We start from the raw sequence: 71,793 nt of genomic DNA, 5'->3' as shown, positions 1-71,793 counted from the left end.
GTTTTCCACTTCATGATCCATCACGGAATTGTTGAGGACGTACTGCTTCATCTTCCAGATCTGATCAAGCAGTGAAATGTCCTCCACCGCCGGATTTAAACAACAAATATTGTTACTGAGCGGATTCAGTAGATGCTTGTTGATCTTCGAACTGTCAGTGTCCGCACCTTTGTTTTCCACTGTGGGTGTATGTTGATCAAATTTATATGTACCTCCTGCAATATGGTTAGTGCAAAATGGCACTACAGAAATTTCATGCAAGGGTATAACACCCAAATCCAGTGTAACATGCTGAACCTCAGATACATCCTCAGAACATGAATGAATTTCAATTTCAGAAACATTATCTACCACAAATTCAGATTCATGTTCAGTGCATGGATAAGAAGTATTCAGATATGATGGAAAAAATTGTTTCTCATCATGCACAGAGGGACAATTAAAATCATGCTCAGCAACAATATAGTCATCCGCATACATATCAACAGCATAATTATTAACATAATCATGAATAACATAATCATACTGAGGTATGCTTACCTCCACTTCCTTGAAGATTTGAAAAGTAGTGGAAGATGAAATTGGTCTACCTGGGTCAGAATTACTGGTTATTCTTGCTTGGGCCTCAAAATGTTCATCAGCAATCTCCTCAGGTGCAAGAGTGGCCATCTGCCCGATCTGATCACTCAGATTCTGCATGGCAGCTTGAGTTTCCTGCTGAATCTTCATGCTCTCTTGCTTGAACTTTAGATTCTGCATGGTTATCTGCTCCAATAACTCCTGCAATGTGGGCTCAGAAGTTGAAGGCTGAGAAGTTGTTTGGGCAGAAGCATTATACTGCTGACTCTGATATTGCTGGACTGGTGTAGGCATGAAAGGACTCTGGAATGATGGTTCTTGATATTGATGATGTGGACAATTGTACCATTCCAAGTTAGGGTCATTCCATCCAGGACCATTGTTGTATCCATCTTGCATAGGGGAAAATTTGCTCAGAAATTTTTCCTCAAGATCTTCCCATCTAGTAATGAGCACTGGAGGAAGAGAGTCTTTCCAATCCTTTGCTGCTCCTTCCAATGAGTGCGGGAATGCCCTTAAGAAAACTAGATTATCCGGAACATTTGGAAGTTTCATTAAAGAGCAAATTCGATAAAACCTATCCAAATGTTCATATGGGCATTCATCCGAAAGTCCATGAAAATGGGGTAGCAAATTTATCAGTCCAGTGGTGAGAACTAAATGATCACCATCCTCAGTAGGTGGAACCGGCTCCCAAAGGGAGCTCTCAGAATTTTGAGGATGAGACATATTGTTCTCATCATAGAAATCAGCAGAATTATAATTAGAGTACCAAGCAGAAGGAAAATCACAATTGGAGACATTTGCAGAATAAGCAGTATTCACATAATCAAAATAGGTAGACATTGAAAAATAAAAATAAAACAAATCAAAATTAAATACTAAAAATTACAAAAGAAATAAATCACAACACATTTATACATGTTACACGCACACAAAAGACAGAACATAATAAAAAATTTTGTTTTTTTAATTTTTTTATTTAACAGATAAAACACATGCAACATACATACAGAACATCACATCACAACACAAAATAAAACACAACACAATTAAACATATAAAAGACTAAACATATATTACAACCACGTAATAAAACAAAAACAGTAAAAATCTAAAACAAGAACCTGGACTAAAGTGACAACGCCGCCAAAATTTGCTGAAGGTGTCGTTGTCGCCTACAAAAATATACAAGACAAAACACACAAAACAAACATATTAACAGAACAAAAATTTACACAACAAAAATCTAAAACCAAACCTTCATTGGTCCCCGGCAGCGGCGCCAAAATTTGATACGACTGTCGCGGTCATACAAATTTGATACAGATAAAGAATGTAGTATAACTAGGAAGTGACTCCTAGGTCGTCTCTCAAGGACCAATATTTGTGGTTCGGTCTTAGATTTAACACAAAAGGGGGGTTTGTAATTTTTGTTGATGCGGAAAAATAAATTTGACTAGAAATTAAATAACACAAAATTAAAAATACTGAAGTAAATTTTAAAGACTGTAAAAACTGAACGGTAAAAGATGGTAAAAATGGAACAATAAATATTCAGAAACGTAACAGCAAACAGTAAAATAAAGAGAGTTCAGAAAATGGTAAATTCATAAAACGATAATTTCAGAAAACGGTAAATAAAAGAGACAATAAAATTAAAAGCACTTTACTGAAAATTTAATTCATCAAAAGATTGAACACTTGAAAATAAAATTCTTGAATAGGTAAAAATTTAACGAGCAAACTACTGACAAACTTATACTGCTTGAGAAATAAGAACTACATTTTTGCACTGAAATGGAAACTGAGAAAGCTTGCTACTGGAAATGGAAAAGAAAGAGGCCAAAGCCTCCTCCCAGGACCGTTCCTACACTACTCCTAATTCCTAATACATTCCCCTCTGCATGCTGCTGGATTTATAGCTAAAATGCTAAAATTCTGATCCCGTGACTTCTCCAATTCACTTATTGTTTTGTTTTGTCTTTTGTTTTCTTCCACTCTTAGGTGTGCCAAGGAATACGGTGGGGCCTTCATTTTTGTTGGTCGGTTTGCCACTCAGCTTCCCAGCCAAAATTCTCGTGAGTTTTCTTCCAGCCATGATACTCTTTTCTATATGGGTCGTGACATCACTTCCTGGCCGAGACATCACGCTGCTGGTATCGTTAAGCTCTCCTCCATTCCGTGATGCTCCTGGTTGCTGGACATGGACACTTGTTGCTGCTGGTGTCCGTGTGGACGTTGCTCTTCAGGCCGGACACCACTCTGCTACCAGCTTCTTCCGTGGTGCTCCAACTGCTTCCAGCCGTTACACCTCTAAAACAAATCATCACCGTCACCTCCAAGCTGCTGGACGTGTGGTAGACTGGTGGAATGATGGATGCTACTGGAACGTGGAAGAAGGTTTACGTTCCAGCTCTTGGTGGCTACTGCTGCCTTCCATTCTTTCCAAGCTAGACGTGGATGCTGTTACGTGAAGGCTGCTGTAACGTGGTGCTCTACAAGGGTGCTGGATGTGACCGAGAGCAGCAGGACTGCGTGAAGATGGTGGACACTACAGCTGGAACCGTGATGCATCCCTTGCTGCTGGAAGCACCCTGGACACTGCTGGGACGCTTCTCCTCTTTACTGACTGCACCTTGTGTGAATGTGATGATCAACTTCTCTTTCCAACCGTGATGATCTGAGCTTAGGCGTGGCAGCTGCTGCTGGTTGCACCGCTTCTCTTCTAGCAACCCATGTAGTATCTCATGATGGACCAAGGAGTGTATGGTGACTGCACTTTCTTTTGCTTATCTTCACTTCTTCCAGGGCCGTGAAGGTGGCAGGGAGTGTGATGTCTTCTCTTCACTTTGCAGCTCCCAAACTTCAACTCTCTTTTGCACGTGGGCCGTGTGCAATTGCACTTACATCTTCAATTTCATTTAATATTATACCAACCCATTGTTGAATGGAATAAGGTGTGAAAGCGGTCCCCTCTGTCGTATGGTTGCACTGTTCCAGCTTCAAAATAATTCATGAGTGTCTCTTTTTGGAATTAAAGGACCGTCCTCTTCTTGTCCTATGTGCACCTTTTTTTCAACATGATTCAGCCACTCTTCTTTCTCAAAATACCGTAACAACATCTTCAAATGTAAATTATTGCTTTCAATCTTAAGGCAAGATAAACATCACGTGCACAACACTTCTTTTAAGCCAAAAAGAAATTTCCATGGCCCATGACCGTGAGTGTTTAATAATTGTGGAAGTCAATAACATTCTTAGAAGAAATCAGCATATGTTATCCTCCAAAATAGCTATAACCCGTGAGTCTCCAATTCCTCAAAACGTGCCCCCTCTCTTATTCCAAACAATGTGATGTTTGCTGCCAAAATGAATGGTACACATGGGGCCGTGTGAAATGTCTTGCTTCTAAGCCAATTGTGCTCAATTTTCCACACAAATTAAATCAACGCAATGTAGTTTCTTCCAAACAGAGTGTATGAATGTTTTTCTAAATGTCCCAAAATTTTTCTTTGCAATCAATAATGAAAATAATAAGCTCAGATAATTCAAATTAGTCAAAATAAGAATTTCCGATCAAATTAAGCACAATTAACGAAAACGGGAAAATACCGGACATTTAAGCACAATTCCCTGATTAAATTCGGTACAATAAACTAAGTAAAGTGAAGAAAATATTGATTCATCAATTGGTTTTTGAAAAGAGGGTGACATTCTCTTTGGCAAACAGTTGTAGAAAAGAGAATGATATTCGAGTGTTGGATCTTCTTTGGCGAGGGGGATATAGGTTCTGCCTTGTGTGATAGGAGAACATGTCCGAAGCTAGAAGAAGGATGACTCGAGTGTATCTGTATGGGGAAGCTACAGGTGGGATTATGGGAGCGGCTACAGTCGATGAGGTAAGGTATAGGAGTGTGACTGAGTCTTGTCATGTTAAAGTTCATGGTTTGGTGATGCTCACGGTGTGATTTATGATTGGGATAATCATGTTGGTGGTGTACCTATGATGATGATCAAGGATCGAGGATTGAGGATCGGGGATCAAGTAATTCGTTTGATTGAATTGTTATGTTAGAGGACTAGGACTCTTATTGTTATTATGATTATGTGTGGGTTGTCTGATTATTATTGATTTAATCAGTATGTTTATATCATGTTATTATGATTCTTTTACCGGTAGCTTACCCATACATGTTTGTGTGTGTGCATGTGAATGCGATGATCGTATAATGTGTGATGTTATACGTGAGCAAATGATGTTACAGACGGTGTTGAAGCATGATAGATTTGAGAGATGACGGGGGATAAGGGATTTTATTTACAGTTATTGCTTTTAAATGTTGAGACAATGTAATTGAAGTTATTTTAATTCCTTTGTTATTTTCATTGGACAAGTGTTTTGGAACTATTATTTTTATGCATGTTTAAATATTGAGGTTTCAAAAGTACGTTTTCCCATTATGTTAAAGTTTGAAATTTTCACCGATTTTTGAATAACCTGTGACACCCTAAAAAATTTGGGGCGTTACACACTGTAGGTTGCTCGTAGATCCGTTGAGGAGTATGAGGCTAGTAGTAGGTAGAGGTGCTCGTCATGTGCGTGGACGAGCATCATTTTCTTGAAAGGACATTGTTATATATGTTTTTTGAAATGCTTATTTATGTAATGCTTAATTATACTTTGAATATTTATCTCAGGATCTTTATGTATGGTTTTCATACTGTGACTAATTTTAATTCATTGAACGCGTTAAATCAAATTATATAATAAGACACAATTGAAATAAGGGACAATTAATACGACAATCGATTCAAAACAATGAATTAGTATAAAAAATATTTACATTTGAAAAAACAAATTACTACAAAACAAACTTAATTTCAGTCTTCTCCAAGATCTACATAAGTTCTATTCACTCCCATTATCTCCATAAATGATTACATCCTATGTGTATAAAATCATGACCATGATCACGCCTCTAGGTAACAATGGTTTGACGAAATGATGTCCACCATGGGTAACGGACAACCATATTGTAATTGAACCTGGAAACTTAATATTAGTAAATGAATCATAATGGGTAATGGTTATAGAATAATAGAAATGGAAGTTTATCTGTACGAAATGACATCCATTAACAAATCCAATGTATAAGATCTGATGTTGTCTGATATCAGTAGGCGGTGAAGTGCATAGTAGGAATATGGTAAAACTTTGAACATAGGACAAACATACTAAGATGACATTGTATCTATTTGCAATGACATAGCCAATGTCCGATATTGTCATCCACTTCTTGGCATTAACCTATAATGTTTGAAGGTAAGTATTTATGAAAAAACTACCAAATAACAAATAAGTAATGTTTATGAGGTCAATAAGAAATACCTATGATCGATCTTGGACAAGCAATGACTGTCGTAGTTCTTCCAATCGATCGTAGCTTCCTACTAATTTTGCGTATTCATCACGCCACTAAGTTAGTTCTTGATAAAGGTCATGTCGTATAACGGGCCATGCCTCTTCACCTAGACCCAACAAAGCAGCAATGCATCGATAACCGCAGTGACCATTGACAACAACATCGACAATGTATGGATGACAGATCAGATGAAATTGATTTAACATCGGTACTGGTCTTCGCAATACTTCTTTTGGCTTCGATTTCAGTTGTGAGTTTTGTGATGAAGGCTCTGTCCTGGAATGAAAAGTGTCAACGTGCTCAAAATATGAAGGGTCATGTTTCGTAGACCTCTCATGACGTGCAACTTTAGTCTTCTGTGCACCTTTGGTTTTCACTTTATGTGAAGGAGCAACCATAAATGTCATCTCTAGGCAAGCAATTTCTAGCATCTTCTGCTTTATGTTGACTTTTTCACCAATGTCAACGTTCTTGAGTCGTTCCTGTACCAATTGAACTTCACGATCTAAGCTAAACTCTGGAAGCGATTCAGTAGACACAATACTTGAGATGCTTAAACGGGTCCACATAACATGTATTTCACCAAGAGGAAATATTCCTGGATCATATTGTGTTAATACACAAGCACATGCGAGGCTATACGTTGAGCTCAAAATGCATCCACAACGACCACTGTCCAAACCTATTTGATTCACTCGCTCAACTTCATCGGCAATGAGTCCTAAAATGTATCGTGAAACACGTCCAACAAGCCTTCTATATCTCAATCCTTTATAAGCATGACTCATTACGTTAAGACTTTGTTCAAAGGACGCTCTGATCTTATTATGTTGTAGGACAATGACGTTATGCATAGCATCCCAACACGAGCATAAGTCTTCCATACTAGACCCTAATAATCTCTTCAGGTTCTAGTGCGCAAACTCAACCCTGTCATAAAACACATTAATACTATCACAACAAATATGAAATACATAAGTAAAGAAATGAGTAATAATAATTACCTGTTTGTTGTAGTGTTTCCTAGATGCATCACTTTCTTTGTCCACGCCTTGACGAAATATGTCTTGTATGGAATGAGCCATGTACGGTTCACATAATCAAAAAATAGAGGCCATGGTACAGAGGCATACTCAAAACGATGAACATAAGCATCAAACATCGACTGGTCGTCACAGTCCATCACATTTTGCCAAACTTCCATCAACACATCCCATGCCTCAACATTATCCACTAACAGTTTTAAATGCACTATTGAGTGCATTATGAAGTATGTTTGAGTTTGTATTACATTACATCATTGATTATTGTTATGAGTTATGTTCTAAAGTGAAAGTTGGTGAATTCAAAGTATGTGATTTTTCAAGTATGGTTGATGGACGTAATTCAATGAACCTCACGGAGGTTACATGGTGGTGCCCTATGTTGTGATCCAAAGTGAATTCTCTTGTTGAGATTCAAGTATGTTTAGAATGAATGCAGGAGCTCAGTCTTGGGGGTTATCCTGAAACTCCAATGGTCTTTCATTCTCAAGTAGAGAGGATTGATCCATGTCGTGAGGAGTAACAAGAGGTCTTAGTCTTGGGGGCTTCCAGTATGCTCCAAGGCGTGGTAGAGACTAACCTCGTGAGTGTGGTTGGGTGAAACCCATTGGCAATGGCTTTGCAAAGCAGTAGAAGCCACCACGAGTGCACGACCCGCCATAGCTCAACAATCATTCTAAGCCCGGACAGTCAAAGTCAGTATAGTGTCATGTATGAAGAGTTTATGTGGTGTGAATGAGTATGTATGATTGTATGAAACTTAGTAAATGAATATATGATTAATCTTTGTTTAAACTAGCTTACCCTGTTGTGTGTTTGTGTTTTGTATGTATTGGTGTTATTTCTTCTACAATGATCATCCTATGGGTGTGAGCAGAGGAAGATGAGGTTTCTCTAGAGCAGGCGTTGGATGGAGGTGATGCGGCTGAGTAGTTCGTTTTTAGTTTAACCTTGTAGATAGTTTTGAGTATCCTATTGTATATATAAAGTTTTAAATTTATAGTAGTTTTTGGATGACTGTAAAGGAAATACTTTATACTAGCTGGATAAGTGTTCTATCTTATCATGTATGTGATGACTCTCTTCTATAGTTTATACTATATTTTAGGATGTTACATTTTCCACATGCTCTACCAACATTTTCACTTGTTGTACCAAACTCCACCTCACACCATTCAAGTTTTCCAAAAATTTCTTTTTTTTAATCTAAGAATTATAACACTTTAAAAAAATAAGATTAAATATATTTTTAATTCCTAAATTATATTTCTTTTCGTCTTTTTCAAATTTTGTTTTATTTTCGTCTATCTCATTTTGTAAAGTTACATGAACTAAATCTATAATTTTCTAAAAGAATAAAGACTTAATACAAAGTTTGAAACACAGAGAAAACAAATCATGTAATAGTTTAAAAAGCAAAAATATATTTAATAAAAAAATTATAAATTCATGTAATAGTTTAAAAAACAAAAATATATTTTTAAAAAATTATAAATTCATTTCTGAAATTCATCATGTCACACTAACACTGCGTTCGCTTGCGCTGATTTACTATAGAGGAGAATTTGCGAGGATTGATTTGCGTGAGAAACATTGTTCGCTTGGTGTGATTTGCGAAGAATGAAAAGCAGGTAAAAGCAGCGATTTGTGAGGATTGTTACATTTTGAGCATCTTGCAATTTTGCAAAGATTTGTGATGATTTATAAGCAAAAGCCATATATGTCCATGTGGTATTTCTATAATTCCACGATCATTGAAAAATGCATGCATATTATAAATACACGTATTAACGTATTCAGTTCTATGTTTTGATACTCGATTCCAGCAATTGCATTGTGCCATCACGAGTGATATTACTGTGGCTTCCCATGTGAGGAGTTTGGAGTGTCCAGAGCCATGCTTTTGCTGCTTGGTTTAGCAGCGCAGTGCAGTGTCCTAACGAGATTCCCTACGTGACACAACCATTCACTGCAAAGGAGAGATTGGTGTTTGAATTTTAAAAAGAAACTCTGACCATGAACACCATTAATAAGACTTTGTTGGTAGATCAATTTGGTGTGTGTATTAGCTATGAGAGTGTGTTTACTTTGCGGAGCTTTGCGTGAGTGAGACTTGTGTGTGTGCTGAATTTTTCACTTGAGAGTGAGCAACTGTCAAGATCTTGAGGTGATGTAATGTTTCTGGAACACATTTATGTGGTTGTTGCAGGTTGAAGACCTCTACAAGTGGTGAAGACGAAGACATGGGTGTTTGGAGGAGGAAGAAGGCAGTTGATGATGACCACGCCAGCGGATGAAGAAGACGAAGGAGGAGGAAGAAGGCGGTTGATGATGACGAGGCAAAAGGATGAAGAAGATGAAAGCTTGAAGCAGAAGAGATGTTGATATATTCGGATCCAGTATCAGGCGTATCCAGTTCCAGCCTTAGGAAGTTTCTTCGAAGGAGGTGTATTCGGTTACGTTGTTCGCGTATCCGGTTCCATATATTCATGAGGCTGGTGTGCGTCCTTCGTATCCGGTTGTGCGGATGGCACCTCTGTGTTGCGATTCCAGTAAGCGGTTCCCCATAGCTGGAATAGTAACTCCGTCGTCAAAGCTAAAGATGCAGAACCGTGTAACCGGCCGTCCATGGGGTGATGCGGTTATGTTGGTGGCGTCGCTGTGAAACGTCTTCATCTGCCATGGAAGCACCAGTGCAAGAAGGTTGAGGAGAAGGCCGCAGAGGATGGAGGTGTGTTGTTACGACCACCATTCGACGGAGACATGTGGACAAAAGGACGACGGAGAGCAGAGAGATGTGTGGCATGGAGAAGAGGATGAAGGTTTGTGCGGTGGAGGAAATGTGGTGGTCCTGGAATGCAGGGTAAGAGTATGGAGGAAACAATAGTATAGTGAGGTTGATGGGGATGGAGGTGTCTGTGTCTGGTGGTGGTGGCATTAGGTGGAGTACGACGATTGTGTGGAGGGTGAAGGGCAACGCACAACAATGCTTTCTGGCATACGAGTTGGCCGGATATGGGTTCCATTAAATTGTACATGCACGAGGAATCACATAGGGACACAAGTAGGCTTAAGCATTTGTATGTGTTTGTAGGTTTTTGTAACAATAAGGTGCATTTGGTAAGCAACGGAGGTGAAGTATTTTGTAAGCTACAGAGGTGAAGTGAGGGATAACTAAGCTATCCAGGTTAGGGAGATATATTGTGTCCATTTGCTTTTTTTTATTGTTAAAGACAATCTTGTTCTTTCCAATGTGTAGCTTAGTACTGAACTTCCTCTTATACTATGATTAAAGCATCTATGAGGTTCAAAAATCTTGGTAGTTGTATGTTAATAATTTTGTAGCATTAACTGGTTGAGCTTGCTAAGTTGTTGTGTTGAGTCATTGTGTGGAGTTCCTTGAAGCCGCATCTAGAGTGAATTGAAGGTAGATATTTGACAAAGTATTTTTTTTTCAACCAATATGATATAAGATATTGATCTCTTTTTTGAACAGGTTTCGTTTGGAATTGTCACTCTTTTATTTCAATATTGACAATTGAAATTACAATCTTATTGGGATCTTACTGTGAGTGTGGTTTCAATCTTGCTTCAAATATTGGTTCAAATATGAAATTAAAGCTTCATAAGTTTCTTGAATAGGTATGTTTCATATTACTATATTTAATTATTATGCATGAATGTGGTTTATTTACTGAATAAATATAATGTATTTTGTTTAATTATTATATGAATGCATGAATATTGTTAATTAGGATATGATTATATGAAGATATGAATTTAATGATATTCTTCATTTTAGTTGTATGTATAAAGTTGTTAAATTCTATGGAATTTGTTAAGTAAATATAAATGAAAGAAGAATTAGATTTATCATATTTGGACCGTGAAGATATGGATGATGATGTGGTTGGTGTAGACTTCAATATTATCGCAATGATACGTCAATAATTACAAATAACCACTTCATTGGTTGCACTAACAATGTTATGCATTGTTGCACACGCGTTGAGTATCTCGAATATGTACTCGAGTGATTCGAGTAATGTAAACAGTTACCTACCAGACAGAGACTGTCGTAGGGAGCAATTAATGTCATATCTTGTGCATACTAATCGGTGTCGCGACATTATTAGGATGGGTCCAGAGGCATTTATTAATCTTTGTGAGAGACTAAGATCAATTGGGTTAGTTAAGGACGCCATTCGGTCGATAATGGAGCAACAATTTGCTCAATTTCTTCATATAATTGGCCATGTTAAGAACCAAAGTGTCACATTTTTCTTTCATCGATCTGGTTTGACGGTTAGCAGACACTTTCACAATGTCTTGGATGTTATCTTAACTTTGGAATCTGAGTTTCTAATTCAACCGTCCGAAAATGAGGTTCATTCATATGTCTTGAACAACAATCGATTTTACTCGTACTTTAAGGTACTCATTTCAACATATTTGTAGATGTTATTTGATCAAAGGATGATAACAAATTTTGAGTTTTATGATGACTTCTTATTTGTATGTTTAGGATTGTTTAAGGGCCATAGACGGTACTCATGTTCGTGTAAAGGTGCCAAGATGTGATGCTCCGAGATTTCGAGGAAGAAAAGATTGGCCAACTCAAAATGTGTTTGTGGCGTGTGATTTTGACATGAAATTCACATACGTTCTTGTTGGGTGGGAAGGCACTGCATCTGATTCAAGAATTTTAAAAAATGCTCTTAATCGAGATGATCCGTTGGTTATCCCCCAAGGTTAGTGTCTACATTGCGATGTTGAAGATTTTATTTAGTAGTGACTAATTACCTGTATATGTGCAAAATTGTAGGAAAATACTACCTCGGTGATGCTGTATTTATGTTGAAAAGCACAGTTTTGACTCCATACAGAGGCGTAAGATATCACCTTAAAGAATATACACGTAGAGGACCACAAAATGCACGCGAGTTGTTTAATCATCAACATTCATCGTTGAGAAATGTTATTGAAAGAACTTTTGGTGTGTTGAAAAAACGATTCCTTATCATTGCAAGTGGCACTGAACCACACTATGGATTGGAGACAATGACAGACATTATATTAGCTTGTTGTATCTTACACAACTTTCTTCGTGGCGTGGATAACGATGACTCATTACTTGATGAAGTTGATAATGAGTTGAATGAAAGGGAAGAGCATAATGTTTCATCATCTCAAGTTAGAGAAGAGGACCATAGGATTGGTAGTAGTATTAGGGATTCTATAGCAGATCATATGTGGCGAGATTATCAAAACTCTTAGTTATTGTATATTATTGTCTTGTATACTATTTGGTGTTATGGGTATGACAAGAACATTATATTATCGATGTTTAATCTTAACTTCTTACCATTTTGTTTATCAAATAGGTATAAAATGAGCAGAGGAAAGACAGTCGCCATTGAGTCCTCTGGTCCTACTAGAGAGTTCATTAAGTGGATAGAGGACATGGACATACATCTTCTACACTCAATGATTGAGGAATCACGAATCGGTAATAGGGTTGACGGAAGCTGGACATCCCAAGCATATAGTAACATAGTTGATCATCTTCATAGCTCTGGGTATGTCGCAATTACGAAAAATAATGTTAAAAATCGTCAAAAAGTCTTGAAAAATAAATGGCGTGAGGTACATGACCTCTTTTCTTGATTGAGTGGATTTGCTTGGAACACCGTCAGTATGAGATTTGAAGCTGAGGACGAAGTATGGATGGACCTCATTCAGGTATTTTAAAATGAATACTCATATTTTGTGGATTCTTATAATACATAATATGAACCAGTGTTTTTGTAATGTATGTTGTTTCAGTCGAGGCCAAGTGCGACAAAGTGGAGAGTTAATAGTAACAAACACTACAATTTAATGGTGGAGTTATGGGCGGCTGATCGAGCTACTGGGAGTGGTGTTCGGACCGCTCTTCAAGCACGTCGACAACGGCTTGGGCCTCGTGTGAGTGTTGATCTGAATCAAAATATTGAGTACATTCCAGAACAGCCTGAGTGGACGGGGTATAGAGACCCAACTCCACCATCACCTCATCCATCTGTGGATGAATATAGTCCAGGGCAGACTCAATCTATGCCTTCCGTCCTATCCGGTGGAACTTCATCCTCATGAGGTTCCAAAAGGAAGGCACCTATGGTCGATGTCATTGATTCTCAATTTGATAAGTTGACGACCAGCCTGGATGGTTTCACAAATGTCCTTAGCTCATCAAATGTTCATTTTGGTGTAATTTCTGATGTAGCCGTGCGGCAAGTCTCAGCAATGGAAGATAGAAATCAAATACTCCGTCGCACCTTGACGTACACATACACAGAGGGCAACATTTATGAAATGTTGAGTGCTATGAACATTGCTGATGAAAACTTGCTCGACCAATGTTATGATTTCTTATGTGGAAATCTCACATGTACAAAGAGGTTGATGGGACTTCCACCACACAAGCGGTGGAATAAATTATGTAAAATGATCTCGGGTGGTGACTGTTAGGATGTGTTATCTGACTAGTTGTATTACTATTATATTATGAGATGTACCTATAATGTAATTATGACTTATTGGTTTTCATCCATCTTAAATTTTTAAGTTATGGTTATGGTTATGATCTAATGGTTTGTCTTTGCTTGTTGTTATTTTTAATATTCAATAATTTGTTATAACTTACCTTGTTATTGTTTTCATTAATTGTTTTGTTGAAGAAATTGTCAAATGGCCTCATCAACCAAAAGGCCTAGAAAAAGTCGTAAGGGAAAAGAAACCCTCACTGAGCCAGAAGATGTAGCCTATGTCAGACCATCTGTTGAAGAACAATTAGATCAGCGTCGTTTCTTCACTCACAACCATCAGATGGAAAACTATGCAGCTGATTTCTACACAAGGAATATTGTTGGTCCAAAGATAATGAATTTTGAATCATTTGCCGGTTCAGGGATATTTTTCCAACATCATCTTCTATTTCAAGGGGTGGTCGATTTTCTTACATTGCAGGGACCCTTATATCCGGATTTAATCAAAGTTTTTTATTCAAATCTGAAGATTTCTGCAAATGGATATTTGCTCAATGAGGTCAACAAGAGAAGAATTAGATTGAAACCTGATGATTGGTTGAATGTTGCTAATATGAAGTATAAAGGTCAAAAATTGTCTTATTCCAATGTCCCAGATGACTTTCCGTATGATCGGGAGATAGCATTAGCTACTATGGTTAGATCAGAAATGCAGGGTCAACGTCTTAAAACAGTTGGGTGTTTGAATATTAATGATAGACTTATGCATTATGTTATTGTCCACATGCTGACTCCACGACCTGCAAATTTTGCAAAGTTATTGCAAGAGGATATCTTTATGATATGGGTGCTTAAAAATAATATAGCTATCAATTGGCCTCATCACATCATGCAACATATGCTTAAATGCAAGGCCAGTGACACACCCCTACCATATGGTGTCCTGATCACCCAAATCATGCAATATTGTTGAGTATATGTTGATGTCGATGCCAACACTCATATTGGGACCAGACATCATTTTTCAATAAATTCTTTGAAGAGGTTGAATATTGTTAATGTCAACAGTGTTTGGCAACACGCTGTCGGTGATGATGAAGAAGAAGAGCAACCAGACCATCATGACAACCTTGTGCAACCTCCTCCACATCTTTCAAATCCTAATATGATGACTCAAATGTGGGAAGGGGTACAAGACTTGCAACACAGAATGCAGGGTATGGAACAAATGCAAGTGCGGGTTGAACATATTGAAGATAACTTGGCAAACCTATCCCTCGACATGAACCGCCAATTTGCTCACCTGAATCAAAATGTTAACTTAATTCTTCACCATTTAGATGATTAAGTTGATTACTATTCCGAGAATGTATTACATGACTTTTTTGCTTAAATTGACTTATGTGTTTCATAACTTACATTACCTATTTTTTAATGTTAGGAATCTTTGACATCAGTTTTCATACTTTTATTTATTGGTCAACTTAATGAAATGCAAATCAGATGGATTCTCGAATCATAGATGAACTGCAACAACTAAACAATCAAAGAAGAAGACTATGTGTTGCTCTTGAACGACATACATAGGCCATGGAGCGTCGAATATCCCTGGTAAATGCTAAGATTCAATCATCTAATCCAACTACAGAAGACATTGAAAACTTATTACGGACTATGAACATTGAAGATCATAATTTATTCAGACCGTGTTTCGACCTTTTATCTTCGCATCCATCCCATACAAGACGTCTAATAGGGATGCCAATATAATATCGTTTCAATAGATTGCAACGATACCTCACTGAAGCAAGGTCATCATGAACTATTACAAATATATTTGTATGTTATTATGTTGACACTTTTTTTAGGTCATGTAATATTTTAACTTCGTATAATTATATGTTTGTTTAAAATTAATCAATCTCACTTCCGTAACAAATAAATTAATACTACTTGTTAGTAAATTATATTACAAACAAATACTACATTTAAAAATAAATTCATTTTACTACATTATAATTTTTATAATTTTTAAAAATCAATGTTAAAAATATTTATGATTTTGGTTTCTTTATAAACATTTTTACAATTAAATATCACATTAATAAATAATATTTTATATTACTTTATTAATTAGGGACATTTTGATAATATTTAATTTTTATCAATTAAACTAATTTTTAAAATCTATCATATCAATTCATCCTTAATTACTCACAACTTCACTAAAAAATAAAAAAATTACCCTAAAATCCACTCAAATCATCTTTCACCGAGTCACTGCGAAAGAAGAAAGCATAACTATAACTGATTGTAAAAACGGGTTAAAATATCATTTCCCTGCCGAAAACTCATCAAGCTTACCAAGAAAGCAACATCCCAAAACCCATCAAACTCGTCAAGAAAGTCGAGCAAACCATCCAAAACCCTAATCCCTCTACCAAATGGGAAGCAGCCAAGCCGCCGTCTCTTTCCTGACGAATCTTGCCCGCTCCGCCTTCGGGCTGGGCGTGGCGGCCACCGCCCTATCCTCCTCCCTATACACAGTCGACGGTGGCCAGCGTGCCGTCCTATTCGACCGTTTCCGAGGCATTCTCGACGACACCGTAGGCGAGGGAACCCATTTCCTCATCCCGTGGGTCCAGAAGCCTTATATCTTCGACATCCGCACGCGCCCTCACACCTTCTCCTCCATCTCCGGCACCAAAGACCTTCAGATGGTCAACCTCACACTCCGCGTCCTATCCCGTCCTGAAATCGGCAAGCTCCCTGTTATTGTAAAGAACCTCGGCCTTGAGTACGATGAGAAGGTTCTTCCGTCCATAGGCAATGAGGTCCTCAAGGCTGTCGTCGCGCAGTTCAACGCTGATCAGCTCCTCACCGACCGTTCTCAGGTATCCGCTCTCGTTCGTGACAGTCTCATTCGCCGCGCCAAGGATTTCAACATTGTTCTCGATGATGTCGCCATCACGCACCTCTCCTACGGCAGCGAGTTCTCGCGCGCGGTGGAGCAGAAGCAGGTGGCGCAACAGGAGGCTGAGCGGTCCAAGTTCGTCGTGATGAAGGCCGAGCAGGAGCGGCGGGCCGCGATTATCCGTGCCGAGGGAGAGAGCGATGCGGCGAAGCTAATCTCCGACGCTACTGCCTCGGCTGGAATGGGGCTGATTGAGCTCAGGAGGATTGAAGCATCCAGGGAAATAGCCTCCACGCTGGCGAAGTCGCCAAATGTTTCGTACTTGCCTGGTGGACAGAACCTTCTCATGGCTCTCAATCCTTCTCGATGATCGTGATGATGATAATGGTAATATGGTTTTATCGGTGATCTGGTTTCTTATGTAATCAATTTATCTTTTTCAAGTTTTAACAGATTATTGGAAATCTTGTCTTATATATGGTTAATGGTTGCTTGATATTAGAGTATGATTTAGTGCTGATCTTATCAATAAAGTATGAAATTTCTCTTAGGTTGCAACACAATCATTTGAGTGCTAAATTGTTTACATTTTGCATACATTACCACACCCGCTCATCACCCATTTCCATTCCTTTTTAGTTTACAGTATCTCTGCTTGTAATGAAGTGTTTTCCCTTTGGACCAAATTCAGATTCTTTTCTTTTTCTGACATGATATCTAGATATCAACTAGGATGCATAGGCTAACACTGTTCATTCAGCTCTATTAAGTTATCTGGGTTCCATTTTCATTTTAACTTTAAATTATTTGCATTGTTTTAACTGCTTCTACCTCTCTCTGCACGAAAGAAGTAGAAAGACCATGAAATTGTATATCCAGCAGTTGTACATGTTGAGCAGTTTTACCATTGCTAAACCTGCTAATACTTTCTGTTTCATTTCAGGGCTTAATAATGCAGTGACATGAGATGCTTGCATCAATTTGTTTTCTTGTTCCTTCCCGAGAGTAGTTATCTTGAGTTTTTAGCGTCGACTCTATTTCATTAGTACAATTATAATACTTGGATTGTGTGCTTAAATGTAAGTTGTCTTACCTATATCATCAATCCACCAAAAGTATTTCAATACATGGTTCTGTTTCGTTTCTCAGTTTCTCAATTTGGCATGTTTGGCTTTTGTAAAAGCTACTAACATTCTTTACTAAACAATTTCATATTTTATGAAATTCAAACTATTTCAACATGTCTTCCTTCAACAGAATATTCTCAAAATATTTCAAATTTAAAACCATTTTTTAAGTAGTTTATTTTTAAAAAAATTAAAATCTGTATTAAACTACTTATAAACATCAAATTTTAAATTATTAGGTGACATACACTCACATTCAAGATATACACCAAATACTATACCTAACTCTACTGAAAGAAAACATATTTCCAACATAAATATTGGTGTATTTTAGATTATTAAACAATTATGGAGAAGATGAGTTATTTATATAACTATATAGGGTAAATAATCCGTGAGATAATTTCTTGATATTATGAAAATGAAGTGTCAGTTGATCTAATATATATATGGTTATATACACATTATCTTTTATTAGTTTTTTAAATCGTTTATCAAAATTTGTCGTTATTTCTATACTTGTACGTTTACTTTAAACAAAATTCTTTTAAATATTCCAACCAAATCATCACAAATATAACAGTATATATTATGCGTTCATTTACATAAAGAAAACAAACTACTCTTTAGATCGTATATTTATCTTAGTTTATGTTAATGTCTATAAATTTAAGCAATAAAAGTAGTAGTCTAAAAAAGTTCAATTAAAATTATGTGCGGGGACTAAGATAAAATCTTCACAATTATAAAAAATAAATGAATAATTAAACATAATAAGTATAACGCCTTCAAAAAAGATATTAGTAAAATAAATAAATTTGCACTCGTACACTATAATCGAATAAAAATGTATTAATGCAACTATTATATATTCAAGGTATGTCCCATGATTGGATAAGAAAAATCTATAGATAATACCTTAAACTAGTCGATTTTTAAAAACCATATCTCACAAGGAGAACAAATATTGAATGTCCAATTATAAAGGCATTGTAATTGAAAAGACAATAACTGTCAAAATTAAGGCCAACTAAATGAACAACATATTAAATACACTTTCTTTCAAATTGCAAGTTATTTCAAATATTTGCAACATAAACAAAGAAAATGTTACATAATCAGCCGTGTATCTGGGGAGGTATCTATTGTGAGCACAATTCGTGGGTTTAAATTAAATGCCTCATCTACCCTCTCTTATTAAAAAAATCACATTTCTCCAAAAATTATTTATAGTGACTAAACACTTCAATCAAAAATTGATCAGGGACACGATCAACCAAACCCAAATGGGAATATAGAAATACCCGAGTGAACAAAACCTCATCCCCCGTTTACAATATAATTTATGATTTCTACTTGCTCTTACAACAACATGGATTCTGGATTTTCAATATAGCCCTTGAATGCTTTTAGCCATTCGGCACCAATTGCACCTGAAAAGAACAAGCGTATTGTTGACATGCTTTACCACAAAATTAACTTTTGAGTTTAAAAAAAAAACATCGAAGAATGATTACCATCTATAACACGATGATCACAGCTGAGGGTCACAGACATGAAAGAACCAAACTTGAATTCTTCAGCACCTGATCCCGGAATGACCCTCCTCTCAGCTGTTCATTATGTCAGCGACACACGAAAATAATCATTAAGAGAAAAGTGATTGCAGTTGATATAAGAAATAAAAGGGGGAAATGCAAAACTATTCTTACCAGATCCAACTGCAAGAATGCCCGACTGAGGAGGATTGATGATTGCACAGAATTGTTTGACACCAAATGGCCCTCCCAGGTTAGACACTGTAAATGTACCTCCCTGCAATGCAATTCAACCCAAGACTTTATAAACCAGCTCAAGTAGTCTTTATTCTCAGATAAATAAAAATAGACATGAAACTCCAATAACCTCATAATCTTGGGGTTTCAAGCTGTTTTCTCTGGCTTTCTTTGCCAATTGTTTGACCTCCTCCCCTATTGTAGAGAGGCCTTTCTTGTCTGCATCCTGCATATATTATGAATATGTGTCAAAACGATGACCTGTGATTGGAATATAGGCTGTAATTGTATTTCAAATACTAGAAAGAGGCCATTGCTAACCCTGATAACTGGAACAAAGAGCCCATTATCAGTCTGCACAGCTACATTAATATTCACATTATTATACCTGCACAAAAACAAAATAACGAACTTAAAGTAATCCACAAATTTGAAGCCAATAATGAAAGACTAAAAGACTTACTGGCGAATATAATCATTTGCCCATGAACTGTTACATTGAGGAACTTTGCGGAGAGCCAATGCAGCAGCCTGAAATCAAAAGCACAGATACAAAACTTAGTTTCTTGTGCTATTTTTACAATGCTGGCAATGAGGTTTGAATTTGTGACCACATATTATGCATAAGTTAGTTAATATCTCGTACACAACCGATTTAAGCTAAAAGAGCTCTTTTAGTGATTTATGGGACAAGGGTTTTCGGCCATAATTGCAAGTCAGATAGCTGAACCCTCCCCTTGAAGGTTGAGCCATGTAATAACATTTCGCTAGAATCCATTTCTATACTGCATTCCGCATTTTCACAACTGATAATTGTTGTGTACACTTAATTTTTATTCAATCTACACCAATTACCTTCCTTTTCTTTATTTATTGCTCAGTTAGTGCCATTTTGTTATAATTTTATTCTAGTTTGTAGTTAGTTATAAATAAGATTTAATGAAAATATTTACTTGTGTGACTTTTGCGGACTTTTTATTATAATAAAGAGAAGAAAGGAATGGAAGGGACGTAACCAGATGCAATGCATAACTTTAGTTGATACAAACACATGGAAGACAGAAAAATAATTTACATTGAATCCAAGGAAAGCAAAGCACGCAACACCTTTCATATTCTGCATAATATTATTTTGCTCACAATCTGTTTAATAAAGTTAGTCTGAATTTGGTTCTGTTTTACTATGATCTTAATGTAGCCAAAGAGACACAATAGGGGTCCCTTCTACGGAAATTGGTCCATTTAACTCAACAGTTAGATATTTAATTCTAAGCTAACATCAAATAAGAGAAAAGTTATTTAATATGATTTTTTAACTGTCATAAAGCATTCCACAAGTATTATTTCTTAGATAAGATAATGACATTCCCTACTTATTAAGCACCAAATAAGCAACCAAGACAAGAAGAGATATAATGTCACATAAAAATCTAATACCTTGATTACAAGGTCATTAACTGATATGCGGGAGCCACCAGAGGCTTCTTGCAAGGAATTGAGTTTGCTCCGCAAACTGTAGACAAAGTGTTCCAATTATCAGAAATAATATGTATGGCGGGTAAATCTTTCAAATATTGATTACGGGGAATTACCTCATGAGTTTATCAACACATGCATCCACTGATAAATAGTAATGAGGAATAGTTTGCTTTGATAATAACAGCCGTGAAGCTGTGACCTGTAAAAATATATAATTTTATTTAAAAACATCACTCATGCTTACGCAACACAACATATATTATGATCGGAACTTACATAGAAGTGAACACACAGAAGGAGAAAATAAAATATGCCAGTAGTTATGAGAAAAAGTACCAAGAAGCCCTATGAAACTATGTTCACAACAAAATTAGAACATCATGTGACATGGTCCAAAAACTGGTCTTTGATCACTTGAAACAGAAATATCATCTAATAAAATTTAAGGATTTCTTCAGCAATTTACCTTCCGTATCTGAGAGACAGGAATGTTGATATAATCCAGAGCTGCATCTGCTGCACCCTTGGCCTTTGAGGGTGCGGAAACTTGACTAGAAGCTGCATCAGAAGCTAAAAAGGGTTATCATATAATCAATTTAATCAGCCACACATGCTAAAATATCCTAGAGCAAGCAAGACAAAGTGAGGAATTATCTAGCATAACAATGAAATGTTTCCACTATAATATGTACAGTATACAGACAAATTAATATATATAAAATGATATAATTGTACCTAAGAAATCTTCAATATCAGCCTTCACAATTAGTCCTTCATGTCCTGTTCCTTTAATGCTAGAGAGTGGTACCTACATCAGTGAGGGAAATAGATTATCTATGTCTATTCTGAAAGACCTTCAACCGTATAATTTGTTATTGATAACTGACATTTTTCTCTTCAGCCAACTTTCTAGCAAGAGGACTAGCAAATACGCGATCTCCAGATGGAGTTGGCACACTTGGTTTGGAAACCTTTGCCTCAGGTTCTCGAACAGGCTCCTCTGCCTCCTTCTTTGCTGGGGATGGCACAGATGTTTCTTTGACAGGAGGTGCACTTGGTTCAGATGTTGAGGGTTTGTAGTCTTTAAACTTGTCAATATCCCCCTCATCTTCAACAGTTATGGCAATTACCTATGAAAGAAATTCTTCATGTTACCGATTGTGATGTCTTCCATAAGTCAACAGAGTCCGGAGTGTAAATAAGCATTTTTTTCTTGCAACTTCAAACTGTGGAACAATAAATAAAAAGTCCCTTTCAAAAAAGAGAGGAGGGGAGAGGCAGAAGATATCAATACCTCACCAACTTTAATTTCTTTTTCCCCATCTCCACGAACTATCTTGGCCAGATAACCTTCTTCCATACTTTCCATTTCAACAGTAGCTTTATCCTATGAAATACGCATATGTCAATGTTTGCATAAGAACCTTAATAGAGGTATTTTATGTGTCAAGTCTCTGGTACAAGAACCATACAGTTTCAACTTCACAAAGCACTTCACCAGGAGAAACTTTATCACCTTCTTTCTTCAACCATCTTGCAATGTTACCCTGTATATAATTGGGGAGTTCATATAATTGGGAATATTCTTTAGGAGAAACCATGACCCACTAAATGACATTAACATGTGATGTAGAAAAGTAAAACCTCGGTCATTGTAGGTGAGAGAGAAGGCATTCCAATTTCCTGGTGCGGGGGTAGATCTGAAATATATTCACCAACGTCGGTGATTAAATCAATAAGTACAGTATTATTTATATAGTCTCAAGACATAATATTCTATTAAAAAGAACAAAAAAAAAGGGAAGCTTAAGGAAAGGTGTAAGATAGTGGAAACATTTTTAAAGATACAATTCTTGTATCATAAAAACTATATTTTTAGGTGACAACGAATCAAGTACATGGCATCTCCTGTAAGGAAACACAAATGATAGAGAAGCATAAGCTGCGGCATAATGTGAAAAGACTCATATATGTTGACAAGTTAAAGAAACATTACATTTAGTCTAGTTACGTTAGGCATATGTAAAACCATTCACGCTTGTATCTCCACCAAAAAAAAGCATAAGATCAGAACATCTATTACCACATAAAGTGATCAAGAGTTTCAACTTTCCACCCTATTCTTAAATAAGTTGAATGTGGCACAAGGTAAATCATGCCTGTGCACAGTGCATTGACCATGTTTTTGCTGAAAGAGTTATTTTGTATTTGGGAGATTGGTGATATAAATTATCCTTGGACCTGAAGCTAACAACTTCTTTTAGGGGACTAGGTCCGCTTACAGGATTATTAGGCCATCTCCTACACAATGCCTCCCATTTTTATTTCTTATGCATCTTAAATGGGTCTTATCATTAGATACCACTTATTTTTACGTTTTATAATTTAAGAAGTTCATCTCTCCAACCTAGCATCTGTCTTTATATACTTTTATACAACACACATTTATTTATCTAGTCAATAATGCATCTTATTTCTATCTTTTTGTGTAAATATTACCTTACATACCATTAAAAGCTACCTGCCCTTACACAATGTGCTTGGTGCTTGACAAGGTCCACCGGTTGCTTTTACAAAAAGCACAGTTCTTAACTGGTAAGAACTGCACTGTGTAACCAATGGAGATGCCCTTAGGATAGTATCAAAAGACCCCATTTAAAAAAGTCTCATCTCAATCCTAGGTCAAGGACACTAGTGAGTAGTTAGAAACTCTGGCCAAGATTAGCTAAGGTAGCTCTATATTTGCAATTCTCAACTGACTACATTTCTCCGTCTATTTATAATTTATACTATAAAAAATAACAGTACAGTACAGGAGAAAAGATGCAGTGGGTTAAATGCAGCTTCACATGTCCAACACACATCTTCCATTTCAATCAAATTTCAAAATTTAATTTGCCAAACTATGAAGGTGTCAGATATGCAACAATTTAAGACATAAGAAAGCACTCAAAGCCCCACATAGGTGATAAGCATCACCCTATTGCAAATCTGTGATATATGGATGACTAACTAAATGCAAAGCAAAAACCCAGTGAACATTTTAACCAAGCTACTTATCCAATCATCCATATCATTCCATGATCATTAAATGTCAAAGGACATCAATCTTAATCAAATTCATCAGGACCCATGAATTAAAAGATCAAAATATAAATAGTCAACAAGGAATATTTTGAAAGGCTTAATGTAACACCAAACAAAAAAAATGGAGGAAACAAAATTAACAGCCCAAAGATCCATTGGTTGTACCTGAGGCTGACGCATAGCATCTCCTTGACAACACCTGTGAACTTCTTTTTGAGAACACGGTTGATTAAAAATAAAAAAGAGTTACTGTTAATCCCTTTTGAAGCAAGACATATGCAAGGAAAAAGAAATTATTATAACATAAAGTGACCTACGGTGAAATCTCTCCGGTGAAACCAGACCCGGTGATGGAACCCCTTCTGATACTAGCCATGGAGACGTTTCTCTTCTGCGTACCAAATGAACGTTTATATCAAAAAGAAAATACAAGTCAGCTGGAAATATACACATGCCGAGGAAGAGGAAGAGGAAGTGAAAAGCAACAGAATAGGCAAGGAAAAGAAAGAGATATTGAACGCATAAACAAAAAAAACTTGTGATATATTGTTAAATTTGGATGTCAATTTGTTTTACTCACAGTAAAACTCACAGTAAAGTCGACGACCGGCTCAAAGACACTGCTTCTTGTTGAAGACTCAGGGAGCTGAGTTTTCCACACATCTAAACAAATAACCAACTACAATTATTAATATATAAAATAACACTTGAGGAGCACCTTCACCAAGCATTCAAATGGCTCCCAAACACCAGAATATGCTAATATCACTTCAAGCCTCTCCAACACAATCTCTACGGTTAAACTTATACTTGCTGCTCACTCACAAACACCTTAATTAAAAACACCAACTGGTTGCCAATACACCTATAAAAAATCAAGCATTCTACACTATTCCCATTTTTAAATTCGAAGTTTCACAGGACTGTTTAATTAGGTCAATCCAACACAGAATTCCAAATTCACAAATAAATCTGCTATGAATTCAGTTGCAATTGAGAAATAACCAAGAAACCAAGCAATTACCGCGCCTCCTATTGAGAGAGGATTGAGCATCGCCGGAAAACCAACGCGCCAACATATAACGCTCGTGGTGCAGCAACTTCGAAACATTTCTCACCTGAATCCAACAGAAAACAAAAAAAAATGCCAACCTGTGTTTGCATTAAAACGCGATAATGATAACGGTAGGTAGGTAGAGAGGTAGAATATGATTCACCTTGGCCGAGTGATTGAGTAAATGTGATGCCATCGCCGATGAACGGAAGAAAGAATGGAGAAATAGCGACCTAAGAAAGACTGGTTAGGGTTCGTTCGGTGATAGATCCGATCAAGTATATGCAAATGGCATGCTATGAAGGTAGCAACTATGGCAGCATACCAACCAACTCAGGAATATTTGTTTTTTTTTTCTCTTCCTTTTAATAAATTATTCTACTTTTTTACTTTTCTTACTTTTATTGTTTTTTATTATTATTACATCCTTGTTAATAGTTTGTTGTGTTGTAATGAAAGAGAAAAACAATAAAAAAAAACATCTAAATTTTATTTTATTTTTCACTTATTTATTTTTGTGAGTTTCAAAAACCTCGCCACTCATGTGTAAAAAAAAAACTAACTCTGCTAACAAAGTCAACTTATATTGCGAACTAGTAAACCATAGCATTTGGTTATAACTTTCAAAACCTAGTTTTGGACGTGGTTGAAATTAGAAAAACTTTCAAAACCTAGTTTGGTTATAATTAAAGTATTTTTAGAATTATTGTTTGATGAAGATGTTTTCAAGAATTTTTAGTTTCAAAGAATAAAGAAGGAAAAATAAAATAAAATAAAAATATTAGGTGTCGTAGTCATACAAGTTAGAAAATAAGAACTTAGAAAATTGATGGGAGTAGTGTCTCAAAAGAAATTATACAATTATGGCACTCCATCATTTTCTTTCTGCATTCTATCATTTCTGGAATTTATTTTTCAGAACATAATAAATAATTTTCTGAAATTTTTGTTATAAAGTGGGAGAAGAAATAATTTATCACGGGCTGGATTAGCAATATGCTTTTGCTTTCTATACTTCCATAATAGTCAAAGTGGCGGCGATGATTCGCGGTTCAGCGGTGGGCTACGACGACCATTCACAGTCCAGCGGGACAATGGAACGGCGATTTGCGGTCCAACAGTTGCAATGTAGCGGCAATAGTGGTGGAGAGCGGTACCCTCATGCAAACTCGGTTCTTTTACTAAAATAGACAATTAAAAAAAATTATGAGAATAAAGAAATGGTATAACAATAAAATTATTTTAAATAAAAAAAGTTGTATACCGTCTTACTTTATGTACTAGCGGTTGCGTCTTAGCAAAAAACATCTTAATGGATCGGCACCATAATATAAATTAGTGGATTGAGACTGATATTATTTATAAAAGTTATTGGTATATCAAACATGTATTAATGACTAATTAATGGACAAAATTGTTCTACGTTTTACGAATATACGATATTAATGATTGATTATTGGATTTAATTGCCTAAAAATATATTGTAGTAATGGTTAATCAATGGGTTTGACGGTCACAAACCCTATAAATAGGTGATTAGTGTCCAGGTAAAGACACTTTTTTCTAAGCTAATTAAGTGGAGACATCTTTGAAAAGTATATCTGACTTGTGCATTGGAGTGTCTTGTAGGTCAACCACCGATCGATTAAGATTTTGAGGAGAAACTTGGACGATCAGGGTACGAAACAAAGAAGCGGACTGGACAATTAGAGTTGAGCGGGACAAGAACAGACGACCGAGCTTGGACCCTTTCAACCGAAACACTTTCCTAGTCAATTTATCAGAATAAAAAATCGTTACGGAGACTCACAGGTTCAACTTCGAAGTTTTTAAGAGAGTGTAGAACTTTCCTTTGGAAGTTGTTACTGGGTGCATGACATCCAATTGGGTTTATTTGTGTAAAAATGTGATTTGTTAATTGATTATATCATATTGTTATCCAGATTCTTCATCAAGTTATTTAATTGTTCACTTGCTCTACCAAGCTACTTGGACTTCCCTCCAAGCTACTTGGGCTCCCACTGAACTATTAATATACTTACCAAGCTCTTTACATGCTCTATTGAGCTCTCCACACGTTCTTTTGAGTTATGCTAGGTTCCCATGCACCTTTCGAGGCTATCCAAGATTTTCATGCTCCTCTCCCGGCTATCAAAGCTTTTCACCAGCTCCACCAACTTATTTAAGCTATTTACATGCTTTACTGAGTTATTTAAGCTTTCCACATGCTCCATTGAGTTACTCGGGCTGTCCTTATGCTCCACCAAGTTCTTCACATGTTCGACTGAACTAACCTCATGCTCCTCCAAACTTTCCACATGCTATACCGAGCTTTCCACATGCTCCACCAAGCTTTCCATGTTCCTTTTTGGTGGAGACAACCAATCTAAAAATGAAGAGTTAAATATGTTTTTTTGTCCCTAAACTATCACATATTTTTGGTTTTCATCTCTCTTCCAAACTTTTGTTTTATTTTCATCATTTCCTTTAAGAAAGTCACGAATTTAGTCCTTCATGATTAACGCCGTTAGTTTTTTCTTTTTTTTTACGTGATAAACGTGTATTATCTTTTTCATCAAAGTTTTCTTTAGAGCACCACTTGAAATCGTTACAGTACCATGATATTAGAAGATCCATTCTATTATTCACCAAAAATCTTCAAACTCAATGTTAATTACCAACACATAACTTCAATAAAAATAATAGAAAATGGTACTATGCGTAAAACCTTATAGTGACGACATCCTCAAAATTGTCTGCCAGTATTCTTTGAAGTTCTTACCATTTTGATTACTGTCATGTTACCACAATTGTAAATGGAGATTATCCCAACACCCCTTAAACCATCACCATGTGACGAATAAGAATTTTGTTGGCCCTGAATATTCGAACAAGACTAACAACATTGCGAAGAAGACATACCTCAACGATCACTTACCACGACTTTTGTTAAGGGAAGGACTTTGCTTAATCAGAGAAATAATCCCACTAAACAACGAAAAACGCAAGCCCTCTTCCCTCCTCAAAAACAAAACCTTAATCCTCAACACTAAAGTCAAATGCATTTCACCTTAGAAACCACTTTGAAATACCACGTATCCACGTCAATTTTTATTTAAGTTGTCATGTATGTGAAAAAGTTATATCTAATTCACTTATGACTCATATGGACATTGTACCATTAACGATTTAGATGTTATCATAAAAATTGATCAAATTAAATAAAAATTACAAAACTTGACATAAAAGTCATTGATCAACAAAAATTCAAAACAATAACAACTAAAAAAGGTATTAAACTTTTTTTTATATATTTAAAATATATGTAAGTACTCGTTATCTTTTACTAATTTTTTAAAATCATTTTTATTAAATTTTGTTGTTATTTCTTTACCTTGTACGTTTATTTAAACAAAATTCTTTATCAGGATAATAATAAAACATTCCCATAAAATCATCACAAATATAATAAAATATATAGTCAATCATTACCAAATATCAATCCAATATTATATAGGTGGGTTGATTAAAATTCAATAATTCAATCTAGCTTCATACATATATTCTTTTAATTTATCACTTCAAAATGATCACTTCAATTCTGATTAGAGTCAACTCAACTCAACTCAAATTGATCACTTTCATTGTTGTCAATCTAGCTTTGCGTTTGAGGAAACTTGCAATAACCATACCACATAATCCCCGTTTTTTCAACGTCGGGAGAAGTGGAGTTGTTAAACCAGAAAACCAGGTTGAAGATATTTCTCTTAGTCATTGATAATCGAATCTGATGATGTGTTTTTACTCTTTGAATCGATAGAATATCTTATCTTATTCCTTATCTTCAAATCAAAATTATATTCTAATATATTGTTTCCATTTGATCTGTATATTAATTTTCTGCAATAGTTCCAAAAACAATGTCTTGAATATCTTGAAAAGTGTTCTCTTATCCCAATCAAAATCTCCAAATTGGGTTGCTCTTAATGCGTTTCAGAGACCTCGGAGAACAGTGGTACAACCTCCATCACCAATCCATCTCCATGCCTGCAAAGTCCTTCGTCATTATCTTCCTTCTCCCTCTATTCTCTGTGGTACTCTCAAATCATTTCTCTAATCAGAGTAGAAGTAATTTTGAGTTCCCAATCCCAAAATTCTTAACTTTTTCCACTTTAGCCAAGTTTTGATATGATGGGTGTTGTTTGTAATCAGGTGGTGGGACATGAAACCGTGCAATCGGAAGAGTACCCTTTGGTTGTGAGCACGTGGCCCTTCGTTGAGGCTGTCAGAGCTGCATGGAAGGCTGTTGATGGTGGCTCTTCGGCTGTGGATTCCGTGGTTGAAGGTTGCTCTACATGTGAGGAACTAAGGTGTGATGGAACAGGTTGGAACGTGAATGTTTGGAACGTAATAAGGACGTTTCAATATGAAATATTTGAACCTATTTTGCCTATTGCTTCAATGGAAACCGTAGATTGGGTGTGAACTCACCTCTCCGTGTTGTGATTTTGAAGTATTTGATAGTTGATTTTTGCTAAGAGCTTCTTCCATTCTTATCTAGTGCTTATTGGATTGATACTAACCCTAGGCTCACAAAGTCATAGGCTTAAACATGCTACTAGTCCTGCAATATACTTATTTTATTTGTCTTTATGTTTTCTCAAATATAAAATTTTTCTATTTTAATCCCTCCTACACCGCATAAACCGCCATGCGAGCCTTTAGAAAGACCTATGTTCACAAAATAACATTTACTTGATGTTATGCTTTTTCGTGGGAAGGGAAGAGTTTTGAAAAATTCTGTGTTGTTACCCCTAGATGAATGAATCAGACAGATTTTTGGTTCTGCTTTTGTTCTTTCTGTTTATAGTCCTTAACCATCTTGAGCTTTCCATTTTGACTTTTTCCTTCATGTCTTCATCATATCTACTACTGTGCATGCCTTTTGAATATCCTATTCTGAACAGTTGGTCCAGGTGGAAGTCCAGATGAGAATGGAGAAACTACAATTGATGCTCTGATCATGGATGGGGTAGCTACGAATTACCATGTTCTTGATCTGCTAATTATTTTGTGTCATGCATATTGCGTTTTCTTGATCTGGCATGATTTTTTGACCCATCTTCTGCTAAGGGGACACACAGTTGACAATGGAAGTAGGAGCTGTTGCAGCCATGAGATACGTAACTGATGGAATCAAGGCTGCCAAGTTAGTGATGCGACATACTGAACATACTTTGCTAGTAGGAGAGAAAGCATCAGAATTTGCTATTTCAATGGGTCTTCCTGGACCTACAAACTTGAGTTCACCAGAATCCATGGAGAAGTGGACCAAATGGAAAGATGGTCGATGTCAACCAAATTTCAGGAAAAATGTGTCACCTGCAAATAGTTGTGGTCCTTATAGTCCAACACATTACCTGCAGCATCCTGGTGAAACATGCTCCAGTACCGGTCATATTCTGACTAGTAATTCTGGATTACCTCGTGTTGGTCTTCATAGCCATGATACTATATCAATGGCTGTTATTGATAGAGTAAGGTTTAGCATAAAATTGAACTTTTGATATCATTTTATGTATGCAAATGACAAGTTCTATTTGGCACAGATGGGACACATTGCCGTTGGCACATCAACGAATGGAGCAACATTCAAGATTCCTGGCAGGTAACCTTCTGTGTGCCAGTATTACAAGTGGACTGATGGTCTTTTTGTTTCTTGAATTGCCAAACTTTTCTTCGTTTTCAAGCTGAATTATCTTGATTTATTTAAAGTCACATGAAATTGGTTTTTAGTCCTTTTCATTCTGATTATGACCAATTCCCATTAATTTTCATGACTGCTATATACTTAACTCGAGAAGGAATGGCTTTAGAAATTAGACTGTCTTGTCTTTATTCATATCACTCTAAGAGAGTGTTTTTCATTTGGGGAAAGTGCTTCTGTCAATTCCAAATACATATCCTCTTTGGATATGAACTTCACACTTATTTAATGCAGCAGAAATTGATCACCCTTAGTCTGTTCTCTCGTTGATTTTTATAATTAAGTTTTTCTTATATGTATTTCTTTGATTACAGGGTAGGTGATGGTCCCATAGCTGGATCCTCTGCATATGCTGTAGAGGAAGTTGGTGCATGTTGTGCAACTGGGGATGGTGACATCATGATGCGCTTCCTTCCTTGGTAGCACAGAAAGTCTCTAGTTTCTCTATTTTACATACTGAGTTACTTTTTGTTAGATTCTCTTCAGAAGTTATGCATATTGGCATACACACAGACAGTTTGATGGTGTCTTATTTTCATTGCATATCTATTGCTTGTTAATTTTGGTACGCAACTTCTATTTGGGGGTGAGCACAACTGGTCCATGATGTAATGTTCTTGGTTAATAGCTAAATGATAATTTTTTTGCAACTAGCGTATTAAACTTATTTTTCTAGTGCATTGACCTGTAAAAAACATATTCTTTACCTTGGTAATTTCAACTTTCAAGCATTCTTACCATAGTATAGTTACACTTCAATTAAATATTCTTATGTGTTTTCAATTCTGAATATCTAGATGAATACTTCTATTCAATTTCAGCTATCAAGTTGTGGAAAGTATGAGGTTGGGAATGGATCCCAAACTTGCTGCCAAAGATGCAATAGCACGAATAGCGAAAAAATTTCCAGATTTTCTGGGAGCAGTTGTTGCCCTCAATAAAAAGGGGGAGCATGCTGGTGCCTGCCATGGTTGGACATTTAAATACTCAGTAAGGAGCCCTGCAATGAAAGACGTTGAAGTTTTTACCGTGCTACCCTGAGACTGATACTATTCAAGAAATGAGTATCTCCCAACAAATGAATTCAAATTTTGTTGACTGAGGAGAATTAATAGTGCTTAAATGTGCTCGTATTGTAATATTATTCTTGCGTCTGATATTTCAATTAACAATGATTGAATGATTGCTTACAATTTTAACAATGTTTGCACGAGTTTCATACTACAGTTTTAATGTTGTCCGCCCAAGTAATAAGAAAAGTGACTTACAACACGTTTCTGTCACTTTTTTGATTTAGATAGTACATGAAGTATACAAAAAGTGCTTGAAATGAATGTGGATGAACATGTCTCCATCACATTGGAATTTATTCTTAGTTTTCCACCCTATATACCGATTAAGATAGATCACTGCAAATACAAGCAGAGTAGATCTCTTATTTAAGCTTATATCAAGTAATAATCATTTATGCCATAAGCTACTCTCAAGGAAAAAATAGTGAGGATTGTAAAACCACCTTGATTCTATCAACTTTTGATACTTTCATGTTTGAACGTGATCTTTCAATTCATGTCACTTGCCAGCACTTTTCTGTCAACTAAGAAGTATACTTTGAAAGTGGAGAAAACTGTTTTAGTTATTATAATCTAATTTTTCAAACTGAAAACCATTGTTTTGCTTTATAGGCAAGGTAATGATATTTAGACAAATTTTTAAGCTAACATCTGTAGAACATTTGATTTAGAACTTCCTTCAAGTATCATATCGATATCTCACGTTTATGTTCTTTATCACTCGTTTCAGTCACTATTCTCTTCCAAAACCAATGTTCTTGCCACACTTTCTCCATCTGTTCAAGTGGCACCCTTGTGGTCTCTGGCAGAAGATAGTGCACAAATATAGTCATCACCATCACCCATCCTCCAAAGAAGAAGAAAATCCCAGACTTCAAGTGGCAAAGCATGGCCAGAAAAGTCTGAGCAACAGCGAAAGTGAAGATAAAGCTCACTGCCACTGTGATGCTTTGCCCTACTGATCTAATTTCCAAAGGAAATATTTCACTTGGCACTAACCAACCCAATGGCCCCCATGACCACGAAAACCCAGCAACATATATGCATACCATAACCAAAACCACAAAAGCATACCCTTTGCTTAATCCACCATGATCTTTCAGATGAAAGGCCATTATACCACCAATTATAACCTCTGATACAATCATTTGAATGCCCCCAATCATGAACAAGGCTCTCCTTCCTACTCTATCAACTACGAACATTGATATCAATGTTGAGGCAGTACCTATAACTACCGTGATCACAGCTGAAAACAGCGATGCACTTTCTCCTAACCCAATTGTCCTAAAAAGTAAAGGGGCATAGAAACCAATGACGTTTATCCCTGTCATTTGCTGGAAAAAGGGTATAGCTACTGCCATCACCAGCTGAGGCCTATACCTTCGTTTCAAAATGACCTTAAATGATTGTTTGTTGTTGGCTTTTGAAGAACTTGCTTTTATAAGATCATCAAGTTCTGCCTGCACGTCTTCTATGCCTCGAATTCGCTGAAGTAGTAACTTGGCCTTTTGATGGTCATGGCCGCGTTGGATTAAGCTGTTGGGAGTTTCAGGGAGGAAAAGTGCACCAAATGTTAGGATTGAGGCTGGTACGCCTGCCATGGCTAGAGACACACGCCAACCCCACCCACCTTCTATCTTCTCTGTTCCATAGTTGATTAGGGTAGCAAACAAACCACCAATGCAAATGCTTAATTGGAAGCCATTGCTAGTTGCTCCTCTTAGTCGTGGTAGTGCCATTTCAGATAGATACAGAGGAACAGCCTACAGAATCAGTCCAAAATATGAAAGAAATTACGGTCTTGTTATTTTTATTTGGTAAAATAACTAAGAAAATGTTTGTATGTGAGATGGTTGAGCCAAGTTTGCAGCAAAGTAGACATCTCTAACTTATTCTAGAAAGCATGAGAATTACCTAAAGTCCCTCTATTAGACGTGTAGTTTGAATATTGCAGTAATCCTAAAAGCTAAACCACCACGAAATAAATCATAATCAAATGGTTATTCTCTTATTTTCATTTTGTCCTCAACAGTCAGAAGGAACTTTGCAAAAGAGAAGCTAGATCCTAAAAAATTTCAGGAAAGAAAATTACATAGTTTTAATCTTCTAAAAAGGGGAGAGGGAGACCAAGAGGTTCTCCTTTTTGTTGGCAAGATAAACATTGTCTAGTCTCCAATTGAATCTAAAGTTGTACTAAATGTTTGAAATGGTTGTAATAGTGTAGAAAAATGAAGGAAAAGATAGCTACCTGGTTTGCAAAACCAACTCCAACTCCAAGCAAAAGTCTACCAAATATGAGCATCAACACATTAAAAGCTGCACCTCCAAGAGCTGTACCGGCCAGGAAGGCGGCGCCGCCGGCCAAAATGGATGTCTTGCGGCCAAAGGCTTTGGTGACATAAGAAGCAAAGAAGGTGGTAATAAGGCCAGCAACATAGAGAGAGGATGTAAAAGAGGTCAAGAGTTGGCTATCAAATACACAGTAGTTGCTGACTTTGGCATCTTCTTTCTTAAGATACACTTTGTGGAAGAATCTCTTCAGAAATGAATCCATTGAGGTCACCCCACCTGCTATTCCAATGTCATAGCCAAAGATGACACCTCCCATGCCAGCCATCATACAAGACAGCACAACATAAAGGGTTATCTTACCATTGCTTTGGACATTTTCACTTGCTATAGCCAACCCAACAGCCATTGATAACCTCTTCTTTTGTGCACAGCTACAAGCTTAGAGAGATTGATTGAGGTTTCATATATGGTTCATCATAATTGATAAGCAAGTAGTGCTTTTTCACTTGTGTACTCAACCTTGGTTTGAATTTTCATCATTACAGTAATTTGGTCTTATCTTTAAGTAATTTATATCTCAAATCTACTAAGCAATGTCAAATTTACATTGCTTCTATGGTAGAATGATATTTTATATGTGCTGTGATAGAGATGTGCCTCTAACCATATGATCAAGGACAAAATCAACAGAATTAATGGTGATTTTTTGTCCTCAATGTAATAATTGAGCATTTTGGCTAACTTGAGCTTGTGGAAGAGAAATGCATGGGGCCAATAGTTCTAAGGAGCTGAACAATATTGACAAGTGCTTAGGAACCCTGCACATGATGTGGATTTTCTATAACCTTGAGTAAAATTTCTGACTGAAAATCTCACCACTAATATCTCATCTGTTATTAGCAGGAGAGGTGATCTGATTATTAGAAATTTTAAAATTTACTTTATATGATTTGATTCAAACTATAGAAGGTGATCTGTATTTAATTTTTATATAATTCTATTAAAAAATAAATCTGTTTTATAATGTCCTCATATTGCTGTTTAAGATCACACAGAGTCTTCATAGAGTGTTTGATGTAATCATGAATTTGATGTAGAAGAAATTATATTGACTTATTTTTATAAGAAATAAGACCAAATTGACAACATTCAAAATGGTGGAAAGAAATTACGAAAACTACCCTAATATTAACATCAACAAGACATTTAACCTATATATATATATATATATATATATATATATATATATATATATATATATATATATATATAAATTTATGAAAGAAGAATAAGAATATTTTTTTATGAAAATGGCACTCAGATTTTCTAAATATACAGATTTTTTTAATATACTTCTGATGTATATTTATTTTACGTAAACTTTATAATTTAAAGACAAATATTTATTCTTTTATTTCCAAGTCATAATGTGTTTAATTATTATAATAACACAATTATATAATAATCAGAAATAACAAAATATTTTTTTTGACTTTTGCTCCCCCTGCAACAATAAACACTACCTCTCTTGAATATAAGTTTATTCTTACAAAATTATTTCATAAACTTAAATTTTGTCTTATTTCATCTTTCTCTTCTACATCTCCGTTTTTTTATGTGCATCAATTCAGACTGAGTTTGTTCCTTTATTAACAATCATGTTCTTTGTTTACTTCTTGGTTGACTTCATTCTCATTATGACCGTCTTGTTTTTTACCTTGGGCGACTTCTCATTTACTTTTGTCGACTTCTATGCAATATTGACTGACTTGTTCTTTGTTTTTGCCGACTTGATTTTTGCTTTGTCCAAATTTTTACTCATTAGGTTCTTTGTTATCTCAGTATATTTGATTCTTCTCAACATCTTCATCTTCATCTTTTGAAACACCTTTCTTTATAAGAAAAGATGTTTTCTCCACTTGCTTCTTCTTAGCTTTCTGCTTAGCCTTGCTACCTCTAGTTGCAGCCTTTTTCATTTCAAATTCTTTTTTCTCCAACTGCGATATCTCTTTCCTGTGACGGGAAAGAATTACATCACTAGTCTCTGGCTTCGTCTTAAATGTTTTGTCTGAAATCACTTCTTCATGAGCCTACTCCTTAATTTCTTAGTTATCCTTCATTGGAGCATCCTTTTCATCATTGTCATCATCATTTCCGACTTCATGGTCATCATCCTCATCATCACACAAAAGCATGAACTCGTCCAATTCATTACTCAAAAAGTTAACCAAGCTTACCTCATCCATCACTAAGCTCTCCCCTTCCTTTTTCACCTTTATCTCATGATCAACCAACCTCCCCACATTCTCTTTCGAGCTATGGAGAGGCACCACTAACAGGTTTGGTCTCACATTCTATCAGGATACTTGGTCTCCACACTAAATATTGAATTTAATCATTTGTGTTAAATGTCAATTGTCCGATCAGACAATTTGAAAAAATTATTTTTCATAATTCGCTATAACACATGCGTTAAGGTTTATGCATATATTTGATTAACTTTCGATTGAGATCATGTTGTTTTGTTCTCTGGATGCATACTTGATCGTGGTCATGCGTGATCACTTTCTTTTCGTGTACTTCAGAGACCAATGCAAAATTTTGTCAAATTTAGATGTTTGACTTCTTGTTAGCAAATTATGAAAAATATTTTTTCTGAATGGGTACAACCTCATCTTGTAAGAGTTAAAAATTTGAGATTGATGGAGTTTGTTACGAACATAGTACGAATTGAAGATGGATGAATGAACGTCACATCAACGAAGAGTATGAAAAGGGAGTTCTTGGAATATGCTCAAGAACACAATTTTTGTGAAGGAGATATATTTTTGTTCTTGTGTTCGTTGTCTTAATCAAATACATCTGGACTTGGACACAATGCGTGCTTATCTATTCATATTTGCTATAGTGAGGAATTCTACAACTTAGACTTGGCATGAAGAAGTATTACACAAGCCTTCTACGTCACGAGGAACATATTATGTAGATTAATAGATAAATGATCATTTAGAAGACATGGATCATGATGTTGGTAAAAAGAATTGTGGAAGAACTCATTTATATGATTTTCTTAAGTCTAATTCAGATGAAGAGTTGTACCCAAGATGCACTAACTTTACATAACTATTGGCAACTTTGAAATTGTTTTGTTTAAAAGCAAGGAATGGATGGACTGATAAAAGTTTCACAAAATTATTAGAGTTATTGAAGGAGATGCTTCCAGAAAAAAAACATATTACCTATCCATATTTACGAGAAGAAGAAAATTCAATGTTCAATAAGTTTGAAATATCAAAAGATACATGTATGCCCCAATGATTGTGTATTTTATTGAGGCGAGTTTGCTTCACTGAAGGTGTGTCCACCATGTGATTTATCGTGGTTTAAAAAGAATTGATGAAAATAGTAGTGATGAAGACAAAGATGGTCCACCTACTAAGGTGGTGAGATACTTACCTATAATACCTAGGTGGAAACCATTGTTTTCCATTAAAAAAATGTGAAAAACCTGAAGTGGCATGTTGATGGAAGAAAGTGTGATAATATTCTTTAACACCCAACTAATTTTCCATAATGCAAGAAGATTGATAAAATATTTCTAGAATTTTGTGCAGAGCCAAGAAACTTAAGACTTAGACTTGTTATAAATGATATGGATCCCTATGGGAACTTAAGTAACAAACATAGTTCATGGCCAATTTTATTGATGATTTACAATTTATTTCTTTCGTTGTGCATGAAGAGAAAACATATGATGTTGTTTGTGATGATATCAGGTTCTAGACAACCTTTCAAATATTAAAAATCACATCCAACTATAAATATTAATATCGATACACAATGAAGTTGTGTTATTTTTTCAGTAGTTCAAGAATTCATCACCTATAACGGATGACACTATGAAGAAAATAAGATAGGAGTATGCAGTGTGTTTACTTGAACGATGAAGTTAGGACCCATAATAGCATTAGGACTTTGGTTGAAAACTGTTGAGGACAAAATTTTGATTATGAAAGTTTTAGTTTTATCTTAATAGTTTTAATTTTGATAGCTTTAGTGTTAATAGTTTCATTTGGTGTCAATAGCTTTAATTTTGGTATGTCATATATGTTGATAAATTTTTGAGTTGTGATGGAATATTTTTTATTTTTCAGATTTGGGTAAACTATAAATATAAACAAAACTTAAAAAAAGGCAGATTTGATGTCTGCTAGTTCACTAACAGACATCAAATGATGCTCGATTTTAATTTGAAATGGCATCAATTAGACGTTGGTGTTTTGTGATCCATTGTTAAAGGACATCTTACTTTCACATGATTGACCTTCTTGAACGTATGTTTTCAACTTCGAGTCAATTTGACATCTTTGGTTAAGATGTCAAGAGTTTCCTTTGATGTCAAAAGTCATTTTTGTGATGAACTTTTAATGTCAAAGGTGGAGACAATTCAACTAAAAAATAAGGATGTGCGAAGTCGACCATAGTTGAGGGTCTAAACGACTTGGGTCGAAAGTCGAACCAATTCAACCCGATCCAAAGGTAGAATCAAATATTTTTAAAGTAGAATTTTGTCTTAAAAGAAAAATTAATTTGCTTTATCCAAAGAGAAAATTAAAATTTAAGGTATTTCAATTATTCCATCTAAACAAACTATTTAAGAAGAGAAGATAATTCAATTCTAAATAATTTAAATATTATGTATTTCAATTTCATGGTTAAAATTTCTTATCTATAAGGTTAAAGAAAAATAATGAGGAATTTAAAACCTCCTTGATTCTCTGAGCAGTTATACTTTCATGCTTGAACTTCATCTTTCAATTCATGTCACTTGCCAGCACATCTTCTGTTAAGGTATAGTTTAAGAGTGGAGAAAACTGTTTTAATAATTAGAATCTAACTTTCCAAACTGAACCATTTTATTGCTTTGTAGTACATTTGATGTATAGACAAATGATATTTAGACAAATTTTTAAGCTAACATCTGTAGAACATTTGATTTAGAACTTCCTTCAAGTATCATATTGATATCTCACGTTTATGCTCTTCATGACTCGTTTCAGTCACTATTCTCTTCCAAAACCAATGTTCTTGCCACACTTTCTCCATCTGTTCAAGTGGCACTCTTGCTGTCTCTGGCAGAAGATAGTACACAAATATAGTCATCACCACCACCCATCCTCCAAAGAAGAAGAAAATCCCAGACTTCAAGTGGCAAAGCATGGCCAGAAAAGTCTGAGCAACAGCGAAAGTGAAGATAAAGCTCACTGCCACTGTGATGCTTTGCCCTACTGATCTAATTTCCAAAGGAAATATTTCACTTGGCACTAACCAACCCAGTGGCCCCCATGACCACGAAAACCCAGCAACGTATACGCATACCATAACCAAAACCACAAAAGCATACCCTTTGCTTAATCCACCATGATCTTTCAGATGAAAGGCCATTATACCACCAACTACAACCTCTGATACAATCATTTGAATGCCCCCAATCATGAACAAGGCCCTCCTTCCTAGTCTATCAACTACGAACATTGATAAGAATGTTGAGGCAGTACCTATAATTACCGTGATCACAGCTGAAAACAGCGATGCACTTTCTCCTAACCCAATTGTCCTAAAAAGTAAAGGGGCATAGAAACCAATGACATTTATACCTGTCATTTGCTGGAAAAATGGCATAGCTATTGCCATCACAAGCTGAGGCCTATATCTTCGTTTGAAAATGATCTTAAACGATTGTTTGCTGTTGGCTTTCGAAGAACTTGCTCTTATAAGATCATCAAGTTCTGCTTGCACATCTTCTGTGCCTCGAATTCGCCGAAGTACTAACTTGGCCTTTTGATGGTCATGGCCGCGTTGGATTAAGCTGTTGGGAGTTTCAGGGAGGAAAAGTGCACCAAGTGTTAGCACTGTGGCTGGTACGCCTGCCATGGCTAGAGACACACGCCAACCCCACCCACCTTCAATCTTCTCTGTTCCATAGTTGATTACGGTAGCCAACAAACTACCAATGCAAATGCTTAATTGGAAGCCGTTGCTAATTGCTCCTCTTAGTCGTGGTAGTGCCATTTCAGATAGATACAAAGGAACAGCCTACAGAATCAGTACACAATTTGAAAGAAATTACTTCCTTGTTTGCAGACAAGTAGTCATCAGACATGCCCAACTTATATCTGAAAGCATGAGAATCACCAAAAATCCCTTTATGGACGTGTAATTTGGATGTTGCAGTAATCCTAAAAGCTATACCAGCACGAAATAAATCATGAATCATAAATCATAATCAATGGTTATTCTTTTATTTTCATTTTGTCTTCAACAGTCTAAGTGAACTCTGCAAAAAAGAAGCTAGATCCCAAATTTCAGGAAAGTAAATTACATAGTTTTAATCTTCTGTAATGAGGAGAGGGAGACCAAGAAAGACATCCTAAGTTGTTACGATAAGAGGGGTTTCTTGGTGAAAAGTATCTTAAGTTGTACTAAATGTTTGAATGCTTGTAAGAGTGTAGAAAAATGAAGGAAAAGATAGCTACCTGGTTTGCAAAACCGACTCCAACTCCAAGCAAAAGTCTACCAAATATGAGCATCAACACATTAAAAGCTGCACCTCCAAGAGCTGTACCGGCCAGGAAGGCGGCGCCGCCGGCCAAAATGGATGTTTTGCGGCCAAAGGCTTTGGTGACATAAGAAGCAAAGAAGGTGGTAACAAGGCCAGCAACATAGAGAGAGGATGTAAAAGAGGTCAAGAGTTGGCTATCAAATACACAGTAGTTGCTGACTTTGGCATCTTCTTTCTTAAGATACACTTTGTGGAAGAATCTCTTCAGAAATGAATCCATTGAGGTCACCCCACCTGCTATTCCAATGTCATAGCCAAAGATGACACCTCCCATGCCAGCCATCATACAAGACAGCACAACATAAAGGGTTATCTTTCCATTGCTTTGGACATTTTCACTTGCTATAGCCAACCCAACAGCCATTGATAGCCTCTTCTTTTGTGCACAGATACAAGCTTAGAGAGATTGGTTCAGGTTTTATATATGGTTCATGATAATTGATAAGCAAGTAGTTCTTTTTCACTTGTGTGGTCAACCAAACTTCATCACAGTATATTGGTTTGGATTTTTAAAATAACTGTTACTGCTGAAATTTCCACTGCCTCAATTATGGCATAAGACTTTAATCTACTTAAAAATGTCAAACTTGCGTTGCCTCAATAATAGGGTATGATTTTATATGTTCTGTACAAGAGATGTGCCTCTAACTATATGATGAAAGACAAAATCAGCAGCGTATATGGTGATTTTTTTCCTCAATGTGATAATTGTGCAATTTGACTAACTTTAGCTTGTGGAGGGGAAATGCATGGGACCAGTAGGACCAAGGAGTTAACACATATTGACACTGCTTAGGAACACTGCACGTGATGCTGAATGTCAACAACCTAGAGTGAATCCCTGACTGAAAATCTTGAAAACATGTGGTAGGAACTAAAATAAAATAATGATCTTGAAAATGAAAAAAATATAAATTTTACAATGAAATTTTTTCAACGGTAATAGTAGTCAGTTGTATTTTCAATAATATTCTATAGATTATCTAATAATTGTTATTCTTGTATTGCAGGTGATTTGATATTTAGAAATTTTAAAATTATTGTATATGATTTCATTGAAGATGATCATGTGTTTAGATTTTGTCTATAATTCTATTAAAAAGTAATACTGTTTTATATTGTCCACATGCTGTATACTAATTACTAGCTAGAATCACACCAAATACAAATTTTTTATTGATTTTATTGTACTATACTCTTCTATTATGTATCTGAGTGATATTCTTTTATTGATCCAAACATATAATATATACTTTCTATTTTAAAGTGATTCTATTTTCATGTTACTTCTGTCCAAACAAATCTTGCTATAATAAGGCTTAAATCTAATTTGATACGTGTTAAGAACTTTAAATCTAATTAAACTCTATAAAATTGACTTGTGAGATTTACATTTACTTATATATTATAAATTAACCTTATTTCTAGTTGATGTTAGACTTCCAACAATACTCACCACCTAACCCCAAAGAAAAAGAATGTACCTGACTTGAAATGGCACAACATGCTGAGAAAAGTTTGAGCAACTATGAAGGTAAAGCAAAAATTCATAGCAACAGTGATATACTTTGTGCTGCTAATCTAATCTCCAATTGGAAAATCTCACAAGAAGAGAAGCACTTTCCTCTAATCCAATGGTTAGGAAGAGTATTGGAGCATAGAAGGAAATGACATTGATTCCTGTGAACTGTTGGAAGAAGGGTATGACTATAGCCATGACAAGTTGAAGTCAATACTTTCTATGTAAGATGTTCTTAAAAGGATGTTTGAAATATCACTTGCTTCAAAGAGGTCTTCAAGTTCTTATTGAACATCATTGGTGCCTCGGATGCGTTGTAACATTTGCTTAGCCTTGTGATGGTTCCTTCTGTGTTGGGTGTTTCTGGGAGGAAAAGTGACCCCAAAGTGAGCATATTGAGGCTGGAACTTCTGCCATAGCTAAGGAAATACGCCAACCCCAACCATCTTTGATCTTTTCTGTGCCAAAGTTTATCAGATTAACTGATAGAGCATCAATGCCAACACAAAGATGGAAACCGATGTTAATTGCTCGGTGCCATTTCAGAGAGATATAGAGGGACTGACTGCAAAACAATGAGATTTTAATTCCATATAAGATTATAGTAAAGGTTCAAAATTGCTGCACATTCATTACTATCATTACACGAGTATAAGGTTGTCGTAACTTAGACCAATCTCAACATGACAACCAAGTTTTATTAACTTTTTCTAGTAAATATAAAATCTTGATCATGTGACAGGAAAATTTGTCACAAACCTTAGGCATGTAATATTTCTGATCATATATGTTCTGGTAAAAGCTAAAGATATGCTTAAGCCTAAAACATTCAGGGTAAAATATGTTTTTGGTCCCTTAACTTTCAGTGAAAATTGGAATTAGTCCCTCTTCAAAACTTTGGCCTAATTTAGTCCCCAAACTTTAGAAATGTGTGAATTTAGTCATTTTAACTAAATTTTGTTAGGTTTATTTGATGTTTCAAGTAAGTTTCATGATAGCATTTGAGTTTTGACATATTTTTGTTTCAATGTTAACTGAGAAATGTGTTTGAAACATCAAATAAAGTTAACAAAATTTAGTTAAAAAGACTAAATTCACACATTTCTAAAGTTTGGGAACTAAATTGGTCCAAAGTTTCAAAGAGGGACTAATTCCAATTTTCAATGAAAGTTAAGGGACCAAAAACATATTTAACCCAAACATTTAATATTTGTCTCCCTGTAATAATGATGTATAAGTATCTTTGTAGAATTAGAAACAATTAATATCCACCTTATTATTTATAGTTACTATATCATCAATAAAACATAAAGCATATGAAATCCAATTTCATTCCATTAAGAATAAACATTATTCATTTATGTAACACACATTGGGGAAGGGGTTAACAGTGGTAGACACGTGGTAAGAAAGGCACCAAATAACGACCTTCGTAAAAGTACACATATGAAGAGAGAGAGTATAAAGTTGAAGGAATTCATTCGGTGAAGGCATGTGGGGTATGATCTTTCCCTCTGCATCCTTTTCTCTGAATATTCTTTCTGTCTCCTTGACCTAATCCTCTTCTCTGGACTATTCTTTTTCAGGAATAGATCTTTCCCCTGTGATGCTCACATATTTTAAAGACCACTACAACCACCATTCTTGTGTTCTGTTTTCACGAATTCCAATTTCTTTTGTTGCTGTTACAATATACTGATTGTCAATACAGACTTGATTCTCTTAATACCTGTTTGAAGGATTTACAAAACGAAGTAAAAAACAACGTGGAGGATCTGCATCGTTTATCGCAAACAATGGAGAAGCTCGAAGCAGCTCTTGCAGTTCAATCCAAGTTGCAGGACAAGAAGATGGACCAGATTCAAATAGCGTTGCAACAATTGTTAGAAAATGCGTCTCAATCTATGGGGAGTTCATCGAACTCAGGTTCCACAGCAAGGGTTACTCCGATCACAGTGGCTTCCATGACACGAGACATTTCACTGGGTTTTCCGCACTTTGATGGTTCCTCACCGGTGTTAGAGTGGATATTTAAAGCCGACAAGTTCTTTAATTATCATAATACCCAGATGTAGATCGTGTAGAAATTTCATCAATGCATTTTAAGAAGGAGGTGGTACCATGGTTTCAGATGTTACAGAAGATGGAGGCAGTCTCCACTTGGACAACTTTAAGCCGCGCTTTGGAGTCTCAATTTGGACCTTCACCATTTGATTTTCCCATGGCAGATCTTTTCAAGCTGCAGCAACATGGCTCTGTCTTAGATTACTACTTAAAATTCATGGCGTTGGCGAATAGATCGGAAGGGTTGACGGAAGAAATTGTTCTCAATTGTTTTATTAGTGGCTTGAAGGTTGACATTAAACGAGATGTAGTAGCCATGACTCTAGCAACTTTGTTGAGAGCAGTAGCTTTGGCCAAATTATATGAAGAAAAATATACCAATATAACCAAGTCATCATCCTCATACTCCACAAGATTCACAACATCATCAGTCTTCTCCACTCCTTACAACTCATCATCCAGAAACACAATCAAAGAACCTTTCTTTGAGGCCAAATCAATTACGCCACCCTTATTACCCACATCACCAGGGCCTCAACTAAAAAACCCCTATGTCAAAAGGATAAGCCCTGCCAAAATGCAGTTGAGACGTGAAAAAGGTCTATGCTATTTCTGTGATGAAAAATTTTCCTTCAACCATAAGTGTCCTAATAGACAATGTTTTTTGTTGCAACTTGATGAAGAAGATCAGGAAGCAGAGAAAGAACCCCCAGATGATATAGTAGAACAAGATACATCAACCATGGACGCCCATCACCTATCCTTGAATGCTTTAAAAGGAGGTTTGGGAGTCGGGACAATCAAATTCAAGGCTTCTATAGGCACGTTGTCAGTCACAGTGTTGATTGATGGAGGAAGCTCAAATAATTTTCTCCAGCCACGGGTGAAAAAGTTCTTGAAGCTCCCAATTGTTCAAGCTCCAAAGTTTTGCGTCATGGTCGGTAATGGCAATTATATGGAGTCAGAGGGATTGATTCAAGACTTAAAATTACAAGCTCAGGACAATGTTTTTCTATTATCCGCGTTTTTGTTACCAATTTTTGGTGCAGACCTCATCTTGGGCGCTAGTTGGCTCAAAACTATTGGGCCTAACTTGGCAGATTATGATACACTTCAAATCAAGTTTTTACATGGTGGAAATTCAGTATGTTACAAGGTGACAATGATCATGTTCTTCATACTGCCCAATTACATCACATAAGAAGAATGGTCAATACAAATGCTATAGCGGAAGTGTACAACATGCAAATGGTTCAAGAGGATGTTATTCCTTCTCAACTTCCTATTGAAATGAAACCAGATTTGGCTTTTTTACTTAATACATATAGTTCAGTGTTTAGCAATCCTTCTAGACTACCTCCACCTAGGTCTCATGTTCATCAAATACCACTGTTAGAAGGCTCCAACCCTATTAAAGTCTGACCTTATAGGTATCCTCATAGTCAGAAAGAAGAAATTGAATGCTTGGTGGCAAATATGTTGCTTGAAGGCATCATTCAACCAAGCAGTAGTCCTTTCTATTCTCCAATCATCTTGGTCAAGAAGAAAGATGGTTCTTGGAGGGTATGTACTGACTATAGGGCTTTAAATGCTATAACTATTAAGGATAGTTTTCCAATCCCAACAGTAGATGAGCTAATTGAAGAACTTTATGGAGCTTGTTATTTTTCTAAGTTGGATTTAAGATCGGGCTACCATCAAATTCTGTTGAAACCGGAGGATCGGCACAAGACTGCATTCAGAACACATCAGGGTTTATACGAGTGGTTGGTCATGCCTTTTGGGTTGTCCAATGTGCCGACCACATTCCAAAGTCTCATGAATAAGATATTTACAGGCTTGTTGAGACGCTTTGTACTATTATTCTTTGATGACATACTAGTGTATAGCGTAACCTGGCAGGATCATTTGCACCACCTTGAAAGAGTGCTCACCATTCTCAAGAATAATCATCTCTTTGCAAAATTTTCTAAATGCACTTTTGGAGTCCAGTAGATAAACTACTTAGGTCACACATTATATGGTGATGGTGTGGCGATGGATGTTAACAAGTTAGAAGCTGTGAGAAATTGGCGTATACCTTCAAATCTGAAACAATTAAGAGGCTTTTTGGGCTTGACGGGTTATTACAGGCGCTTTGTAAAAGGTTATGCTAATATTGCTGCTCCTTTAACAGATTTATTGAAGAAAGAGGCTTTTAAATGGACTGATACCACTAACCAAGCGTTTACAGCTTTGAAGACAACTTTAACTACTGCACCTATGCTAGCAATTCCTAATTTTGCTGAACCATTTGTTTTGGAAACTAATGCATCAGGATCCAGAATAGGAGCTGTTTTAAGTCAGCACAAACATCCAATAGCATATTTCTCTAAGAAATTGTCACCTAGAATGCAAAAACAGTCGACTTACACAAGAGAGTTCTATGCCATTACTGAATCATTGGCCAAATTCAGACATTATCTTCTAGGCCATAAGTTCATCATTAAAACAAATCAACATAGTTTGAAGGAGCTATTGGATCAGACATTACAGACTCCTGACCAACAACAATGGCTGCCTAAATTCGTTGGATATGATTTCACTATCCAATACTCTCCAGGGAAAGAAAATATACCTGCGGATGCTTTATCTAGAAGTCTTGCAATGGCATGGTCAGAACCAGTGAACTCTTGGTTAAAACTAGTGGCGGATGCAACACAAAATGATGCAGCATTATTACATATCTACCAGAATTGTGTTAAAAATGCAGGCAAATTTGAAGAATATACCTTGCACAAAGATGTCATTGTTAAGAAGGGGAAAATTATGGTGCCTCAAGACCAGACATTAATCAACATGATCTTGGCTCAATTTCATACATCTAAGGTGGGTGGACATGCTGGTACCACTAGAACCACGACCAGAATTGGAGCCCAGTTTTACTGGCCCAAGATGAGGGAGGATATTAGAAAATTTATCAAAGAATGTGTCATATGTCAACAAGCAAAAGTCAGTCAATCTTTGCCAACAGGCCTCCTTCAACCCCTTCCTATTCCTAAACTTATTTGGGAAGATATTGCAATGGATTTTATCACCAACTTACCTTTGTCACAGGGTCATTCAAATATAATGGTGGTGATAGATAAGCTATCAAAATTTTCCCATTTCATTCCATTAAAGTCGGGATTTAATAGTAAGGTGGTAGCTGAAACTTTCATCCAGAACATTGTCAAATTGTATGGCTTTCTCAAGTCAATTGTTTCTGACAGGGATAGGGTGTTTATAAGTTCATTTTGGACACATTTATTCAATTCACAGGGCACCAAATTAGCCATGAGTTCTTCATATCACCCACAATCTGACGGACAAATAGAAAATCTCAATAAAACCTTAAAGATGTATCTACGATGCTATGTATTTGATCATCCTAAAACTTGGTTTGAGATGCTTCCTTGGGCACAATATTGGTACAATTTTGCATTCCACCATAGTATGGGTATGTCTCCCTATCAAGCGGTTTATGGTAAACCTCAACCATCTCTCATCCGGTATGAATACAATGAAGAGGATCCACCTACATTATAGGAGAGTCTGAAATTGCGTGATGCTTTGCTAAACAAGTTGAAGGCCAAACTGCACCAATCTCAAAATTACATGAAGAACCAAGCAGATAAAAAGAGAAGAGAGGTTCTTTTAGAAGTTGGGGATTTAGCTTTGGTCAAGCTTCAACCTTACAGACAACATTCAGTGGTATTAAGGAAGCACCAAAACTTAAGTTTGAGATATTTTGGTCCTTTTGAAGTCATTGCAAAGATCGAACATGTTGCTTTCAAACTGTTGCTTCCTGAATCAGCAAAGATACACCCAGTTTTCCACATCTCCTTATTAAAAATATTTCATGGAAATCAGAAGCAACAATACCTACCATTATCCCTTACTACAAGTGAGTTTGGACCTCTTGTTCAACCTATCAGCATCTTAGACTCACGAATAAATGTTAGGAACGGGAAGCAAGTTGAACAAAGACTAGTGCAATGGGATTCCTTAAGTGCAGCTGACAACTCATGGGAAGATTTGGCATAATTACAACAATCCTACCCCAATTTCAACTTTGAGGACAAAGTTACTGTTAAAGAAGGGGATATTGTAACACACATTGGGGAAGGGGGTAACGGTGGTAGACACATGGTAAGCAAGGCACCAAATAACGACCTTCGTAAAAGTACACGTATGAAGAGAGAGAGTATAAAGTTGAAGGAATTCATTCAGTGAAGGCATGTGTGGTATGATCTTTCCCTCTGCATCCTTTTCTCTGAATATTCTTTCTGTCTCCTTGACCTAATCCTCTTCTCTGGACTATTCTTTTTCAGGAATAGATCTTTCCTCTGTGATGCTCACATATTTTAAAGACCACTACAGCCACCATGTTCTGTTTTCACGAATTCCAATTTCTTTTGTTGCTGTTACAATATACTGATTGTCAATACAGACTTGATTCTCTTATTTATAAATTAGCATTCTATAATTCTTATTAGGCTTAAATGCTTACTTAGTCCCCATGTTAGGAGGTAATTTTCTGTTTAGTACCTGGTTTTAAAAATGTAGATTGGGGATTTGATTTGTGCAATAAATTGCATCGTGGCAATGAGTTGGCTTAAGTAAGTTGACGTGGCAGCCAAAATTGGGGATTTGAAATGGGGTTACGAAAAATTGGGGAAATAAAGTAATTAGGGTTTTTTATTTTACAATCAAAAACATTAGAAATAGTAGGTTATAAATTGGGGATTTTTCGTTCCTTCTTGTGGTTAGATTTATGAGCAAAGGTTGTTACTGAGTGAAGGATTGTCGTTGTGGAAGGAGATTTGTTGAGCGAAAAGGCGTTGTGAAGTATCTTGCGGTGTGTCAGCTATTGCGGTGGGTGAGCGATAGCGATAACGGTGGTATTTGTTCGAAGCAGAACGGTGAAAGGTGCACTTTTTATGAGTTCTTTTATGTAGTTTCGGTCCCCCATGGAAGTATGATGTCTTCTTGTCCCCTTAGTGTGTCCTGTTGTGGTCCTGTGGTGGTCCCCTTTCTTGTGTTTGTAGTGGTCCCGTTCTTTACTGCCTGTCATTTTCTTATGCCTACTGTTTGTATGTTTTTGGTCTCCCATGAGTGCGTACTGTTTTGTGTACCTTTAGTGCATACTATTTTGGATTTCGTATTGTTGAATGTGTGATTGTTGTTTATTTTGTGGTTGTTGCATATTTATCTAAGCATTAAGACAAAATGGAGTGTTGTAGGTGAAACAATGGTTGTGTGTGATTAAGTTTGTATGCCTACACATTTAATAGTTGTTAAAAACGTGGCATCTTTACAATGTAGATGCATGTGAAGGTCATTAAATAATGATAGTAGATGCATGTGAAGGTCAATAACCTGTTCCATATGTAGTTTGACACTTACTTTTATATAGGCATATAATAGTTGACAATTAAAGAAAATGTCAGACCCTGATGTTGAGGTGGTGTTTCACCATGGGGGTAAGTTTGTGAATGATGGGTCATTTAGATACCATGGAGGTTCTACCAGTACCTTGATGGTTGACACAGACAGATGGAGTTATTTTGAAATCTTGTCCATACTGAAGGAGATGGGATATAAAAATGTTAAGGAGGTGTGGTATTCCCTGGGTGGTTCTGTATTAGAAGCTAGGTTGGAATTTTTAAGTGATGACATATGTGCAATGCATGTGGCTATCATTGCGATATTGAATGGTCAAGCTCATTTGTTTGTGGTTCACACGGTGTCCGAACCATATTATATTCAAATGTTGGAATATCGTGGTGAAGGTGAAGATCACGATGATGAGGTTGGTCAGGAGGGTGAAGGTCAAGTTTGTGAAGATGGTAAAGATAAAGTTGGTGAAGAGGGTGAAGAAGAAGTTGGTGAAGATGGAGGAGGTGAAGTTGGTAATGTTGGTGAGAATGATGGTGAAGAAGGAATTGTTTAGGATGGTGAACAAGAAGTTGGCGAGGATGGAGATGAAGTTGGTGAAGTTGGTGAACATGATGAACATGAGGTCAATGACATTGTTGAGGATGTTGAAGGTAAACTGCCTGAACATAAAGTTGATGAAGATGGGAGTGAAGAAGAAGTTGTTGAGGATGGAGATAAAGTTCCTGAAGTCGATGACGATGGTGAGGATGGTGTTTGTTATGAAGGGGATGGTGAGGATGATATCATTGGTGGTGTAGGGGATGCTGAGGATGATGTTGGTGGTGGTGTAGGGGATGGGCAATATGATGTTGGTGGTGGTGTAGGGGATGCACAAGATGAGTTTGATGTTAGTAGTTGGGTAGGTTCTGATGAAGACGCTTCTGTGAATGAAGATGATTTGGTGGATGTTATAGTGCAAGGAGATGAAGAACCCCAAGAAGAGCAACACGAAGGTAGTTTGCTTGTTGAAGTGGGTATAGGAAGTGGATGTCCTACTCAAAATAAGCATGTACAGGCCAGGGGATTATCTGATAGTGAGTGGGAATCTGATAGTTATGGCAGTATTTATTTAAGTGATGATGAATCAGATAATGAAACAACGCGATATGGAGATTTTGGGATCTTCTCAGAGCCAGTTAGTATGAAAGAATATAAATGGAAACTGGGAACATACTTCCCTGAAAAAAAATATTTCACTGATGCAATTAGAACTTATGGAGTACATAACGATAGGAAGTTAAAGATTTCTAAGAATGACAAAAGAAGAATATGCGTCAAATGTATTGGTTCATAAGGGAAATGTCCATGGTATGCATATTGTGGATATAGGAGTACCCAACCTACATGGCAGTTAAGGAAAATTGTAGACAATCATACATGCAGTAGGGAATTCAAAATTGGTTTAGTTACCTCTAAATGGTTAAGTGGGAGGTTAGAGAAGAGCATGAAAGGAAATCCAGATATTAATATGAAAAACCTGCACAATAAATTTGTAAAAAGTATAACATTGGTGTGTCTAGGTCTACAACAAGTAAGGCAAAAGCAATGACATCCGCCAACATTGATGGTTGTTTCGAACAACAATATGAAAGACTATTTGATTATGCACACGAGTTACTTAGATCAAACCCTGGCTCAATAATTAAAGTTAATGTAGAACCAACTGAGGATAAGGCCATATTCAAGAGAATGTATGTCTGTTTCAAAGCATGTAAGGACAACTTTGTGAGTTGTAGGCCTATTATACATTTGGATGGCTGTTTCTTAAAAGGGAAATATGGAGGTGAACTTTTAACTGCTGTTGGAAGAGATGGCAATGACTAAATGTGTCCGTTAGCATATGCTGTTGTTGAAGTAGAGAATAAGGAAACATGAACTTGGTTTTTAGAATGGTTAATTGATGATCTTGGAGGTGAGGGCTTTTGTTCTAGGTGTACATTTGTATCAGATCAATAGAAAGTAAGTACATGTGTAACTTTTATTTATTACTTTGATGACGATGGAAATTTAAGACTCATACTTTGTTTCTTTACTGTGATAGGGACTTTTGCCAGCTTTACAAAATCTTTTGCCTGGGGTGGACCAACGTTTTTGTGTCAGGCCCATATATGCAAATTTCAGGAAGAAATTTAGTGGCATAACTCTGAGACAATTACTATGGAAGGCAACATCATCAACACATCCTCAAGCATGGGAGTCAGTGATGCGACAAATTAAGAACGTTAATGAAGATGCATTCAAACACTTGATAACCATTCCACCCAGGCTAGTATTTAAAACTGTAATTGTTGTTTCATGTTTTGTAAATGTTTGCTTCTTTTCTAAATGTTTAACTTAATATTTTTGCAGATTTTGGTCTAGATCCAGATTTACAGGAAGACCTGCTTGTGACACACTTGTGAATAACATTTCAAAAGCATTTAATAGTGTCATCTTAGATGCAAGGGGGAAACCAATCATAACAATGATGGAAGAGATTCGTATATACATGATGAAGAGGTGGACATCCAATAGATAGAAGATAAGTAGATTTCAAGGTCCCATTTGCCCCAAAATTCAAGAGAGGCTACAGAAAGAGTTAGAAAAGACAAAATATTGGATACCTAAGTATGAAAAGTACTGATTTCCTTTACTATTTTTGTTTATACTGTTTCCATTTAACATTCATTGTTTATGATTTTGCAGTTGGTCAGGGATGCAAATATTTGAGATATGTCATACATCCATCATAGGTGAAAAGTATGTCATTGATGTAGACAAAAGAGACTGTAGCTACAGAAAGTGGAATGTATCAAGAATTCCTTGCTGTCATGCAATCACAACAATGAGGTTTTTGAACATGAATCCAGAAGAGTTCATCCCGCACTGGTTCAAAACCTCCACGTATGAAGAACTAATTGCCCTAAGAGATGATACACAACTTGGACAAAAAGGAATCCCTAAGAGATGTTCCATATGTAGACAACTTGGGCATAGAAGAACTAATTGCCCACAAGGAAGTCAATAACAAGACCACCCACACCCTTCTCAAGAACCTACACCACACCCAACTCAAGCAAGTCAGATTACTCAAGAATCCCAGACTGATGAAATCACACCACCACTTTAGATTGTTCTACATTCAAACATTAAGTACATCTTTGTTCTATTTTGGATATGTAATTTGACTTTAAATACTGTTGCTTTCTGTCATGTATTTTGCACTTAAGGACCTTTACATTTTGGATGATATCTGAACTCTTTTTGATGATATCTGAACTCTTTTGGATGATATGTGATGTATTTTCGACCTTGGATTAAAATTTTGGGTTCTGTCATATTCTATTGTCATAACAATATTAATTTGGATTCTCTGATTTGAAACTTGTTTATATTTTTTGTAGTTGCGGTAGCCATATTCATTTTGCATGACTGATTTCAAAATTTATTATATTTAATGAAAACTGATAGACATATTAATTTGGCTTCTCTGATTTCAAACTTTATTCTTCATTAAATACAATGTCATTACAAGCACAATCTCATTACAACCATATTCTCATTCATATTTAGTGTCAAAGAAACACTACAATTTAACTAACTTCTTCATCACAAAATGTGACTGATACAACACTTCAACAAAATTAAAACATAACACATACAAAGACGATATTAATCAACCCCATCAAACATAACATCCACATTAAGACCTTTTCTTTTCTCTGACAAACCAAAAGTGATTTTTCCAAATTAATAATCTTTCTCCTTTGCCACCCAATTGTAGTATCCCTTTCATCAACATTATCTTCAGTGCCCCATTTGAAGAAATTACATCGTCGCACTTCTTTATTTCGACTACGCTGTACAAAACATCCAACCAAAATCATCTCAGCAAAAACCAAATAAATGTATCCCAAAATAAAACACAACGAAGGGAAGGAACCTTGTAATTAGGGCAGCCCCAAAAAGGCTTGCCTTCGTTCTTAGAAGTTTTTGCAACTCTCAATACCGCAAGCTCTCTATTTGGCTGCCAAACATTCCTCTTGATGAAGCACCACGAGAGCTCCCCCGAGAACAAGACGAATAGTGATTCATTGACATTGCGTCATCGTGACTCAATAATGATTCCTCCACACCAACAAAACAACCCGAAACCCCAAAAATGAACCACAACCAGAGAAGACAACAACGATAGGGCACCCACCTCACACGAAGGAAACAGCGAAGGGCACCCCACCTCAGCAACCTCCTTCACCTCACAAGACAACAACAATAGTTCCTCAACTTAGGGCACCCACCTCACACCAACCAAACAACGAAGGCCACCCCACCTCACCTCCTTCACCTAAGCTCCTTCGACATCAATGTCTTAGGGCAAGCACGTTACCCTTTAATTTATTGTAACCAAATAATAATTTCATACTTGCCTTTGGTTTAAAATTATCTTTTGCCACGTCAGATAAGTTATTTGCCACATCATTTAACATTTAACATTGTTCCTTACAACATAACAGATAGGATTGATTTGATACAAATTTCAAAACATAGGTACCAAATGTCTACATTTTTAAAACCAGATAGTAAACAGAAAATTACCTCATAACATGGGGACTAACTAAGCATTTAAGCCTTCTTATTACCATTCTTTACTCTCTACTGTTACAATTTACCTATTAATTTCATCCTAAACTCACACATGGTAAGGTATCGCGATGACCTACAATTATTTGTATCCCACAAAAAATAAATCGAACAAATCTCAATAAATCAAATAAATATTTATATTATAGAAATTAAAGGCATAATAGAAGACTTGTTCTGATTAAATTTTAATATTTTTAGTTTATCATTATCTTATATTATGAAATTCTTGTAATTTTCATTATCTTAATTAAAATATTTCTCAATGCGGCGGGACTTTATCTTTTCCAATTCTAAAAGAAGTTATTTCCATACCTAACACCTAACGACTTCAATGTAGAAATCTCGTTCAGACTGCATACGATTTGCCCCCTGCCATGGAATTTATTAATCCCCTGCCATGAAAGTTGCACATGTGAGCTGTGTAGACATGTGCACGAATTTTCTAATACTTGTTTTAAAGGAAGGTATATATAATTAATGATTAAATAGGCTTATTTTTATCTCAATATTATGATGATTCTTTCTGTTTGTTTTAAAATTTTTCTTAATCTGGTCCCATTATTTTAAAAGACCAATTTCTCCGTACAATATTAAAAATATTGGTTAAAAGATTTGTTAATATACATTTTTTGTTTAATGAATGATAATAACCGTACAATATTAAAAATATTAGTGTTTTTATTATATATTTTGATATTTTTGGTTGTTGTCTTGGTATATTTTTTCCATAAAAATGATATGGATGGGTTTGTTTTACTAGTAACCACGGACAATAATTTAGATGTGAAGGTCTTTTTCTATAGAAAGTATGTCTTACAAAAGTGAAACATGACATAAACAGCTTATTTTTCATGATAAGATCAAATTTACAACATTCATAAAAATATTGGGACAAAATTAAAAACACGTGAAACAGCCATTTAACTCTTATCCTTGGTTAGGCTTCTTCTTTCTCTGACCATATATTATCTAAATGAACTTCCACTACGCATATGTGGGACCCTTGTTTTGATTTATTAATGTTCAATTATTGATAGGTAGATATCAATATAGCATGTGATACATGTCCTTGAAAATAAAGCATTTGTGATAGAAAAGGTAGAAAATGATTATTTAAAGGGTTAGGTTAAGCATTTGATTAGCAAGATGAAAAAGAGAGAATTAAAAAATGGAGAGAAAGAATAGGATTGTTGTGTTTGGAGGAACTGGCTACATAGGGAAGCATTTGGTGAAGGCAAGTCTCTCTTTAGGTCATCCAACTTTTGTCTACACTCGTCCTCTTACCTCACAAACTCCTCCTTCCAAGACACAGCTTTGCAAGGACTTCACCTCCATGGGAGTCACTCTTCTACAGGTTATTTACATTCTCTCTTTAAATATTTAACAACTCATAATAAGTTATGTTTCAAAAATGCATCTCAACTCAAATCATAAAACAAAAAGAAATGCATTTAAATAATTTGGTGAAAGTGTGTTGTTAGTGCATCTTTTTCCTTTGAAAAAAAGATTATTATTTGAAGTGGTCATTTTTATTAAAAGGGTCCCAATTGCAAATAAAAAGTTTGAACACATTTTTACTAATCAAAATTTGTGATAAATCTATTGAAGGTGATGTTACGTACTCTTATAAAAAATTAGGTTCATATACCTAAAAAAACATCACATGTTTAGTACTTAATGTTGTTTTGAGAGTTAAAGAAGAAAAGTTATCTCTGAACTCAAATCATAAAATAATAAAAAAAAACACGTTTAAATAATGTGGTGAGAGTGAAAAATAGTTAATTATTCTCTGAAATGGGTCGAAATTGCAAGCACAGGGAGAACTGGAGTATGAAGAGATTCTGGAAGCAATTAAAAAAGCAGATATTGTGATAAGTGCGTTGGCTTACCCTCAAGTCATGGACCAACTCAAAATCATAGACGCCATCAAAGTTGCTGGAAATATAAAGGTACACTTTTTTCATGCAAAACATACTCTTTAAGACTTCTCAACACAAATTAAGTGTAATAAATAATAAATAATGCTTATTACAATATCAACTTATTTATAATATTTTAATTAGTTTTTATTTACCATATTCATAACCTAGTTATATATCGTACATTTTAGGTCAAAGTTAGATAGAATTTTGAGAATTTTTCGCGTTAAAAATTTTGATATCCTTTTTTTTTAATTTTGGTTGTTATTATTTGATAATTACTTTTCATATATTCTTATAAGTTAAGAGAAATTATAAATTATAAATTATATTCGTTGCATTCTTCAAAATTTTAGTTATATTATTGTTTTTCCCATCAATTTGTCCACAAGAGAACCACATTGAGTTAGATAGAAACGAATTGAGTTATGGATAACCCTTAAATAATCTATTCATAAATCTTTCAAAATCTAAATCACAACACGGGTTACTTTATATAAAAATAAAAAAATTAAAAAATAAAGCAAGAGAAATGATAGGGTTTGTGTGACTGAGAATGGATGAACTTAACGATATGGTTGTGAAGTATATTGTCCACTCATTCTCACTTCCCTTGCATGTAGGACCCTTCCCATAAAAACTGTTAATATTCCTTATTATTATGTCTTCTTATTTTAATAAATTATTTATCTAAAAAAATTAAGATATTATATTAGTATACCTTCTCATATATCCATGCTTATATAAAAGTTGATCTAAAATCAAAGTTAAATTTAATAGAAAATATTAGGTTTTCCGACTGTGTAAAGCTGTTAATCTAAATAGTTTGAGAAATGTTGTATGATTCAATATTGTATTAATACTTTAATGAATTTACTTAGATTATATGTAGACAAGTTCTTCAGTAATATTTAATAAGATAGTGTTTGTGAATTTGCATTGCAGAGATTCGTTCCATCAGGATTTGGAGCAGAAGAAGATAGAATAAAGCCTCTTCCTCCATTTCAAGCTTTGCTTGAAAAGAAAATGAAAATCAGAAGAGAAATTGAAGCTGCAGGAATTCCTTACACTTCTGTTTCTGCAAATTGTTGTGCTGCATACTTTGTCAATTATTTACTTCGTCCATATGAAGATGTGAAGAACATTGTTGTCTATGGGAATGGTGAAGCCAGAGGTATCAAATCTCACAAATTATCTACGTAAATTATTACAATTAATACACATATGCATGCAGATATTACTTTCTTCTAGAATATATATTTTGTTAGATTATATTTCCAAACCAGATAATAAGTAATTAAATTCTTTAATCATTTGAGTAATCTTCAATACCCATAGAACTAGGGTTGGGCATAATTAATTGAACTGTACTAAACTATAGTTAACTATATTTTTAATAAACTAAAAAAAACTGAACTACTCACTATAACAACTAACTGTACTATTTAACAGTTCAGTTTTAAAAATCTAAACTTATACTAATTAACTAATAACTGAACTTACATAAGGTTTTCTGTAATGCGAGTTTCTGTACTTCGAGTTTCTGTGAGTTTCTATACTGCAGTATTACTCAAGTGTCTGTACTGTGGGTTTTACTCAAGTTAATGTGTGTACAGTGATCATATATTACTATAATTTTTAACAAATCAAATCAGGTCAAATTAGCTATCACCATTTCAATTAATTTATGAAATTAGACCAAAAGTGACGCAGCTCTCCACTGCAAAAGTTCTTCAGGTAATTCATAAAACAAAACTTTTAAATTAACACTATTTCATAATACTTTTTATAACACTCCCTTTACCATCTCAACTAACATTTATATTGCTCACGTGTAATTTTTTTTTACCAACTTTTATAAAACTTATATATATACAAATACAACATTTTATTGGATAAATGATTATTTAATCAAAATTAAAATTTCACATCAATCATGTAAAAATTATCTACAAACTGATGTCAATTATGAAAACCAAAACTCAAAATTGAATATAAAACATTAGTGTCAAATCATCCATGTTTATCTGTATTTTATATGGTTTATTATTCATAAAGTTACTTGATTGAAGATTTTTATTTTCAAGTACTAGAACAACTTGGACATTTTAGCACTTAAAACCCATTAATATTTCTCTCTCTTCCCATCTGTAACGTTTGTCATGGAGCCATACAGCTAAATCGAAGCAGAAATCAATTAAACAAGTGATGAGAGAGAAGGGAATGGGGTCAGCAAAAAACAAAAGAACATAATTTCAGTTAACTGCACTGAAAATATTATAAGTTCAGTTTTTCTAACTTGAACTAGATAATAGTATAAATAGTTTTTGGTTAAAATGAATTAGTTTTTTTTAGTATAAAACAGTACAGTTAACTATAGTTTAGTACAGTTAAATTATTTTTGCCCAGCTCTACATAGAACAGGAAATAAGCATAAATGTATCTGAATTCACCATTGAAAACAATATGCACTAAAAGTATTTGATCTTCCAACTTTACAACATCTTACGTTCTTTTTTTTTTCTTTTGATGGAAATATAGAGAAAAAAACAAAAATATTATGTACATGCGACCACAACCGGCCCCTTTATGTATTGTAGGTTACTTTTTCTAAAACATTCATATTTTTAATTTGGCTACTCATCGAATTAGAATATTAGATATAATATTTGCAGAGTTAATACTTCATACATATATGCTATTAGTCATAGAAATACTTAATTAGATCACTTAATATTTTGGTTAATAATATAATAGTCTTAACACGTAATTATTTATTGTATACATATATGAAGGACTGAAATGGCAAACAATTTCCCATGGGTGACAAAATATATATATATATATATATATATATATATATATATATATATATATATATATATATATATATATATATATATATATATGTTATAAAATCTTATAAATGTGTTAAACTTTATGAGCTCAAAATTGTCATTATATGTTTTAAGTATATTAAAAATATCTTTGTCAATTAATTACATCTACATATAGAATCAAAACAGTTTTTCATTAAATTAATCGCAATTAAATCTGACAATGATAATTTATGCTCACAAAGCCAAATAACTTAAACTCATCATAAAATGTGTAGCATGAAAATTACGTGAAGGTGGCCTTTTAATGGGGTAAACTTGGATTGTGATTTCGGTGTTGCTCCCTCCACCACCACACTTTGGTCCCACCACCACCCCATTCCTCCTTTTACCCCTCTTTTTATTTTTCCATTCCTATTTTACCCTTAATAAAATTTTAGGGTTAATATCTTTTAACTTCTAACCACTCTAATCCTTTTTAACCTCTATCCACTCTAATCCTCCAAATCCTCCACGCAGTGGGAACTCTTCTTCCTCCTCTTTTTATTTCATGTTCTTCTTCTTCTTTTTCACACTTCTTCTTCTCATTCTAATTGTGGTCTGAGAGTATGGTGGACTTTCATTAGTTAGTGTGCGAGATTGTAAGTGGTAGTGGAAGCAATTGATCAACGTGCAAGATCGGTGTGGTGGGGTGCGGTGGTGTGGGAAGATTCGTCGTGAAGGAGGTGCGTAATAAACCCTAAAAAGTAATCGTATAATCTTTAAACGGATGTTGACATCCGTTAACGGATGATCACATCCGTTTAAAGATTATACGTTTATTTTTCAATTATTTTTATTAGTTTATTTTTTATATTAATTTTAAAAATATTTTAATAATGTAATTTATATGTTTTGATGTATTATTTTTGAGAAGACGGATGTTGTGGACTTGGGGGGTGGGAATCTAAAAGAAAGAGAAGGAGAGTTGGTGGTGGGGCTGAGTGAAAAGTGAGTGGGTAGAAAAATAGGATTTAAATTAAAAGTAAATAAATATGATTAAAAATAAAATAAAGGTTATTTTTGTAATTAAAATTTTTTTAGAGAAGGTTGGAGAGGTGGATGAAGAAGTGGTGGTGGTGGAGAGAGTAACACCCTTGTGATTTTTATGTTCATTAGACTTAAGCCCAAAAATCTCCTATATCATACAATATCAAGTTTTAAAAAATTATCTAGTTATGTGACCTATTAACAAATGTACCAAGTCATTTGTGAAACAATCGAAAGCGGATTGTCATATCCACATGAATTTAGTAAGCATATTGGTAGTTTGTTTTTTTTTTTTTGCATTTGAAAAATATTGATAGTAGAATATATTACATAGATTGAGTGAAGTATACAGGCCATGAGTGGAATATATTATATAGATTGATAGTAGAATATATTATATAGATTGCCTATGTACTTATGCAAATCATTTATTGTCTAGGGAGTGCTCTTTAAATGTAACTCTAGATTCATTCCTGACACCTAGAATTTAAGATCATCAAACTTCAATATGATCCTTTAGTGACTACTTGAATGAATAAATTGTATTAACATTAGGACTCTATAACCAACTAGAGCCTTATATATATTCTTAACATCTAATAGTAGGATAAGAAATATAGTTGGACCACAACTTAAAATCAGCCACTACAAAAACTCTTGAAATTATAGATGAAAATGAATTTATCGGTAAATTTGAATTATCCAAAGGTTTTACCAACAAATTTTTGAAATTTTAATTACCAACATATTTTTGATTCGATAAATTCGTCGGTAATACATATTTCATATATCGATAGATTTTTTTCATATATCAACAGATAAATTCGTCGGTAATACATATTTTTTTTCCATAATTGCCAATGAATTTTTCTTGTAATTACTGACGAAATTTTTCTTTGATAATTATGGACGAGTATAAAATTTCGTCGATAAATGTTACCGACTGCACTATTACCAATTGATTTTGTCCCGTTGGAAATCTGTAAAAAAAAGTCATTATCAATTATTTTTTTACGTTTCTAACGAATTTTGATCGTCGATAATATTTGTTTTTCTTATAATGAGTTCTCACTCTATCCCAATGTAGTAAAATAAGATTAGTGGTTAGTTCATTCAACAACACGCACAAACTAATTCACAAACATATTAAATGAAAGCATAAAAAACTATCTAAGAAGTAAAAGTACAGAGAGTTAGAATTGATTATAACCAACCTCGACACGAGAGAGTTCAACTGCTCATAGAATATTGCAATGTAATCTCAACAACATCTAGGCATAAGATTTATAATCAAAGTATCTCTCTCAAGCCTCACAAACTCATTCTTACTCTACCACTACATACTTGATCCCTCACTCAATGTCTAATATGAAGGCATGAGGTTTTTATTTATAAATTATTCAGGGTGGTGCTCAGCTCCACTTAGGGCACTTGAGCTGTAGAGGTTTTATTCCAAATCTTTCCACATTTCCTTTCATAGGGCTTAAGCTGCACTTTTTTTGCTCAAGTTGTAAAGTTACATTCCTGGTTTTTCCAAAGGTGGGTGCTTGAGGTTTTCTCCTCCTAGGGTTGCTCTTGTGGCCTAAGCCTCGTGCTCTAGTGTTTCAACCCCTAAGATAACTTTTATGAGAAGAAGTGTTCATGGTTTGGCCTTAGGTTTAATGCTTGAGGTGTTCCTTTGCAATGGGTTTGTTTATGTGGCTCAAGCCCCAAATCTGCAGCTAAGTTGCACCAGTGTCAGTTTTATCCAGAATTGTTTGATATTCATCCATTTTCTTTATTTTTCTACTTTAACTCTCTATTGATATAAAAAACTACAAAGCAAACTAAAGAAGAGTGAAATAAACATAATCCAAACAAAATAAATGCCAAAATTATCATAAAATTCATTTAAATTGGACACTTATCACTTGTACACGTCTATTTTCATTTGGTACTTACTTTGTCGTTTATAGTTTGAGTTTGTTGCATATGCAATGCAAATATGATGCTAGTGATTAATTATCGTTGATTTTTACTTATTAGAAAGGAATATTGAACAGCACTAAATATATATATTTTCTTGTAATTCTTGTTTTTGAAAATGATTCTTTTTTATCAATCCATAATAGTAAAATGTTTAAAAGTAAAAAACATGATGATAAAATGTGTAAAAATTTGAAATTTTGATGAGAAAATGAAAAAAAGTTTGGATAGTAAAATTAAAGAATAAAAATAAGATATGCAACACATTATTTTGCAGCAAATATTAAAGTGATAACATGACATGATACTATTCTCTCTACATATATGATGTGATTTTATTTTCATAGTATAATATTTTTTATACTGAGATTAAAATTTGTTCTGATTAATCAGCTGTACTAAATTACGAAGAAGACATTGCCATGTACACTGTTAAAGCTGCAAATGATCCAAGAACACGCAATAGAGTGGTAATTTATCGGCCTCCAAAGAATATCGTATCACAGAATGAGCTCATATCATTGTGGGAGAAAAAATCTGGTCACAGTTTTAGCAACACTTTTATTTTGGAAGAAGAACTAGTGAAACAATCACAAAGTAAGAAAGTTTATTAACTTGCATGTTAGTTTTGGTGATTACTATAAGTATTTGTTAATGGTAAAGTTTTTGCATGATGTGCATGCAGCATTACCTTCTCCACAGAATATTCCAGTTTCTATCCTTCACAGTGTATTTATTAGAGGGGACCTGGTGAAGTTTGAGATTGGAGAAGATGATCTTGAAGCTTCAGAGTTATATCCTGATTACAACTATACCTCCATTGATCAACTTCTTGATATTTTTCTTCTTCATCTTTTGCCTCCTGCATCAGCAGCTTTTGGATGAATTTTCAAGTGTTTGTTTTGAGAAATGATATTTTGACACACATATTTTTTATATTTATTTGATACTATCTTTTTAAATTTTTTACTCTCTTCTTTTTTAAAAAACTACTAAAACTCACTTTTTTATGATTATTTTACTTTTATAATATGTGTTAAATGAATGTAAATATGTCATCCTATCATTACTTTTCTTTTTTTAAGTCTTATGCTAGGTTTGGAGTTAAAATAAAACTTTTCTATTTTTGTATATTTATTTTTTGGATCTTTATTGAATATTGTAATTGTTTTTTTTTTATTTATCTGTTTGGGTTTCATTAGGTCTTAAGTGTTTCTACTTTTTGTAATTAAATTTTTTTAGATTTAGTTTGAGAGACTTGTTGGATGAATATCTGATAGTACAATGTTCCTATATATATAATTCTATTTATAAACTCTTGTCTCATAATTTACTCATTTTTCAAATAATGTTAGCGATGATATCCAACTCAAACAATATTTCTATATTTTAAATACATATTTGTTTTCTATGTAAATGCTTCAAATATATATATATATATATAGATAATGATATTTTAACTCTTTTTTTTTAACAACTATTTGACTCTGTCATGTGTCATGCATTGATTGGTCACATATTTAAAATAAACAGAAAATGGCGTTGAAACTTCAAAATTAGGAATTTCATGTTCGTGGTTTCCTTTTTTTGTTTCGAAATTTCATTTGAAAGTTGCAATAGGGTTGTGTGAGTTCAACCACCGTTGCTACAAACATTGGAGTTCGGAACCACCGATTTTTCACCGTTTGTTTCGCTTTCCGTTGGTTTTGAAGCGCCATTGAACGATCAAATCATCATTGACGTGGGTTTTTTAGGTTCTCCCCGTTTGTTTCGGAGTTTGCAACCATTTGCGATTGTCGTCATTCGTTTCGTCTTGAGTTGGTTTTGAAACACCATTGACGCATTGAACCATCATTTACATAGGTTTTTGCAGGTGTCACCGTTCGTTTTAGCTTGCGTTGGTTTCAAGGATCATTGTTGTTGTTGAGGTTTCAATTTTGCTTTCTAGTTCTTGTTCGATTATTTGGAAATTTTTTTCAATTTTTTCATTTTTTTATGATTTAGGGATTGTTATTAGGTGTAAAGTTTCGATTTGTTTACATGTACTTAGTTTTTTTTACAATGTTTCATTTTCATTCCACAACAAGGTGAATCGTTATGAAGAGAATAAACCATCCTCCCAAGTACAACACGTGCACACTCTAATCCAACCCAACATGCAACTTTTTAGTGTTGATTTTTTTTCATTAAAATATATGTTTCTTTCATTGAAGTAGTATGAAATTAATTGTATTTTGGACTTTGTTTGATGCAGGTATGATTGTGGAGTTATTGTTGTGAAATCTATGGAGTTGTGGGATGGTGTTGATAAATACGAAGGGAAAACGATGCCCGATTTCACAAGCCTAAGTAATCAGACTTGTTATACTTTGAAATTTTGATAACAGATTAGACATTTTCTTAATTTTTTCTACATTTGATTGTTTTCAAGAGGAACTCCAACACTTTAAGGAAATTTTGATTGTGATTGGATTCTGGATAATTACAATGTTCGTAGAGAAGAAGTGTTACAACAATTAGGGCTGATTTAGATGTTATTGTAGATTTAGGAGTGTTGCAATGTCGTTTGTGATTTTCTTCAATTATGTATTACGTATTTAACAGTTACAAGTTAGATAAGCTATTCATTACCTTTAAACTACATAATTATTGTTACAGATCTTGTAAGAAATGTATTAATTACATTTAATGATAATAAAATTGCAAGTTCCTATATCTTAGTGTTGCTTTGAACATCATCCTGCTTCTGAAGATGAGAACGAGCATTTTATATGTTAAACATTTGTCTATAACAGGGTTGTAGTTGTGAGTGCGTTGGCATAAAGCTGAAGAGAAAAAGTTTTGATGATGTCTCAAAGTCAAGTCTTAAGTGCTCTTGTTGCAAGAAAATCTTCATGAAGACTTATCTTGTGTTAAAGTTTTTGTAATTTAGTAGATTTATGTATAGGTTGAGATTTATCTTTGATTCTATGTATTGTTTGTTTTAGGTTGCATTAAAATGAGTTTTGAATAAGAAAACATCATTTTATACTCAAGATAATCGATTATCAAATTATAATAATCGATTATCAATAATCAATTATGACTTGCCATAATCGATTATCTCGAATAATTATGTGAATTTTGAAGCAAATTTTTTACCGTTGTGCATTCATTAAATGAATAATCAATTACCATAATTGGATAATTGATTATCACACATTAATTAGTTGACAATGAATTTTTGGAGGTATCCTTGAGTGAGATCTTTATAAATTAGATTGAGACTCTCATTCTAAAATACGAAATACAACATGCGAAATAAATGTATTTCGAAATTCTCATCTACAGTGTGTGGTGATAAGTGTTCTAGGATTTGTATAACCCTTATGCGGTGGCTTTTAGAACTTGGCGTGTTGGCATAGAGCGAGAACTTTCACTAAGAGTATGATTGAGTGATATTGCTGTTGTTGAGTTGAAGGTATGTTATCCTTTATGAAGACTCAAAGGAGGTGGTCATCCTTCGTGAAGCATTCGGAGGAGGTGTTCATCCTTTGTGGGTTACAGTGTGACACCCGGGCACGGAGACGAGGGCGGGGAGTGACGCTGGTGCAAGAAGCATGGTGCAGGGGGCACAGACAAGGAGCGGCTCCTGGCAGCTTCGGGTGGAAGGGGTACATGGACGAATCGAACATACACCGGAATGAGAGGGATCTGGAGACTGTGTAGGTATGGGACTATACAGTTGAAGGATAGCTTAAAGGAATTGATTTGACTACTCATATCACCAAAATGCATTTACTTTTCGGTAGCCTGACCCATAAGAACTCCATGGTTAAGCGTGCTTAGCTTGGAGTAATTCTGGGATGGGTGATCTTCTGGGAAGTTTTCCTGGAAAGTGTGCGAGTGAGGACAAAGCACACTGGAAAGCCTGGTGGTGATCTGTGGGGGCAGTCGATGGTCCCTGTGAGTTGCCGGGACGAAAATTTTTGTTGTTGGGGAGAATGTAAGACCCATGAAAAAATATTTATAGTAGTAAATTTTAGCATTTTATTAGTAATAATAATTTTAGTGGATAGAAAAATGTAAATTTTGGATATAAAATTATAGTAATTTAGAAGGAGAGGTTCAAATTTTTGGTAACTTATTTAGTAAAATTTTTTAAATTGAATAGTAAAAAGTAAATAGTAAATAGTAAAAAGTAAATAGTAAAAATAAATTTTCAGCATTAAGATTTCTTAGCATGGAAGAAAGTAGTAGGTAGAAATTAGGATCAGATTTGGTGAGAAAATGATTGAAATATTTTTTTTAAATAATATTAAAATAATAAATAATATTAAAATATTAATGAATAGTAAATTTTTTTTACTATAAATAGCCATGGGAGGGAAGGGTATTTTGCACCAAGAGAAGAGAAATCAAGTGAGAGCTTGAGAAATAGAGAAGAAAGAGTTAGAGAGAAATTTTTAGTTGCAAGAAGAGTAGAGGTTTTGAAGGGTTTCGGGGGAAACAAATTCGGAGCAGGAGATTAAGTCTGGAATAGAGGTAGGGGAGCTAACCTTTCTATGCTTTTATATTCTGGTTTAGTATTGTTTTATTACTATTCATGTCTTGAAATTCTGTATGAATACTGTTAATGCTTACTGTATATCTATCTATGTTGAAATTCGGTGTAAATATCATATGTTGTTGTTTTGAATCTGTAAATAAGAAATTTGTTAAAAACTAGTTGAGGAACACTTTGGCTAAGGAAAGACTTGGTACTTAAGTTGTCCATTGTGACGCACCTCTCTTTCCTGGAAGTCTACTCGACAAGTTTTTAACTTAAATCCTATTGAACAGATTTTGTACTGTTAAATTATTGTGCAATATATCTGGTTGGAATAGAAATGTCTGATGAATTCATGTTATTGTGGTAGATATGGAATTATGAATTATAATTGTGATGATTGCATTTTATTATATTGGATTTGAATTTATGCATCTGAACATGTATGAGTATTACGGGGAGATGTCGTAAGGGTATAATATGAGTTGAGGATGTGAGTAGGGTATGAGTCTCGCGGAGAGATTCTGTAATGTCATGGTATGTGTATGAGAATGGTGGTGAGATTTCGTAATGAGTTAAGTAATGTGAGCATGGTATGAGTTTCGTGGAGAGATTCAGTAATGTTATGGTATTTATGTATATGTTGATGTTGAGGGTCCCGTAGTTGGAGGTTATCCTGATACTCTAATAATCATCCAGTCTCAAGTAGAGAGGGATGAATTATGTGGTGAGAGGAGCAGGAGGTCCTGGTCTATGTGCCGGTTTTGGACATAGTGAGGGGACTAACCTTGTGAATGGTATGGAGTATTTTGGAAGTGTATTTGTAAGAAGAAGTAGAAGTCATTCCAAGTGCATAACCTCCCGTGACCGCTCATCAACGTATCATCCGGATGAGTGTCTATTGGGTATTGTGGTGTCTATTGGGTATTGTGAGACGAGTGTCTAATAGGAATTGTGGTATGAGGGTGTCGAACATAATTATTATATGATGTTTATATCAAGGTAATTATACATGTTTTAAATGATTTGTTGCATGTTAGCTCACCCTACTTGTTTGTGTTTGTTTTGTGTTTGGGTATGTGCGATGATCGTATAATTCGTTATACGGGAGCAGATGAAGGAATGTCGTCTGATCCAATGCCAATGAAGAGAGAGACAGAAGAATAAGTTAGAAGAATTCGAATTATATTTATGAGTTTATAGTTGAAATCTGAGTTTAAAACATGTGTAGACATATATTAATTATGAATTTATAAGTGTGAGATTACGGGATATTACCGTAAATGTAATGTTACAATATATAAATTATGAATTATCTGGCGTGAGATATTGGGATGTTACATACAGGGGAAGTGAGTTTCATCTCTTGGGGTAACAAGAGAGGTGTTCTAACCTTCAACTTATTTATTTTCTTTGTGATTGTAACAATTTGTTGGTTTGTGCTAGTGAAGTGTTAATTCTCGATTGAGATTAACAACTAGATGTAGGATCTCTATGATCCAAACCAGGAAAAAAATTACGTGTGTGATTTTCTTTGTTCCTTAATCTTTTAATATGTTTAAATTGTTTTAAGGAATTTATATTTACGTTAGTGTTGTCAAAATGGGTTGTAACGCGTGAGCCAACCCGGCCCACCACGGGTTTGAGTCGGGTTGGGTTTGAAAAAATTGTAATTTTTTATGCGAGTTAGTTTTCAACCCGGCTCACTTAGAACCCGGCTCATCCGGGTTGAACCCATAGTGAGCTGGGTTGGCTCATCAACCCACCTAATTAAATTTAATTAATTATTATTTTGTGTTTCAATATTATTAGTTAGCATTTTTTTATTATATTGTAGATGAGGATAAAGAAAAAATGTTTTAAGAGAGAAAAATATTATAGATTTATCTATTCAAGACTCTAATATTATAAATGGATAAGTGATAAAGAAATTATCAATATTAAAAACTTATTTGTTCGCCTTTTGAGCTTGTTTTTGGATTACGCTTGGATTGTATGATATTTTTTTTTATTTTGAATTGTCTTTGGAGTTTAACATAATTTTAGATTGAAATTTATTTAGATTTGAATTAAAAAAATTATAACTTTTATTTTAAAAAAACTTATAATTAAGTGAGTCGGTGAACCAACCCATTTAACCCACCAACCTGTGGTGGGTCGGACCGGGTTTGAACATTTTTAGCTTGCTAATAAGTGAGCCGAGTTGGGTTGACTCACTAAGTGACCAACCCGTGGTGGGTTGAGCCAGGTCGAGTCGGGTTACCCGTTTTGACAACTCTAATTTACGTGAGAAAATTATTAAAAGAACGATTTGCGATAAGAAACAAATTCAACCCCCTCTTGGTTTGTTGAGCGCGTTAACCATTCTGCTGCACCGCTCGTACAATTGGTATCAAAGCTTACTTTGATAGTAATTTAAAATAACGGGGCAACATCAAACATTTGTTGAGAGTGTCTCTATCAATAGACCTCCATTCACTACAAGAAAAAATTAAATTACATACAGTCAAAATCCGTAGACCTAAAATCCGTATATAACACTTGGTTACATACGACTTATATACGGACAAAAATCCATATATAAAACTATCGTAGATAAATTATATACGGATATATTCGTATATAATTTATATACGAATTTTTTCGTATGTAATTATATACAGAAAAATTCGTATGTAAAATCTGTATATAAATTATATACAAAAAAATATGTATATAAAATCTGTATGTATATTATATACGGAAAAATCCATATGTACAGTCTGTATATAATTTATATACAGAAAAATTTGTATGTAACTTATGGTTTTATAAAAAAAAAATTGAATGATCTTACATCTACACCCAATAACTAATAGTTTCATATACTGATAAAAGTCAAATAAAACTGTCAAATTATAAAAAATAATACCAAATATCTGTCAATTTTTATTAAAACGTGATGTTTACAACTGGATGGTCCTACCTCATTGTAACTAGATTATCATCGGATATTACAGAAATTAAGGCAGAGGTAACTGACTATGCAATATATACTATTACACTATTGAGACAAAAGTTAGTCATGTTATATTCTACTTTGGTCCATTGCAAAAGTTACAAAACCATGAAACTATGGTCGAACTGGTAGAGCTTTGAGCAAAGCCTCATGAGCAGTGACTGACAGAGTCTGAAGCTTGCAATAAGAGGAAATGAAGGGAGAATAGTCTCCACTTCCATCTCCAAGTTCTTCTCCATCACTCCAACCATGAATCTCAACCTTAAGAAGTGAAGGATCTCTGCATATCAGATCCCACAATGGAAAGTTCTTCCTTGGCATCATAAAGTCCTTCTCTTTCAACCTCAAACTTGGACAATAGTCTCCACTTCCATCTCCAAGATAGATCAACCTCTTATCCTCTTCTGATATTGAATCTTGGATTCTCTCTATCACTAAACCCTGCAATCATTCACACAAAATAACGTCTTTCAATCTTTGATAATTGAAGAAGCTTCAACCCAACATTTCATAATTTTGTATTTATTTGGAACTATTGGTGGGGCCTATGTCAAAAATAATCCTTATTCTGTATTTCAATCAAATCCTGTGGGCTCATACCAGAGACAAAACCAGAATGGCATGGTTGCTTGGTTAAGAAAAATTTTGATATTTTTTAAGGCCTAGAAATCAAGAAACAACACTCCACAGTTAGCACTTGTCAACATGATTAAAAATAGAAAATAATACTTTCCCAGAAACTAGAGTTAGTTAACATCAACTTGAAAACAATATCTGGAAATGTGTATAGTTGCCAACTGCATATACCACAATACAAACCTGTAATATATATAAACACAACTATCCATCACAATAGTTTTCATTCAACACCATACCAAACATTTTACATTTAAAATAGATATATTACATAAACAACTTAACAAAATATACTCAAACCTATTAATGAATTATTGAACACTTACAATATCAAATTTACGATTTTTCATACAATCAAGAGGCGTGAAAAGATTTTGTTTGGATAATGATATCTCTTCCAATACAGTGTTGAAATTGCACACAAATTCTAATTTTCACTTCAAGCATCTCAATTACACTCCTGAAAAGAGAAAAGTACTATTAAAATTGGTCTGTTACTGGATTTTCTCTAGCTAAATTTTAAAATTAAGACATAATGATTGTAGACCTATAACCCACAAAAGATGGCAGCACATTCTGAATGGGGTACAAGGCGTCCAATGAAGCTAGAAGAAATAAAACACGACATACTTCAATTAAAATTTTCCAAAATAATAAAAAAACTTATATTGAGATTTACAATGAAACACTTGCCTCCAATTGAAATTAAACTAAAACTAATTTGAAAAAGGGTACTTACACTTCATAAAATTTGCAGTATATCAATACATCAACATGGAACTTTAATTAGAAATCCTAGGAAGATGATAAGGCAATGGGAATTTTAAAAAAATATTTCTAGGATAAAACTAAAGAAAACATAGAAAAATCACACAGATAATTAATTAAGAGCTAGTCAGAAAAAACTTGATAACTAGGCAAACTAATAAAAGTGCAGTAAAAAAAAGAAGCTAAATCCGTGAGTCATCTTTGGAGGATGTGGTCAAAAAGCTTTAGACATAACTAAAAATGTATATACAATTTTTTTCACATGTCTTAGATTAATAAAAACGGTGGCATCAATATACCATTTTGCTTCTTCGATTGATCTCTCAAGATTTAATATAAGAACAAACTTCTTATCCAAAGGCCACTAAACTTTAATTTTGCAGCCAATTAGATCTTCAGCGTCACTTCCACCTTTCTTTGTTGTACACTATAGGAAAGTGTAGAACCACTTTACTTTTTAATCTTATGGATACAAAGAATGTGAGACAGTAATGTCCCATGATATTCACACTAAAATGACACCTATGTTAAAGTTGTATTTTTTTTCCTTTTTATAATTACCAAAGACGAAGATATTTCTTCGACTACAATTAAAATATAATGAAAAGGTACTTTATTTCACTTGTTTAAAAACTTCACTTATTTCGTTTTGACCCTTTTCTCACAGTAATGATGTTAC

General features: G+C 34.8%; 7 protein-coding genes across 18 annotated transcripts in view; 3 read left to right on the top strand and 4 right to left on the bottom strand.

The window, feature by feature from the left end:
• Window positions 1–15,894: 15,894 nt before the first annotated feature.
• On the top strand, window positions 15,895–17,615 carry LOC108347810 (prohibitin-3, mitochondrial). The gene is made up of 2 exons (XM_017587235.2): window positions 15,895–16,876; window positions 17,433–17,615. Exon 1 carries the CDS (start codon window positions 16,020–16,022, stop codon window positions 16,857–16,859), a length of 840 nt encoding a protein of 279 aa, XP_017442724.1. The 5' UTR covers window positions 15,895–16,019; the 3' UTR covers window positions 16,860–16,876; window positions 17,433–17,615.
• A 1,032-nt stretch (window positions 17,616–18,647) lies between these two features.
• On the bottom strand, window positions 18,648–25,360 carry LOC108347798 (dihydrolipoyllysine-residue acetyltransferase component 2 of pyruvate dehydrogenase complex, mitochondrial). Of its 5 annotated transcripts, none has more exons than XM_052870960.1 (19): window positions 25,175–25,360; window positions 24,982–25,075; window positions 24,538–24,620; window positions 24,275–24,348; window positions 24,123–24,166; window positions 22,515–22,570; window positions 22,343–22,417; window positions 22,165–22,257; window positions 21,758–22,000; window positions 21,606–21,678; window positions 21,337–21,440; window positions 20,984–21,069; window positions 20,829–20,904; window positions 19,855–19,922; window positions 19,713–19,779; window positions 19,522–19,617; window positions 19,329–19,431; window positions 19,134–19,229; window positions 18,648–19,049 (listed from the first exon to the last, which is right to left on the bottom strand). In XM_052870960.1, exons 1-19 carry the CDS (start codon window positions 25,205–25,207, stop codon window positions 18,979–18,981), a joined length of 1,635 nt encoding a protein of 544 aa, XP_052726920.1. In that variant the 5' UTR covers window positions 25,208–25,360; the 3' UTR covers window positions 18,648–18,978. The 5 variants fall into 5 exon arrangements, with proteins under 5 accessions (XP_052726920.1, XP_052726922.1, XP_052726921.1 ...); XM_052870962.1 differs by having other exon boundaries at window positions 21,337–21,428; XM_052870961.1 differs by having other exon boundaries at window positions 24,123–24,163.
• A 3,229-nt stretch (window positions 25,361–28,589) lies between these two features.
• LOC108347799 (probable isoaspartyl peptidase/L-asparaginase 3) lies at window positions 28,590–31,977 on the top strand. Of its 8 annotated transcripts, none has more exons than XM_017587219.2 (8): window positions 28,590–28,762; window positions 28,921–29,105; window positions 29,224–29,395; window positions 29,979–30,043; window positions 30,156–30,548; window positions 30,621–30,679; window positions 31,093–31,197; window positions 31,600–31,977. In XM_017587219.2, the coding sequence occupies exons 2-8, from the start codon at window positions 28,998–29,000 to the stop codon at window positions 31,817–31,819; spliced, it is 1,122 nt and encodes a 373-aa protein (XP_017442708.2). In that variant the 5' UTR covers window positions 28,590–28,762; window positions 28,921–28,997; the 3' UTR covers window positions 31,820–31,977. The 8 variants fall into 8 exon arrangements, with proteins under 8 accessions (XP_017442708.2, XP_017442709.2, XP_017442710.2 ...); XM_017587220.2 differs by having other exon boundaries at window positions 28,591–28,762; window positions 29,009–29,105; XM_017587221.2 differs by lacking the exon at window positions 28,590–28,762 and having other exon boundaries at window positions 28,778–29,105; window positions 31,093–31,209; window positions 31,600–31,738.
• Window positions 31,978–32,408: 431 nt separating this feature from the next.
• On the bottom strand, window positions 32,409–34,744 carry LOC108347816 (hexose carrier protein HEX6). The gene is made up of 2 exons (XM_017587242.2): window positions 34,103–34,744; window positions 32,409–33,617 (listed from the first exon to the last, which is right to left on the bottom strand). Exons 1-2 carry the CDS (start codon window positions 34,550–34,552, stop codon window positions 32,538–32,540), a joined length of 1,530 nt encoding a protein of 509 aa, XP_017442731.1. The 5' UTR covers window positions 34,553–34,744; the 3' UTR covers window positions 32,409–32,537.
• Window positions 34,745–39,023: 4,279 nt separating this feature from the next.
• On the bottom strand, window positions 39,024–41,272 carry LOC108347814 (hexose carrier protein HEX6). The gene is made up of 2 exons (XM_017587239.2): window positions 40,683–41,272; window positions 39,024–40,242 (listed from the first exon to the last, which is right to left on the bottom strand). Exons 1-2 carry the CDS (start codon window positions 41,130–41,132, stop codon window positions 39,163–39,165), a joined length of 1,530 nt encoding a protein of 509 aa, XP_017442728.1. The 5' UTR covers window positions 41,133–41,272; the 3' UTR covers window positions 39,024–39,162.
• A 14,266-nt stretch (window positions 41,273–55,538) lies between these two features.
• LOC108347817 (eugenol synthase 1) lies at window positions 55,539–63,146 on the top strand. The gene is made up of 5 exons (XM_017587243.2): window positions 55,539–55,788; window positions 56,252–56,383; window positions 57,299–57,527; window positions 62,578–62,781; window positions 62,870–63,146. Exons 1-5 carry the CDS (start codon window positions 55,603–55,605, stop codon window positions 63,067–63,069), a joined length of 951 nt encoding a protein of 316 aa, XP_017442732.1. The 5' UTR covers window positions 55,539–55,602; the 3' UTR covers window positions 63,070–63,146.
• Window positions 63,147–69,617: 6,471 nt separating this feature from the next.
• Window positions 69,618–71,793, bottom strand: part of LOC108347830 (inorganic pyrophosphatase 2) — a 4,815-nt gene continuing 2,639 nt past the window's right edge. Inside the window, exon 3 of the mRNA XM_017587264.2 lies at window positions 69,618–70,151. Within this exon, the coding sequence (XP_017442753.1) occupies window positions 69,825–70,151 (327 nt within the window). The 3' untranslated portion in view covers window positions 69,618–69,824. The remainder of the gene's footprint in view (window positions 70,152–71,793) is intronic.

The sequence above is a fragment of the Vigna angularis genome, chromosome 11 (genome assembly GCF_016808095.1).
Source record: "Vigna angularis cultivar LongXiaoDou No.4 chromosome 11, ASM1680809v1, whole genome shotgun sequence".
Taxonomy (NCBI): Eukaryota; Viridiplantae; Streptophyta; class Magnoliopsida; order Fabales; family Fabaceae; genus Vigna; species Vigna angularis.
The sequence above is the reverse complement of the archived record's forward strand: the minus strand, read 5'-3'. Positions and strand labels throughout refer to the sequence as shown.

Excerpts from the sequence above, each read along its gene's own strand:
- LOC108347799 (XM_017587219.2), top strand. The coding sequence starts at position 28,998 with ATGCGTTTCAGAGACCTCGGAGAACAGTGGTACAACCTCCATCACCAA. Across the intron at positions 30,044-30,155 it reads ATGCTCTGATCATGGATGGG|TTGACAATGGAAGTAGGAGC; the intron begins GTAGCTACGAAT and ends GGGGACACACAG. Across the intron at positions 30,680-31,092 it reads ACATTCAAGATTCCTGGCAG|GGTAGGTGATGGTCCCATAG; the intron begins GTAACCTTCTGT and ends CTTTGATTACAG.
- LOC108347798 (XM_052870960.1), bottom strand. The coding sequence starts at position 25,207 with ATGGCATCACATTTACTCAATCACTCGGCCAAG. Across the intron at positions 25,076-25,174 it reads TACTCAATCACTCGGCCAAG|GTGAGAAATGTTTCGAAGTT; the intron begins GTGAATCATATT and ends TGTTGGATTCAG. Across the intron at positions 19,780-19,854 it reads GCAAATGATTATATTCGCCA|GTATAATAATGTGAATATTA; the intron begins GTAAGTCTTTTA and ends GTTTTTGTGCAG.
- LOC108347814 (XM_017587239.2), bottom strand. The coding sequence starts at position 41,132 with ATGGCTGTTGGGTTGGCTATAGCAAGTGAAAATGTCCAAAGCAATGGA. Across the intron at positions 40,243-40,682 it reads GAGTCGGTTTTGCAAACCAG|GCTGTTCCTTTGTATCTATC; the intron begins GTAGCTATCTTT and ends CTGATTCTGTAG.
- LOC108347816 (XM_017587242.2), bottom strand. The coding sequence starts at position 34,552 with ATGGCTGTTGGGTTGGCTATAGCAAGTGAAAATGTCCAAAGCAATGGT. Across the intron at positions 33,618-34,102 it reads GAGTTGGTTTTGCAAACCAG|GCTGTTCCTCTGTATCTATC; the intron begins GTAGCTATCTTT and ends CTGATTCTGTAG.
- LOC108347817 (XM_017587243.2), top strand. The coding sequence starts at position 55,603 with ATGGAGAGAAAGAATAGGATTGTTGTGTTTGGAGGAACTGGCTACATA. Across the intron at positions 55,789-56,251 it reads TGGGAGTCACTCTTCTACAG|GGAGAACTGGAGTATGAAGA; the intron begins GTTATTTACATT and ends TTGCAAGCACAG. Across the intron at positions 62,782-62,869 it reads ACTAGTGAAACAATCACAAA|CATTACCTTCTCCACAGAAT; the intron begins GTAAGAAAGTTT and ends ATGTGCATGCAG.
- LOC108347810 (XM_017587235.2), top strand. The coding sequence starts at position 16,020 with ATGGGAAGCAGCCAAGCCGCCGTCTCTTTCCTGACGAATCTTGCCCGC.